Source organism: Lonchura striata, chromosome 13 (genome assembly GCF_046129695.1).
Source record: "Lonchura striata isolate bLonStr1 chromosome 13, bLonStr1.mat, whole genome shotgun sequence".
Lineage (NCBI taxonomy): Eukaryota > Metazoa > Chordata > Aves > Passeriformes > Estrildidae > Lonchura > Lonchura striata.
Genome location: NC_134615.1, coordinates 9,622,609 through 9,694,697, shown reverse-complemented (window position 1 = coordinate 9,694,697; position 72,089 = coordinate 9,622,609). Strand labels below are relative to the sequence as shown.

Genomic DNA, 72,089 nt, shown 5'->3' with positions numbered 1-72,089 from the left:
AAAACTGTCAGGCTGACACAGTTCTATTTCCAAAAGCAGCTTAGCTTGCTTAGGTGTCAGGAGACAAATAGGTTTCTGAAATCAGGTTCCTGAACACCTAAATCATTCTTGACAGCATTTAAAACTTCTGCATGTTGAATGCACTTAAGTTCCCTCCCTCTTTTGAATTTGGAGTAAGTGTAGTTCTTTAAAATAATCCATATCAAAGCTTTGACTACAATAGAATTTATGTTTTTGTTTCATTAGATATGTAAGCAAACATTATGAAGACCAGTGTCTAACAGGCCAAAAATGGTTTCTTTGGCTGTGAGGTTACCTCATGAGTTTTCATAAATATAACATTTAATTCCAGTTAATACAAACATAGCAATGTCTGAAGCACACCCTGTTTGCTGAGCTGGCTTCTATTAAGTAAAGCAGGAGGGTTCACAAGCTCTCCTTTTTAGGGGCGGGAGGAGGATCACTGTTTGCTGTGGTGCTCAGAGGCCTCTGAATATTTGTGAGCTGCAGGTTCCCCATAACCCAGACACCCTCCCCAGGCTGTCAGGAGTTTATTGGAGCTGGTGCAGCCCTTGCCCAGCACAGCATGAGTGTCACCCTTAGAGCAGCCCAGGGAATCTTGCAGCTGCTCTTGCTCTGCAGTGAGTCCTGGCTGTGTTGGTTCTGTGGCAGTTCTGTACAGTCCCCTGGGTGGCTGTCCTGCACCTTTCCTTGCCTGGAGTGCAGGAGGGGCTAATATACAGGCACAGGAACCAGAATTAGTAGATATGAGATAACTACTCTTAAATGTAGAAATGGGTATTAGAATGGAGATTATTTCTTGCTGATACAGTCAATAAAAATTCTTTATAGAAGTGGCTGAAGGAGGAGTAGGAACTTATGGCAAGTACAGAGCTGTGGTGTTATGGCTCAGCATTTAAAATCAGAGTCAACAGATGCATAAATTATCATGGGAGTGCAGTACATTCTGCACCATAAAAATATTTGGAAGACTTATTTATACTCAGGTAGACTGAGCTAATATTTTTGCCCAATATGAGTAGCATGAGTTCTCAACTGCTTGTATTCAATATTCTACAATAAGAGTTGGATTTATCTTGAAAAGCACAAAGAAGTGAGCAGGTTTATTCCTGGTATAACTGGGCACTCGCTGCTGAAGGTGTTTGGAGCCCTTGGTATTCTCCACTGTAGGTTCTGGTACCCCAGGGGTGCCTGAAGGATCTGAAGGCAGCTCTGTGCTTCCAGGACAGGAATGCTGCTCCCTGGGGCAGGAGGGGAGGGCTTGGCAGCCAGGGGCCATCAGCAGCATCCTCCAGCAGCAGCATCCTCCAGCAGCAGCATCCTCCCCCCACGAGTGCCCACGTGGCTGCCACTGGCACCCCAAAGTTCTGTGTGCCGAGTGTCCTGGTGGGAAAGGGAAGCTTGGAGTGCAGGCTGGGGAGAGAAAAGAGGCAAAGCAGAGGAAGGAAGAGCCCATTTGTTTTTTATCTTTTGTGTGTAATTCATATTGAATATGTTGCTCTCTGTCTGCTGTTAATGTGCCCATACTGGGTGGCAATAAGGAAACCAGTTTGATGATTCTGCAGCACAGTAGTTAAAATTTTATTGCTGAAAAGATAAAACTGAGCCACACACCTCCTGTTAAACTTCAATCTTGCCTTTAAACCTTTCAGCTGATGTCAGACCTCAGGATGGTTCTATATAATCAAAAGATTTTCCAAGAAAAACAAATCTCTTCCCTGTTGAGGATGAAATGGGAATCTTTCCATTCTGCAGCCTGGTGCAACCATGCAGATTGCTAAAACGAGCATTTTACTGTCAGTGTAAAGGAACACACCTCAGGACAGAGCCATACAGCTCACAAACCACCACAGCAGGCCCTACATTTTGACTTAAGGGTGGCCTCATTTAAAGAAATAACTTGGACAGTTTCTTAAATTCTGGTTTACAAGAAATTGAAAAATGTGCACACTACACTTTTATGAGGGTTTTCCTGCTCTCTTGGTAAGGAACTGGGGTCTTGAGGTAGCTTGATTTCATATACATATGCCCATGTTATCACAGGTCATTAAAGTTAAAATACAAGGCTACATTTTTTGTATTTCCTCCCCCAAAAGAATTGCTTTTCATCTTCAGTGTCTTGCAAATGTCAGATCAAAATGCTGAGAGAGGCAGGAAAAAGTGGACTGTATCTAAATTTACATATTGTTTTGTTCCAGAAAAAATGTTATTCTCACTATTCTCATTTAATTGTCATTCTTCAAAGCATCATAACTCCTTGCTTCATCAGCACAAGTCACATGATATCAGTGGTGTCTTCCTTGTATTTTTCATGCAGTAATTTATCCCTTGAATTACTCCTAATTTATCCTAATGGATTACTATCAATGCAAGTGATAAATCTGACATTTAAGTGTAAGTTTAGAGTTTTGCTTTTTCAGAGTATTTTTCTCAAGGTCTCAAATGGCCACAGGGTAGGAAGAAGCAAAAGTCACACAGCTGGAAAAACCCCAAGTTTCTTTTGAATCCTTGTCAGTGCCTGTGCTGGAGTGTTCCCTCTGCGTGTGGGTGCAGGAGCTGTGCCCTGGGTGTCCCTTCCAGGCAGGGCTGGCAGCCCGGCAGTGCCAGTAATGGGGCTGGGGCTGGGGCTGGCCCTGCCAGGGCCAAACAAAGGTATTTCAGTGTCAGGTACATTCACCTGCTGAGGGGGCAGCACCAAGGTTGAGCCTCTTGAATTGTCTAAGGGAAACCTCCAATGTGAGGGCTGTGATTTTTGGGGAAAATTGTGTTTAAGAGAGAAAGGAGAAGACAAAGACCTATTTCACCTTTGATGAGCCATCCTATCTGAATGAGTATGGAATTCTTTGACATCTGTGATGTACAATCACAGGTGTGAAAGGATGATAAAACCCCTCTCTCTCCCTGTGGGAAGGCAAAGGGGCTCTCAGTGAAACGCCAGCTCCAGGACTGGAGCCTGATGGAACAAAGCCCATGGGCACAAGCTGGGTGTTCCTTTACTGTGACATGAGTGGCATCTCCCTCCAGCCCTGCCAGGGCTGCTCTGCTGGGTTACAACAGATCTCCAGCCAGGACAGGAGACTGCTCTGGAATTTTCTGTCCTTGATCTTTGGCTAAACTGAAAGTGAACTACTCAGATCTGACTGAAACATAAAATATTCCGGTCAATTTTTATCTCGTTTCAAGCATCTATTTAATGAATTCCCCTGGTTAGGTGTCTAGAAAGGATCGACTGCTGAGGAGCTCAGGGACTCTTCAGACCTAATAGGACTAAGATTAATCACCTATAACTAGCTGTTAGAAGAAAGTGAGTTGTTAAATTGCCCTATCATATCATGCTAAGTAAAAGTTATTATTTTGAGCAAAATGAAAGTACTTTGACACCACGGGAAAGTTTTTCAAAGCTATCAAAGTGAAGGACAGACTTAAAATGAAAATCTATTTAGGAAAAGAAAAAAAAAAAAAAGACCAAAGACAAGTTGAATGTGAAATAGAGTGGTCGTTTGATCTGAAGTTTAATGTTTCCAAACAGTGATCTACACACAGCGATTGTTGTGGTCAAGTAGAGTTGTAGTAGCTATGCAAGACTTCAAGTCTTCTATTTTAATAGATGTAAAAAATTGGTAGACAAAAATAGTTGAAAAGCATGACAGGCATGACAGGGGTTTTAAAAGTAATATTTTTGAACATGGTGTTGGTAGAATGAAATGTTTTTTGTGAATACTGACCACTTGATCTTCTCTGTCAGAATATTACAGCTGCATCACTTTTTTCCTTTGAGCTTTTGTCACTCTGGTTTTAGACATTGCTCACCTAAAATATCCCCCACAATAAAAGGAAAGTGTTTGGTTTACTTTCTCTCCTTGTCCATCATCACCCACAGCTGCTGCAGTTTGGCAAAGCACAGTGAGCTTGCTGACAATATTCCTTTCTTCTGTGCTTGATGTGTCTGATGATAAATGCTGCTTCACTCTCAAGTGATTTAATTCATGGTCTTTGTTACATCTTGTATACCTTAAAAGAAGAAATAAGTGTGTAGTAAACAATAAAAGCCACTGAATGGGGAGGCTCAAATGGTTTGGCAGACTAACTTGTAACCTTTCTGGGACTGAGAATTTTAGTAAAGAATATTAGAAAAAGGATGTCCTGCTTCTCCTGTTCAGAAATCTTTCCAGACCTAGGATGGGAGGTTATTTTCAAGACTGAATATGATTTATGCTGTGTTATTCTAGGGGTCAGAGTTCAACATTCTTTAATAGCCAAATTTTCTACTGACCTCAAAGAGAGCTTTGTAGGGGAAAGGACTGTGGGATTCAGCTCACAGTGATTTCTGTTCTTTTTTAATAAGGAAAAGTCTTGGCTGGCTAAAAACTGTGCATTCCAATGAAATACTGGTCCATCATTTGCAGAGTAAATGTACTGTTTAATATTAAAGAAATGATTCAGTCTTCTAGTAGCAAAGTTCTTTCAGGTTATTAAAGTAGCATTATAATTTCTGTTCTACTGGTGTCACAAATGAAGTTCTGCAGGATGGTTGTGACCAATTAGCAGTAGGTTGAGCCTTGAAAAGGATAATTTTAATCTCTTCTTTCTATCCAGTGTTCAGTTCTTCAGAGTTGAATGAAGTTTGACACACAGTAGATTAGCAAATCACGGAGTATTTCCCAGTTTTTTTTCTTTTTTAAACACTCCTAAGCAGGGCTCTTATCAGTAGTAAGGTCTTGTCCTGATGTCCTAACACAGCATTCATTTCTTTTCTTCACTGTGTGATGCAGAGTGATACAAATAGGTGCCTTCAGCTGAGCAGGGACCCAGTGACATTTGGGGAAGATGCTCTTTTAGAACAGTTTGTAGTCTAGGCAGGTCAGAATACATCTGTGCACACTGGAAGGTTAATCAGCTAGAAAGGAAAGAGCAGTAATGGAGTTAAACTGGTATTTGACAAACATTTATTAGTAGTAAATAGTGATTATTTGATATTCTAACAATGGGCTTCTCTCTTCTAGGTTTTGTTTCCACATACTTGCATATTTTACTATCCTTGTTTAAAAAAGTTGCTTTTCTACAAGCTTACATCATAATTAGTAACAAATGTAGTGTCACAGATCATTCTAAGTATCAGAATATGAAGAGAAGAATGAGGTTGAATGTACTTGCAAGATTTGAAAATACAGAAGAAAGGGTTTGACTGATGTTCAGAGCCCTTTGCAGGGGAAGGAAGGCTATTCATCTTGGTTTCTGGATCCAGAAATTAGCCAGGCTCCCTTCTCTTACAGCTGTGACAAATGTTTCTTACAGCAACGCTAGTGGGAATAACCTATTTACAGATAATGTGAAAAATGAAAGATGATAAATCACCTCTTGATAATGGAGCTAGAGAAATTTTAAGCCAAAAATGAAAATGGGTATTTATGATGGTTCCAAGGACGCTTTTAATAGCTGTCTGTTCCATTTTCCCCCCGCTGTCTAGTGTACACAAATGCTATAAAAACACACGGCTTTTTTTATGGTAGAAGTGTCAATGAGAATTAAGAGATTTCTGCATGGTTATGCACACTCATGGTTCTGTGGCAGGCTGGTGGCTGGAGTCTTCATTTCTTGATGCCTGGATCCTTGGAGTGCTGGATTGTTTGACAAGCCATATGCCCATTTCCCTGTATGTGTTCAAGTGGTTCCTCTTTTCCCCTGTTGATTCTATATTGCTCTCTTTTACAGATTTATAGATTTAAAATGCTGTAACTATCATAAATTTGTTGCTATTGTTGCTTAAATTCAGTATTAGCATAAACACAACCCCAGAGCAGAACATTTTTCAGGAAGGGCAGTAGAACCTTACCTGCAGTGGGTAACCTTGGCTGTGTCCCTTCCTGAGGTGTGACAAGAGCCTCCTGTTCCTGCTGTGCCCTGGGAGAGCAGCAGCTGAAGTGTCTGCAGAGGCATTAAAGGCCTGAGCGTGCAGCTGCTGGGGCTGCCACTTCCACTAAACACTTCTCTTTTCCTGGGGTTCTTGCTATGGTACATTGCCTGCAAGGCTTCGTTCTCAGCCTGGGACTTCAGCCAAAATAAAAGCCAGAGACACATCAAAGCACTTGCTTAGAGGATCACCAAATAGTGCTTTTAAATAAAAGAAATACTTTTTAAAAAAGTATTTCTTCCGAGACCCTAGGTTGGGCATGGAAACTATTTTGTAAAGGAGAAATTTGGAAGTCCCGGGGGAAAGTAATTGTGTTGGACAAATGCATGTGGTTGCCAAGCTTAAAAAGGACATCTTGGGAGCAGTATGCTTCAGAAAGGCCTTCAGCCTCTACAGTTTGATTAATAGAAAAGATAACTGCAGAAGGATTTTGTGAATAATCCAAAACCCATGGCATTGACAATAAAGCTTGTGAAGTGCAAGCAAGAGATTATTTTGCAGAGCCTGACTGAGAACCAATTTGAACTTGGAGCAGTGAGTCCTCCAAAGAAATTGAAGGGAAATATAAACATATTAATTAAAAAGGGAAGTAAAATATAGTTCTATAATATAAAATATCTGCAATTTCTTGTCTTTGTCATTACAAAATAAATTTCCAGGACCCTGCTGACGTAGCCTGGCTGGCTACAGGTGATATTACCCTGGGCAGGTAAAGGAGGTGCTGAGTTTCAGAGGCTCTGCTGTAAGCCAGCACCTGAGCTATGGACTGGCTGGTTTTGTTCAGTGTTGCTAAGTTGGTGTCAGACTTCTTATCTCTGAGGGGTTACTGAGCAGCACAGGAGCCTGGAAAAAAATGTGTCTCAATGCTGAGCAAGAGACAAATCCCAATGATGCGTCCCTGCTTATTTAATTGGAGTTTTACTGAGCTCAGGATCTGATCCCTCAAGAGTAGGTGTGAATTACATCCTCAGAAATGTTCCAAAATGACTCTGCCCACTGATGAGCTCATCTCCCCTAGATTGGTGTTGGTATTGAGCTGTGCTGTCACTGCTGTGATCCTTCTCCTCCCGTGTGCAGAGCACTCCACAGATTGAACTGTGCGCCACAAACAAATCCTCAGGCAAGTGGGGATCAAGAGCAAATTCTAAATGTTTTGGACATCAGTTTTGGATCTTAACTTGCCTAAATATTTATGAAACACTTTTTCTAATTATGTTCCCAGTGCTGGTAAAAATAGAAAAGGCTCCTGAAGATACTTAGCAGATAGTTTTAGATACCTGCAGACTCTGCTCATTCTTTTCTTTTGTTCATCTGTGTGTTCATAAAAATTGCTCTTCTCTGTCAATTTTTTTCAGATGTTTCCATTTAATTTCTAATTTTTAATATATATTTGCTTTCTTCTCTGGAGAGTACAGAGCCCCTGATATCTTTAACTGGCACACTTTGATGTGTGAAGGTGAAACATTTTTCTGCAGTATTAACAGCAGTGAGGGGGATTTAGCACTATGTAGCACTACAATACAGAGAAATAATCTTCCCCAAGACACAGAGACTCGTTTTGTATAGGGTGCTGTCTTTCATATTGAACTATTACTACTGAACCCCAGAATAAGCAGCTTTTACCTGCTAATATATAACTTTAGAGCATCTGAGATTAAACTGAAGGGAAAGTACACTTTTAATTTATACTGTTCATATTTATTCACCATATTTCTTTGAAGTCAGGTTTTAAACATGATAATACAAAAATATTTGCTTTTCAACATTTGATATGAATTAAAGCCTCTGCTGTAACCACAGAGCACATAGGTTTGCTACCATCCTTAAGGTTACAGATTTGGGTTTGATACTTTGATTATTCCTCCACAGAGGATTTACAATTTCTCAATTTGAAATGTATTCCTGAGAAAAGACTGCTGATCTCACTGTCACAGTGAGGAATATTTGTGGTATACAAGGTTAGAAGATTTCTTTTTGTGTGAGTAGGTAGATTACAAAGCCTTGTTGTGATTCATGTCTAGAAAGTTATTACAGAACATTCTAGATTAAGAAGAAAATGTGAGACCTTAAATTACTTGAGAGCAGCTTCTTCCCAGGAGAGCACAGCAATGCTGCACAGTGCACAGGGCCTGTTCTATTCAATTCCTGCTGGACAAGAGCATTTCTCTCCATGGCAGTTTGCTGAGTGCCCTTCCCCTTTGTTTATATATAAAAATCCCCTGCAAGATGCTGATTTTTCAGATTTAAATATACAGTTAAGCAGCCTGCTCTGATAAAATAATTATTTTTCCTGAGGGTATTTCTCTTTGGTACTTAAGAAGGATTTAAACATCTCAAACCTGCTAGTAATGCACGTGTGGTATCATCATGCTTAAAAACCCATGTTAACAAATCTGTGTTGGCTGGAGGTTAGGCTTTTGCAGTTTGCTGCCAAGTGTTTTGGGATGTCTTTCGTGACTCACTTGTGGGTTTGCAACTCAGATTATGCAGTATCTCAAATGTGTGCTGTGAATTTTAATTCCCTTTTATGCTCTTTCTGTTATGAGTGTAGAATGAGGAGCAGAGCAAGGAAATAGCAGTAAGAGGCGCTGTAGTATGAAAACATGCTTATGAGTAATTTGATGTAAAATTGCTACAGATTGTGCAAAATAAATATTTGTGAGTGTATTTTTAAAAACTGTAGAGATTTATATTTTTATTTTCATTCTTGTATTACACTAATTTGTCGTGTTATCTGTGCCCATTCATGCCTACTGATCAGCTGTCATTATCCTAAGCCTTCAACAGGATGTGTGCTGCAATTAACTTCAGCACTCTTGTTAAACTTCATGGTTATTCAGTTACAGCTTCAATATTTAAGTTAGTTTGCCCCCTTGGATTTTTAACAAGATGTGGTTGCTCAGAGCCCTGTCCAACCCCATCCTGTGGTTGGGATGGAGCCTCTCCCACCTCTCTGTACAACCTGTTCCCAGTGAAACTGAAAGGTTGCCATAAGGTCTCCTCAGAGCCTTCATAATACATTATGGGTTTCTTCAGTGCTCTGCGTTTCTTTTTTGAGTTTTTCTACCATTTATTCTTTCAACAGTGTTTTATGGTGCTTTTCCTGTTCCTCTCTTTGGCTGAGCTTGATTTTGTGTTAAGTAACTTTAACTTCCCTGTGTTAGAGGCAACATTTCTGTCTCTGTAGCACAGAAGGATTTAAGAAATGGCAGGAGGTGAAGGATCTATACCAGCAGCCTGTGTCTGCCCCTGCTATGCATGCACTGGGCAGGATAATAGGTGGTGGGAAATAGAAGTGATCTTTGCTTTCCTGGTCTAGACATGGTCCTGAGGAGGTTACAGCCACCCTTTGGAGGCTCTGTGGGAATGGCCTCAGCAAGCTCAGCACTTAGAAAAGCCATCCCCTTCCCAGGGAGGAGAAAGCAGAGCGGGGCTGTATCTGCAAGACAGGAAACAAATTATTTGGTTTATTACTGTGCTCTCCTATCCTGCCCTGTGCTCTGGATGTGTTGCTGGGAGAGTTTACAGGTGCCTTGAGCCTCCCTCCCCACTCCCATTGCTGCTGGGGCAGCCTCTGCCCTGTCCCTCTTGTTCTGAGCACAGCTCAGGCAGCCGCCAGTGCTCTCAGCCTCTGCCAGGGAGAAAAACCTGTGCCACAAACCAGATGTCCAAAGGAAAAATTTGAAAAAGGCAATTTTAATGAACACTTGCTGTTTCATAGTCTTCCCCCCTTTATTAAAAAAATGCATGAAAATGAATAATGATGTAGAATTTTTGCATCCCTAATTGAGCACACTTGCAAACATTTGCTATCTTTAGTTCTTTCTAATCTAAATTAGAATCTGTGAATAATAATGTGAGGGGAGGGGGCACAAAAGTAATCCTACTGAGCAAAGTATCAGTATGTAGAGTCTTACTGATCAGAGCAATATTTAAGTGAGCTAAATGCTGCCTGTAAGTGTCAGTAAGTATCAGAGTATAATATTTTACCAGTGCTCTTTGTTCCTGAGGCCAGTCACTCTGAGTCTGTCAGAGAGACTCCAAAATTGTGAGCAACTTGCTCTGAGCAAGGCTGTATCCTCAGTCAGTGCAGGAGCTGCAGTGTCACATGTTGTTGAAAAAGCTTTGATAAATTTTATTTAGTTGCTATATTTTCACTGTAGGTCTTATGTTTAGTTAAAAAAACTGTGGAGTATGTGTAAGGAAAAGGAGACCTTAACCTGTGGTGAGGAGTCACCAATAAGAATGTGAAACATATTTGAGATGTTAGTATGTCTTAGCCAGATGATCCAAAGGGTTCTGTAGATCTTGATCTTGAAGAAATTGAGCTCAAGAATGGGATGCATAAGAGTCCACAAAAATTAATTATTAGTCATGTTTGACATATGTCTAGCAGAAAATTACATTGTGTTCCATATATTAGAAATGATAGTATGGTACATACTCTCTCCCCTCAATATATGTTATATGCATGATCTTTTATGGCTAGTCCTGCATGAATAACTGTTACAGATATTGTCTCAAAGATCTGGCTAATTCTCAGTACCTTTTCATTTTCCTAATCTTAATTAAATCTGTGACTCAAGAGGATGCATGATGAGAATGAAAAAAATCAGCTTGTATAAATCAAAAGCAGTGATATGAAATCACATCGATCAGGATAAAAGCGTCTTTTGTGCATAGGCTATTGAGTACTTTTTCTTCACCCCCTTGCCTTTTTGTTTGTTAGATTGAAGGCACAGAATTGCTGTTCAGCTCCTGAAGCAAACAGAGCGGGGGATTCTGCAGCTGGTACAGAGGCCCCTTGTGCAGAGGAGCTGCAGCACATCTGATGCTGAGAGCTGTGCTGGAGCTGCGGCGTGCTCCCTTCCGCCCCTCGGTGCAGCCACTTCTCCTCCCTCACCCCCTGTCCTGTTCAAAACCCCCTTTCCTGCGCAGGGTGTTGTAGGCACAATCCGTGGGGGCTGTGGTGAAAAAGACCGCGTTGGTGTGGTCGCAGCCTCCCGCAGTGATGGTCAGACTGTTGTGTGCAGCAGATATAATTCACACCATCTCTAGTATGATATGTGTGATATTGAGTATTTGTTGGAGTATACAGGTTTGTATTAAGAGTCCCCCCCCACCCTCACAGGTGAAACCTGGTGTATATTGGAACCCAATTTAGAAGTAAAAGGATGTGGCTTGGCCAGGAGATGGGGATGGACCACGGCTGGGGAGATACGGGGGGACCCCAGGCGCTGATCGTTGCCTGAACGACCCGGGATGGATCTCATGGAAATCCTCAGGCAGATCCATGTGAATGCAGCCTTCCCGTAAATCTCATCAAGGGATTCAACAACTCCGGACACTGAATTGTTCTCCCTCATCACCAAAAAAGAAAATCTTATTAACCTATAGACTCTGAATGGAAGAAAAGCCTGACTGCCGAAATCTTGGCCTCAGGCGGAGTTTTCCCTATAAAAACCGCTTGTGCCAGGATGGAGGTGTGGGCATAGGAGAAAACCTCTGCTGAGGCTGACTCCTTGTTGCACACCCAGGGCCGACCCCAGGCTCAGCTCTGTTCTTTCCTTCTGGCTGGCTAGATAGAATTTGATTGCAAAATAAATATTTTATGCTTTTCATTTTAATTTAGCTAAACAAGTTTTCATTTATAACAAGACCAAGTGAGGAGGCAGTGCTGTCAGAGCAGAGGCTGGGGCCAGACAGGGTCAGCTGTGCTTTTTTGCACACAGAAATGTGAAATGTCATGAGTGGGAACCCAGCCCTTGGCACAGCAAAGCAAAGCTCTCCTCGCTGGCTCCGGTGCCCAACTGACAGAGTTGTGTTTATTTATGGCCATAGCTGTGAATTTGTTGGAGTCCCGTAGTGTTTGTAGGAAATCACACAAATTGCTGATTCCAGTGGATTAGACTCTGTAAGCCTGGCTTGAGCAAGAGGATGTGTAAGAGTTTGCAGGAACTGCTTTTCTTAATTTGACAATGTCTTTTGATAAACTGATGCATCTGTGGTGCAGGCTTAGAGCTGTCTGGTGGTATAAATCAGGCACTACTTCATTAGTCTAGCTTGAAACCAATGCAGGATGGAGAATTTTATGCAGTTCTGAGATTTTGCCAAGTGTTTGGGAGTAGGATAGGAAGCGGTTTATTGTAAATCAATATGGCTATATGCTGTTACATATAGCATGTAAGTAACAAGCAAAGTTTACTTGATTCACATTTAAGCATTAGAACAGCAAACTAATAAAAGGAGATGGTTTAGTATTTTACATATATCTATATATAACCCCTCATATTCAGTCAAAATTTTGAATTAACTTACTTTTCTGTCCAGATCCTTTAAAGGACCCTTTAAGATAGAAGGATATTAAGACCTTGGGGCAATTTGAGTGATAAGAAGTTGATTTAGTTTTGTCTATTGAAGTCTTGGCTTAAAAGAACATGTTCAGGTCTGCTGATTTTTTTGTTTATTCTTCAAAGCTTTTTTGGCAGATTTACCATGGGCAGCTTTTGACATAACTGAATTGATAACACTGGGGCTGGGGACTGGATTGCCCTATGAAATTAGAAAAACAGAACACGCCTTTCAGCGATGGAAAATACTGTTTTCCTTAGGAGTCTGACTGGTGGTAAATATTCCCTTGGAGAGCTTCAGAAGGTCTGTGTGGCACTTGGCAAATGTTTTGATCAATATTAAAATTCCAGGTGCAGCTTCCATGCATCTAGGGGAAGACTAATCCTTTTTTATTTAAACTGCCATAGCTGTGTTAACTTTCCCTCCTTGCAGATCCCCTCTGTGCAGCCCTATAAGATGTGGAAGCAGCAGCTGCAATCTCTGTCACTCAGGAAATGTATTAAAAATGAAAGGAAAGCACCTCTTGAGCATTTTGTCCTTGTGCTATTTTGGTGCAAACATCATACATTTAGTAAATATGTGAAGATACAAATGCCACAAAGTAACTGCTTGGGATCTCTGAAATTTTGTTTATCTGGGTTCAAAGTCAAGTATTGCCTGCGAGTATGTCTTTTTGAATAAAGCAGGGATCCTCATTTCCCAGCCCAGGAAGCATTAACAGAGCAGGGCTTGGCTCAGCATCAGCAGTAAGGAACAAACAGACTCCTTGCCCCCAGCCTCTCCCAGGCCTAGGGAGGCAAGAGTGACTTCTGATAAATGAGTTTAAATATGAATTGCATAATATTTCATAGCAATTCCAGATCCAGAAGTGTAGTCCAAGGAGAAAGTTTTTAGCGTCATTTAGTTTCTAGGAGAAAAATTAATTTTAAACAGACTGTAATAAGAAATAAAATGAACATTAGATATGTATCATTTTATAATCAGTGTCAGCTTTGCTACTGCAGATGAAGTGCTATTACCTACCTGTTGAAATTCAAGGTTGAAAAGGCTTATTGTTGTTCAGCTGACTTCCAGAAAGCAATGTTCTTGTCAGAATCTGCAGTGTATTTGTACTGTACATGCTCTGTTTTCAGTGCTGCTCTATATCTGTGACTGTGTAAGTGTCTGAAGGCACAGTGCCCTTAATAAGAAGCTTTAACTTGGCCAGCCCTGAACTGGTCAGGAAGTTGGATGGCCACTGTAGGTCCCTCCCACCTGAAACAGTTCAGTCTCCTCTACTCTAAAAGTCTGTCAGGGCTTCCATTTCTGAACTGCCCCTTGATTTGGGAATAGTGAGCCAATAAAAGTGTGCAATATGAGCTTGCTAGGAGAAGTTTAAGGAAGGCTGTTTGGGAAGACTAACTTTGGGTTGTCCTCTATAAGTCACCTTAAGTACTGAAGAAATTTGATATTACACTGCAGCATTTCCACTCTGGAGCAGCACGTTGTAGTGCCACATGGGGGTTTTCTCAGCCTGCTCAGGGACTGTCCTGCAAAGGGTTTATTTTGCAATGGCAAGAAGATGATTTACTCTTTAGGATCATGTACTTTCCATTTTTCTGGACTATTTTAGTATCTCTCCACCCTAGTTAAGAGTCTACAAAGGGGCTTAAGAGAATTTTGTTTCTCTTCAAATCATTCCAGCATGCAATTGTCAAAGACCCATAGCCAAGCACTAACCAAAGACAGGTTTGAACCCAGTGCCTTTATATTTGATAGTGTCTTTTGAGCAGTTTTCTGATGGATTTATTGTGTTTCATCTACCTTGTAACAGACTGTATAAATAATGAAAGACACACAAAAATGTTTTTTAAACTGTGAACAACATAAGTTCACACACTGCATTCCATTTCCCTGTGGCAATATCTACACCTGAGGGATTCTCTCCCTCTCCTTCTTAAAACTTTGAATGATTCTGTCTTGTAAAATTGTTTTCCAGCGCTGTTTACAAAAGAGAAATTTTGTTGAAATCAAGATGTGTTATTTTGGGACTGAGATTTGGTCCCAAGAGAAAGTTTTTTCAGAAAACAACACACAAAGGCAATAACTCAAGAAACCTTGACTATAATCCTGAAGTAGGCAGAGAAGGGTATTTTTTCACTTGAGATATTTTTATAAAAAAAATAACTTTCTACCTTTGTACTTCAAAATCATCAGCTGATGTGTGTTTCATTCTGTGTTGAAGGGGGTTTTATTGATTTTTATGGACTTGTGGCATTGTAGATTTTATATTCCATGATTTCTTTCACCTCAGTTACTGATCACATGTACTCTCCTTCAGCAGAACTGTGGTTTTCTTTGTTATGATTCAGTGGCAGCAAAAATGTGAAAATTTGTGCCAGTTTACCTGTATTTCTTATTCTGCTGTAAAATCCAATGTATTTGATAACTTGCACAACTTTTCAACTTTAAACTAAGACATATTTGAACTGTATGCAAGGTTGTTTGTATTGTATGGAAGGTAATGTGGCTGTTGAGACTTCATGCTACAATCAGAGCTCTGAAAAAGGCTGTTAATTATAGAATTGATGGCAATACAGTGTTAATAGATTTTTTTTGCTTCTTTTTGACATTGAAAATCGTCTTCAGAGTTAATTGCTACTTATTTTTTTTAATTGAAGTCAAGTGGTTTTGCCAGGATTATGTCCATTAAGACCATGTTGGCTCATTCATAGATTCTAAATACTGTAAGGAAAAGAGGAGTAGCCTAGGAAATACTGAAGGGAAGAGACCATTTAACTTCTTTTGTGGAGTGCATTTACATGTGTGCAACATTTTCTGTTCTAAACAAAATGCATCAGAAATTCTGCAAGCCCAGACAACATCATGAAAAATGATGCAGAATAACCCTACTTGAGTTTGTCGAGCATTTCCCACACCAATGTCTATGCATGCACAACACAGGATAGTAAATTCAGTGAGATGGTCAGTCCATATCTGGACAGTATTTTGAGGGAATTTGGGACCAACAGTTTTTTCTTTAGTAACTTTAGAAATGAGGAACTATTTCATAGTAAACTTCATGCCACACTGTGCCCTGAGGCTTGTGGAGCTGCAGTTCCAGAAGTTCTGGATAAATGTAGACAATATTCCCTTTCCCCAGAAAATTATTTACTGAGAAACTGGGATAGGGTCATGGGAGCCACAGGATTTGGTACTGGAAAGGTCTGAATTGGACACACTCTTTGCCAAAGAGCTCTGTGTCATATCAACTGCTTTGAAAATTTTCACCTTTGGCCTCCTTATAGCATACAGCATATAGAATTTCCTTTGAGAAATAAGCTCCAAAAAAACATTTCATTTAATTTTAAGTTGGACTGAAGTTTCAGGCAGAGTTTTGCTATGAATGAAGAATTCTGGACAGTTTCATCTCCAGAAAAACTCCTTCACAGAAGACTGCACTCCTCTGCCGTCTTTCCATTACTGTCTGGAATGATTGACATGCATAGATGCTTCAGCTAAAGAATAAAAAGCCCAGACCTTTTAATTTTATAAAACAAGATTACATTCAGTAGAAAAACATTCTTCAGTATTGTGTGGTGTGCTGCTTTTGTCTGGGATAAAGCCAGTTTTCTTTGTTGGGGTTGATATGGGGCTGTGCTTTGGCCATGTGTTGATAATACAGACTGAGGCTGCACAACACCTTGGGAGGGGACACAGCCAGGACAGGTGACCCCAGCTGACCACAGGGATGCTCCAGACCTGCTGGCATCATGCTCAGCATATAAAGCTGGGGAGAAGAGGAAGGGGGGGTGTCTGGAGCGATGGCATTTGTCTCCCCAAGTGGCCACCAAGCATGATGGAGCCCAGCTCTACTGGCAATGGCTGAACACCTGCCTTGCTCATGGGAAGTGGTGAAAGAATTCCTTGATTTGCTCTGCTGGTGTGTGCAGCTTTTGCTTTCTCTGTTAAACTTTCATCTCAGTCCATGAGTTTGCTCACTTTCACCCTCCTGATTCTCTCATCCCAAGGGCAGTGAGCTGCTGCACTGGTGCCGTGTCACCAGGTGGGGTAAAACCCCAACAAAGGTGTGTAAGCACTCGTGAGCAGCGTGCAAAACTCTGAGTCTGATTTCAGGAACAGTTGAACTGTTAGTGAAGAGAACAGCCTAAAGCTCTGCAGGTGACTGACTTAATGAGGAAAGCACAGCTGATTCATCTCTGGGAGCAGATAACTCACGCAGATGAGGCCATCACTCAGCTCAGCCAACTGCTAAACAAATCTTCATCATTCATCATTCAAATCTTTGGGAAATCTGTCACTTTCCAGGGATAAAATAGTAACTGTCTGAAAACTGACCTGAGTCCCAAATACTGAAATTGAGTACAGAGAGAAGCAAGATGCCAACAGTTATAGCCATACGCTTTAATGAAAAACATTCCTTGTGGCATTTCATCAACCAATGCAAATTGTAGCCAATCTGATTTTGTTTTTTTAGGTGCTTGGTTTTCCAGGAATAGAGTTACTTGTTGGTCACTGGAACAAAGACACAAGTGTTTGGATAGGTGTATTCTCTGTTCTGCAGAGAATCCACTGCAGGGGTGGCAGCAGCTATGCAGGGCACTGATTCCAGGCAGGAACTTTTCAGTAATAAGAAATGAGAGGGGGAAGAAGAACTTTTAAAAATGTTATATACATATTTCTGGTCTTGGAAGTGCCATTTTCAAGCTTTACATGCTGCCCTGGTGGGTGGGTGGGTGGCCGTGGGGAGGTGGGAGAGAACTTGGACTCTCATTCTGTGTTGGAAATCTCTCAGGGGTTCTGCTAGGGCAGAAGAGGAGCTCTGAGATGGCAGGGGATAAGCTGTGGTTCTCCCTACTGCAGGAGAACTTATCAAGACAACAGAATTCCCAAATTAAATGTTTTCATTAAAATAACACAGTTTTGCAAAGAAGTTAGCAATTGCTCTGATCTTTTCAGGCTTCTGTATGTGAATAAAATGTTTTTAAAAAGCCAACAAAAAGCCTCAAACACCTGGATCTGAGGCATTATCTCCCCTAGGCAGAGACTGGCAATGGCTTTTTCTAATTTCTTAGTTTTTGTGAGATAGTGAACAAAAGTGCATCAGCATAAATAAATGTTAGAGAATCTGAGGCAGGAAGACTTGTGAATGCATAACACCATATTGGGCTATAAATTAATTTGGGGTGCTATTTCAAGAGGAATATTCGGATAGAGGAATTTATTATACTTCAATAATTTCTGAATTTTTACTAATTAATATATTACAACCAAATTACTTCAGTGACATTTTGGGGACCAAATTAAATAAAATGTCTATGGTATGTTAATTTAAGCTCATAAAAGTCTAATTTGAATATGTAATTTGGATCAATTAGAAGTCTCTTCTGAACTTTAGTGATAATAGAAATGTAAAAAAGACTGGGAAGCTGTTAGGATTAAGAGTGATACATTTGGGAAAAGCAAATTACAGTGCCATTTTTGAAATGCAAATGAGGTTTAAAATTTAAAGATAATATGCATATATATAAACATGTGCAATATCTGAAATAATTCACAGTTCTTTTAAAAAATATCGCTAAAGATAGTGATTTTTTTTTTCATCATTAATCCTCAGTTTTCCTTGCAAAACATCTAGACTATAATTACATTTTTACTTCCAAAAAAAAAGTAAGTTTGGGAACTCTCCAACAAACCCAAGCATTCATTTTCTTCAAAAACCTTGTGAATAAAAACTTTGCAGTCTAACTTTGGTGCTTTTGTATTGCCACGGTGACTTGAAACTGGGTTTAAGTCAGGGTAAATGAGATTAAAACCTGCTCTTGAAGTTTCCAGAATATATACAAGACATGGAACAGAGTTCCTTAGCAAGGTGCTTGAGCAAGAAATGTGGGAGCAGCCGGGTTGTGAGTTGTTTGAGGATCTGAGGGACAGGCTGGGTTTAGGCTGGGTTTAGGGTGGGTTTAGGCTGGGTTTAGGGTGGGTTTAGGGTGGGTTTAGGCTGGGTTTAGGGTGGGTTTAAGGTGGGTTTAAGGTGGGTTTAGCTGGGTTTAGGCTGGGTTTGGGCTGGGTTTAAGGTGGATTTAGCTGGGTCTAGACTGAGTTTAAGGTGGGTTTAGCTGGGTTTAGGCCCTGGTTGTCCCTCCTGTGTCCCCTGGCTGTCCATGTGTCCATCTGACCTTTTCAGCTCCTGGGATCCAATCCTATGGATCCAGTCAGGAGCAAACAGCCCAGGGGGGCACAGGCAGGAGAGAGCCAAGCACAGAAAATCTGAGGGCTCAAATTCCCTTTTTTTTTTTGTCACCTGAGTGAGCATCTCTGCCTGCAGCAGAGCCCAGCTCTGCCCTGCTGGCTTCTCTCCCTGCCCTGGGATGGGCAGCAGCTCCTGCTGCTTCCTGGGCATGTTTTGGTGGGCACAAGTGCCCTGCTGAGAGCTGAGAGGTTTTTCTGTAAATGATGGAATCTAAAAAGGTCTTGCCAAGGTGATTGTTGCCTGGCCCTCTGTTTGGGGAAATAAGTGAATTTTCCTGGCAGCAGTACAGAATATTGAGGTGCAGGAGTGGTTACTGCTACTTATGTGCTAAAATCAGAGTTCTGGAATGTGTCTTTTCAAAATTTAAAAAAAAAAAAAAAAGCACCAGGGAATAGATTTTCTTATTTTCCATCAAAATGTAAAATCTCAAATTGTAAATGCCAATTGTGAAAATCCAAGGGTGTATTTGGAACTACAGTGTTTTACATGGCAGCTTAATGTATTGCTGCTATACCATTAGGCTTGTGAAATTATTATTATCATTTTAAAATAGAATAAGGCAAAAAAATCCCACAATATTCACTTGAAAAGAGACACAGGACACAAGAATAGTTAAACCCACAGATATCATCAATGGAATTGAACTCTGGTTAATTTAAATCCACCCTGGGTCATTCTTACATTAGCTTTCCAGAAGTCACATACAACAGCTGATTTTTATGCAGCAGGAGAACATGATGAAGATATCACTACCCAAGAAGTTTGTTTTAAACTAAACTGCTACCTGTTTATGGGAACAAACATGTTTGCATGCATTACAGCATTGCATTAAGTGTACCTATGATTTCAGTCGGCTTCTTGCCGTGAATTTAAAATAATTTCCTTCTAAACCATACATTACATCAATTCAAATATATATTAAGACAACCCCTGCAATATTGAAATTACTTTTACCTGTGCAGATCCACAGTGAGTTTGTGTACCTGGATATTTTACTGCCTGAGCCATATGCTTTAAAAAAGAGGACAGTGAAAATAAAAAAGCAATTTTTTTTTCTTCCTCATATAGTGGATTTGTGGCAAGGAACAATTTGAGATTTTAATAAACTGTAAATTACAAAACTTGTTTCTTGCTGGAATCCAAATTACGATAAATTTTCACTATGCACTTCCTCTATAGCCTTATGTCCAAAGGGATGGGCCGAACTCAGCATTCCCAGTAAGGAGTGTTCCTTTAATGTAGGCGTTTTGTAAAAATTCATTTTAACTATCGAGAAGCAGAAATGTAGCTAAAGCTTGGGATAAGAAATGGATATCTTTTAAACAAAAGTAATTTCTCTTCTAGAGGGGAAGCAGTCCTCAGCACATATTTTATAAGCTTTTTTATGGAGAACTTGACTTCAAATATTAGTCTTTCTTATCAACTTGTAGCACACTTATCTGTGTGTACAGGATTGGGGTCCAACATAGTTTTTCATTTTTCCTTTCTTTTTCTTGCCACTTTAGTAAGTGCAATTTTACATTACTTCAAATATTCTTTGTCAACATCCCTCAGATTTTAGAAATCATAGTGGTTTCAACATCTACTGATTTGTGGGATCTAGTGTTATGAGACCCTGACCAGAAAATTGTTTGGTGGGTTATTTTGTAGTTTTGTTGGTTTATTTTGGGGTTGGTTTGGTTTGGGTTGTGTTTTTTAATATATAATATAGGCTTCTCTGGGTTACTGTCCTTTATTCTTAAGCCAAACAATATCAGTCAAACACCTTATTTCTATTTTTTAAAATCAGATAACATGATCTAGTTTTACTCTAAACTACCTCAGTGATATTTGCTTGCAGTTTGAGAGCACCTGTGCCCAGCCTGCCTGAGAGCCTGTCCCCAGCTTGTGTCAGAGAAGCAGCAAATGTGCAGAGATGCCTCTGTGGACTCAGAGGATTTCAGGATTACAGCCCCCATGAATGGGTGGGAACTGATGGTTCTGTTTTAGGGCCTCCCTGAGAGACCTTGGGTGATGCAGAAATGTCTTGTGTGGATTGTCACCCTGCTTGTGGACTATCTGAGAGATGGGCAATCTGTTGGTTCCTCTAATCAACCTGGTAGTGCAAAAGGACTGAATTTTGTTTTGCCCATTAAGAGATTTCTTAATAGTTGATATAAAAATAAAGTTGCAAAAATCCTATTAAAGGGGTAAAATGATTTTTGGTAAGTTTTCTAGTCCTGATTTCCTAATCCAAAATGTAGAGTTTTGGATTAGGAAGAGTGAAACTCTCTTTTTCTCAGTTTCTCAAAAACAATTACAATTGATAGTTTAAATTCATGACTTTTCCTTAAGTAAATTAGCAAAAATCCTAGAACATTTTCATTTTAACATGCAACTATTCATAAATAAGTTTTGATAAATTCATATGTGTGCATAATGTTCTTTATATGCATGATGCATTTCGAAATTTTTATCTGTAGAGTTTGAAAGAAAATGTGAACAGAACCCAAACAAATCCTGCGTGGTCCAGCCCCATCAGTATGTGGCATGGTATGAAGGGTCACTTTTCCCATAGATTAAGCAAATGTGGAGAGATGTTACAATATGTGTGTGAAAGGAAGGCTGTAATCTGCAAATTCACACCTCTGAGCTTCACAGTTGTCCAGTGTGGAGACCAGGCAATAATGTCCAAACTGTTCAGCAGAGATGAGGAAGAGCTTAAAAAGCAGCAGACATCTTGCCAGAAAGTTATGCCATTAAAAAAAAAAAAAAAAAAAAAAAAAAAAAAAAAAAAAAAAAAAAATCCAGGGGTTAATACTTGGTGGGTTTGGGCCAGAAGACAGTGAATAACTTTTTAAATCCATGTACTAAGTTAGGAACACCCTTCAATGCTGAGCTACTGAATGAACTCAATCTTAAATTATTTTACAGGATCTTTTCATTCTACCTCTACTGCCCCAGAAACCTGTCACACTGAGCACACCTCTATCTTTAGATAAAAAGGCTTTTTTCAACTCAGCAAGTTGTGGTTGGTTGAGATAATATAAAGTTTTGATGGCCATAAAATAGCCTTAGCAGAAATGAAAGAAACTTGAGCCAAGAATGAATCTTTGTCCAAAGTTAGTACCTGTCACAGGTTTTTCACCAAGTTCACTACATTCAAGAAGACCACTAAGAGGAGTTGAATATAGGTTAAAACAGAATTATCAGTTCTCAGGGGCGATCTGCCTAGAGATAAAGCTTGGAACCAGAAATCCATACCCTATGAAAAGCTATCTTAAAGCAGTTTCTCTTTGAGGTGGTGGTAAATTGTTGCCAAGAGCCATCAATCCTGGTGATCTGAGTGTCCTTAAATTAATGGCAAAGGCTATCTGCAACACAGGATGGGTTGTTACAGGTTTGAGGGTCAGATGAAACTCCTGTGATAAAGTGTGGCTGTTCTTTTTCTCTTTGTCTGCCATGACAGTTTCCCAAAAACTTTGACATCTCCAGAAGTCAACTCAAGATTTGGAAAATGCTGGCTCAGTTATTGCATTTTAAAGTATTTAGTGCTTGAAAAGGGCAAAGGTGTGACAGGGGGGTAAGTGTCCTCACCTGGGGGAGCCAATTCCTCTGCCAGGGTCACGTTCAGTATCTACTGATGACATTCTGAGTCTCCAATAAAATTGCTACAACTTTTGATCAATATTTTCAATCAATTTTTATTGCTGGAGAAGGCAGTTTGTGAGCCCAACTGGGAGCCATGTCTCGAGTCAATTTTAGAACTTTGGCATGAGAAGAGTAATTTTAACCTGGCCTTCTGAAATGATAAAGGTCTATTTAATCATTGCACAAATGTATTCAAACATCAAATTACAATCAATCATTTGTTTGTGGATTTTTGTACTTCAGTATACTTCCATGGATACTTTGAAGTATACTTAGGATGGGTGCCCTTTAATGGGAAGTGCTTAGATCCATTACTATAGGAAAATATCTTTCAGACCAGTAAATTATATATTTGATTCATTTTTCCACATCTATGCCAAATAATGAATTGCCTTTTATGATCTAACCTTGGATGTATGGGAATCCCCTGGCAGAGTGATGTGCAGAGCAGAAAATCCAGCAGCACCTCAGCCTGGGAGGTGCTTTGTAGCTCTTATGCAATACCCCACCAAAACCTAGAAGTACAGGTAGAATTGTATAAAGTCAGGTAAATCAAAAGGCAAACCTATTTTTTTTTTTAGTGTATAAATATATGCTCATATATATTTAATACTTCTGGGACAATGGAGAATTTTTCAGAATATGCAGTTCCCGTGTGTGTGCTCCATTGTCCTTTATGCTTTCAGAAGATTTAGAGTCCAGAAAGTTTATGCCCCATATGAGATGACAAGATTCTGAACAAACTTATCTCTAAGAGCAGTTTTCTGCAATTTGTTCGCCTCCATTTTCTGAAGCTGAAGCCTGGACTGACTGGCCATCCATGTCCTGAGGAAGCAGAATTGCATCTTGCATCTCCCTGGGTTTACAGAGTTTGAAAGGTTGATTATGTGTTTTCAATAGCAATTTTCCAGGCCAGTAGTTTACTGGATCAATTACTGTGTGCTGGATGATGTGTAACAGTTCCTGTTGCACAAATGCACAGCAGATATTGTATCATAGAATGGCAGTTTCAGAACTACTTTAGATTTTTTTCTTCCTTAATTTCCTATTTTTCAGGTTTCTGTAACTAGCATCTGGGCTATTGCATCAGATCTGCTGATCATTAATTTGATTTTTCGCATAAAAACCGTAAAGCAATGAGCAAACACAGTGTTAAGGTACTTAAGAATGTCCATTAAAGTGGAATGATATTCAGTGGCAGCAAATGCTAATTATTTAAAACAGAAGATAATCTAGAATTCTTTGGAAATAAGTTTTTTCTGAGGCAAATCTATCAGGCTGCAGTGAAAGGAACAAGTCATGCTATCTAGAATGGAAGAAATGGAGAATATAGGAGCATAGGATTTAAACCCTCTGATCTAAATCTCCACAGGAGCTGTGCAAAAGGGCCTTAGCTCTAAAGAGTGTGTGATACCTACTCCAGCTCTTGCCCTCCACTGCAGGCCACAAAGCAATCTCCCAAGACTACAACAAACCTACGATTCTGGGAAAAGGCCAAAAGCCAAGCCACGTGTTAAAGGACAAGAGCAGCCTAAAAACTTCTGTTCTGCTCCTTAATTGGCTGGGGAGATGCTAAAACCCCCACAGATGATCCTAAGATTATGACTGCCCACCAAAGCCCGTTTTCTGGAGCCCCAAGTGACTAAATAGACATGTAAATAAAGTGCAGATGTGAAATAACGAAGGAGAATTTTTTTTTGTTGTTTGTTTATTACCAAGGACATTCTGTTATTCATCAATATGGACAGACAGGAAGCCTTAATTCTAAAGAAAACAGGAAAAGAACTTGCAGAACAGTTTGATGTCTTTGTGTCATTCTCAAGTTCTTTCTCCATCAATTATCTACAAGCAGATTGAATCTAAATCTTGCTGCTTGTTCTGCATAACACCATAAGATGATAAAGAGAGGTCTGGGGAGTGAACTTTTCTTGTCTCAGGTCCTGCAGTTTACTCTTTAACTTGATGAATCTTGTTTAACAACCCTCTCCCTTCAGAATGCTACATGTGTGTAGTGATAATGAAAAGGAGCAGTGTTTGCTTTTGCAATATATGCCATAATTTACATGAACTTGTCATTATCTGAGCATTAAGGATATGTAGAAAAGTTTTGTGCTGTTCTATCTGTCCTTTACTTAGTCATTAAGAGTGCACTGATACAGATGTATTGTAGGCAGATATTATCCAAGTCCTGACAAAGAACCAAAATTATTCATCTAATCCATCATGATGGCCATCTTGAATACTAACTAGAGCACTTCTTGATCAGAATTGTCAAAAGACACTTCCACTGTGCTCCTGCCAGGGAACAGCTTTGCTGGCAGATAGTCTTTCATATGAACTACAAATCTCTCCTGCTTCAGTTTGCATTTCTCTGGCCATGAAAAATCATAGCAGCATAAATGTGTCTGTCTTTTCTTCCTTCCATTCTCTGGTGAATTTATTTTTATGGAAAAGTCTTTCATGACTTTGTTAACATGCTTTTCTTGGCAGGATAATTCTTAAAGCTACCTGCATTTATTTTTTTAAAATACATACAATTTTATCAGTCTTTCACTTGTGTCTATGGCGTTAAGAGCCCAGAGTGGGAGATCTAATTCTGTTCTTGGCAGAGTTTTGATTCTACTGACTTCAAAGGAGTTTATTCTTATTTATCTTGTGGATATAACACCAGGCTCAGGCTTTATAATAGACAGTAATGTGGTGTTTTTACATAGGTTAAAATTTAGTTCCACTGGAGGATGAGTGTGTAAGTTCACACTGACATTGCACACACCATGAACATCTTGGGAAGAGAGTTTGACCCTGAACAGGAGAAAATATTCAAACTACCACAGCTACTTTATGGGAAATTTTATCACACCCAAGGGTATGGAGCTTGTCACTTGGGAGCTATGTGCATTGTAACCTCAGTGAGACACAAAAATTTATTAACTTGGCAGGCGTTTCCAGTGTTTTATTATTCAAGGGGCAGGATCTATTGCATATTTCAGGAGTACTGGCCAAGTGATCTACTTGGGGTTCAATTAGTTGGTCTTAAATTCCTGCAGTCCTGCTCTAATCCCTGGTGATAACTCAATTTTTAATATAGTGTTTTCTTTCTATATTAAATTTTAATAAATTAGTTCTCAAGTTGTAGTATTGATTTTGAAAATGCTTTAAAGTGTGACTCTTCCTGATTCTCATGTATTTTGAATGCTATGAAAGTAAAAGCTGAGGAATCATAGAAGCCCATAATTTTGTCACATTTAGAACAATTTCTGAGCACCAATGCAACTGCTGAGAAATCTGGAATATTAAATGTAGCCACAATTGAAGTCCCTGCTAAAGGTCACATTTATACTGGGCTAGATCACCTCAACAGAAAGTCTGTGAGTATTTTACCATAGATAAACAATGTATTTTCTTCCTTTAATTCACTTCACAAGTTTTCCAAAATTCACTTCTGAAAGTTTTTTAAAAAGCAGGGACTGCTGTGGATACCCTGGGTGGAAAGCTTAAGCCCACCAAAGTTACAAACTGCAAAATGCTGGGTGACACACTGGGGTGGCTCAGGCTTCTGAAAGTCTAAGTACCACTGCCACCTCTGTCTGAGTTTAATAAAAACAGCATTCCTCTTCTAGAAATGAAAACTGGCACGATTCTTCTGACACAGACAAAGGCTTGAACACCTTCTACTCTTGTGGGATGATGCTCTGGGATGTCAGATGGCAAACTTTGGGAGAAGCTTTCCCATTAAAGGCATCTGGGATCATTTGCCAACAATTTGGGATTTCCACCAGCAGCTTGAATTTTCCTCTAGGTCATTAGTGTGGATAGGTTGGTATCAGCTTTCTGGGCTGCTTTATTCTCCTGACACCATTTTTAACTTAGTTTGTACTCTGAAAAACAAATACATTTTAGTTCTGCTTCTTTTTAAACCCTTGCATAAATTCTTTGACAAGATTTCTTTGCAGCTCTTCTCCTTGCTTCTAAAAGTGTGATTGCTCCTGTTGTGAGTTATGTTTTCAGAATACTAAGTATGTTTGGGGTAACACACACTTCTTAAAGTATCCAGAGATCTATTTTTCTTTGAATTTGGAGAAACAAGACAGAACTTTTTCTTAGGTGGAAAGCTTTCACAGTAACAAGACCTGTTAAAATGTGTAAATCCTCAATGCACACTAGGTTGAATCTACTTTGACTATTGAAATACATTTTATGCTACTTTTTGTCCTGTGAATGTCCACAATTTGAGTTTTGTTTTGTTTTGCCACTTTCAGTCCTGTTTATTTAATATCATTTTTAAATCTGTGAGTGTTGAGAAGTCAGGTCCTGGCAATGATGCAAGGACACCTTGTGAGAGCTGTAAGATGTAGAACACAGTGCCAACCAGCATCCCCAGGCTTCAGAGTAATGCTCTGCTGCTTGTGTGCTTTACTGTAACACCTTTTTATGGTCTGTGCAATTCTTGTAAGGGTCTAAAAATACCAATCAAATATTAATGACAAAATTCTGACATTGCTTTAAATAGATGAATCAATAAGACCAATGTTACAGTACTCCGAAAGAGTTTTAGTTCAGCAGAAGTGTGATTTTCCTTTTTTTTTCCTGTGGGTGACTGTATGTGAGGGATGTCAGACATCAGCCTGATGGGGAGAATAGGGACACTGGCACAAGGCATCCAGGGCACTGCAGTGGGCACAGCTGGCACTTCCAGCAGTGCCTCGTCCTGCCCTGTGCATGGAGCTGTGCCACTTCTCCATTTTCCTCTCCTCAACACCATCCTCTCTTTCTCTGATTTACAGCAGTAGTTTGATGAAGGCTTTCAGTGCCCTGGGTGCCCCAGGAGGCAGCTGGGTGCCCTGTGCCCCTCCTCTGAGCAGTGGTGTCTGAGAGCTGCACAGGGACCTGGAGAAGAAATCAGAGTGCCCGATCCAAGGTCTCCCCATTTGGCACTATCCTGGTGTGTGTCTGTGTGTACCCATGAAAACTGACTTGGATGGCAACTTGATAATTTCAAATTAAATTTTAGACAAATTCTTTAAAGCCCCTGCACAGCAGGGTGAAGCTGATGAGCTCCATGCAAACAAAACCCAGCATCACTGTGCCATGTTTGGTCCCTGGGTGAAGTATTTGCTGCTGGGCTCTTTCTAGAGCATGAAACAAAACCTGATGAAAAATAATTCTGCGTTTTCAGAGGGGTGCTTCTTGGTCTAGTTAGGGCATGAATAATTATGTTTTCTGGAAGAAATACCAGTAGGCAATGCAGCTGGTTGTGAGCAAGGTCTGGTTTGTGCACAGGAAGCTGCAATGGGAGATGTGTTCTCTCTCTGGGCCTGCTCTTACAGCCTGGCACTATTATATTTTTTTAAGGTCAAAGAAAGAACTTGTTAATAAAAATCCTGATAAAGTGTTTTGTTTTGCTTTTTCTTTAGAAAATAGTATTTCTCTGATATCAAAATGGTCTGGAAAAAGAGGTGGTGCGAATTTTTTTTTTTAATAACTTCAAGGAACTTTGACTTTATGCTTGATATGTAATTTTCAAATCTTACTAAATATTCTGTGGCATAATTTACAGTGTAAAAGTGAAGGGAAGAAACATCAAGATGAAGTATTTGAAGTTTTTTTTTTATTATTATTTTATGGAGAAAGGAATGAAGTTTGGGGGCAATTTTGGATGCAGTAACTGTGAATTGGCTGTTTGGAATTCAGACAAAGACAACGAGCAGGATTCTGGCCTGTTCAGGGATTTGCTTGGAAGAATCTCACGGGATCCAACCTAAGATTTTGGGCTGAGCCTTTGACACAGCCATGGACCCCCCCTGAGCACCAGGCATCCCTCAGCACCATGCCTAGCTGCTGAAGCGTGGAATTAGGAAGTCATTGTAGATTGCAGAGTTTTCTTATGAAAACTTCTACTGTACTGATGAAATGTGATTGGAAGATTGAGTAATTAAGAAAATTTATCTATTTGCTAGTTTTTCAGTGGCTCAAGTGACAAAGCTTTTCGTGTATTCAGACATTACTTTGAAATGCTGGCATTGCCAGTCTCACTTGGCTGCCTTTAAAATGACTTTACTTTTCATTACTGGATTTATGAAAAGGTTCTAACATATGCATCTATCAGGTCTTGAGTTCTAAGCAACTTGCAGGGAAAGAGGATATCTCTGGGCTCAGATAAAGCCACAATCTTATTAGAGTTGTCTAGAAATAGCTTATCTGCTATTCTTAGCTAGTAGCTGCAGACAATGTAAAAATAATTGTCCTGCTGTTGAAGGTGTCCATGATCTAATTATCTGTTGTAATTTTTAGGGAGGCCATATCTGTATTAATACAAGATTATATTCTATAAAGACTACTTTTTCAGAAAGAAAAATGATTTCTAGTATGTTTGACAAATTTCCCCTCTGTGTCTTTAGTTGCTGTTGTATTTAATGTGGGAGAAATCCTGGCAAACAGAAGGAAAAGCTACCCACAAAGTGCTATACAAAGATTTTGATCAGATGGTACTAGATAACAAAAAGGATTGTTTAGGATAAAAATGAGGTGAAAGAAAATCCCACAGTGCTTAAAGAGACACAAGGCTGCATCTTCTCATCGCGCTCTTGTCCCTCCTTGTGGGGTTGCACAGATTTTTCTTAAAAGCTGCAGGGGTTCTGCTCAAGCCTTACACATTTGTGGTGATGTTATCCTGGTCCTGGGGCATCAGGGAGGTTGTGTGGCACCTCCAAGGTCTCACCACATTTGGCCTGAGTTTAGATGGTTGGCTTTTTAAATTAACTGTTGTTTGACTAATTTAAGTTGTAGTCCAAGCATGAACTTTCTGTGAAATCATCAGAAATGCATACCTTGTGTGCTGCCTATGGACCATGACACGGAGGGAAAATAGTAAAAACTTTTCTTCTGTTCCATGCCTTCATGCTGTGTCTGTCTGCAGAGTCTGATACTGCAGGTGTGCTTGCTGTGGGTTCTGTGCTTCTGGACAGGTCATCATTTACAACCACAGGGGATTTTCTTAGCCATCCTTCCTTTTCCAGTGAAATGAAATGTTTAATTCTGTGATGTGCTTCAGTTTGGACTGCAGATTGCTCGGGATGGTTTGGTTGATACTGCTGCTGTCTGATGTTGTGAGGACACTGCCTGTGCTTGTGAAAATACTGGCACCTCACAAGTTGATGCCTCTCTCTCTGTTACTATTAGTAACAGAGGAAAACAGCAGTTGTGCCACTAACTGAAAATTAAAGTTTGCATCAAAAGGTCCAACAGATGCACTAAAAACACCTGCTGCACGAGTGCAGAGAAGTGGGCATAACTGAGCATGTGTTTGAGGCAGGGAGAATAATAAAGCTGCACATTTCTGGAGCTGCTCTGAAGCATTCATTGCTAATGTTTGACATGTTGTGCATTCTTAATGTCCATGCATACAAACAGCATTGGCCTAGGGTTCACTCTGCCTTGTATTTATCTCATCAAAGGTTTTTAGAATTTACTGATTGATCCTTGTCATTAAGGCAGTTTTCTCTCCCTACATGACTTTCCATACTCTCTAAAACTCCAGATGATATTGCAGGATGTTTTTTTTGAAAGTATCCAAATCCTATGCACGTGTCTGTTTTGAGTATTGCTTTCTTTTGTTCACCTGACTTTGTATTTTAATTTTATAACAGCCCTCAGTGAGCACAGCTCTCTCTGTTTCCCAGCTGTGATCTCAGAGTTTGCAGTCTGCTTTACACAGCACAGAACAGCTCCCAAGTTTTTATGTCTGCAGTGCTTAAAGTAGCAACAACAACAATAATAATAATTTTAAAAATAGGAGTATGGGTTTATATATTGCAATCATACGTGTGGGAAACTCCAGATCTGCTCAATGCACTTACTGGGAATAATTATATGGGCTCCAGTCCTGATTGCAGAGTGTTTGTACCCATAAAAATAATTATTCCTATGAGTCATGCCACTTTCATCATTGATGCTAAATCATTCCAAGGTAGCTAATTAGGGAAAAAGGAGTTTGTTCTTGTATTCCCTACACCAGGAGTACCTTTCCAGACATATTTATTTTCCTTTGTATTTAGAGGAAAACCAGAATTGCTCAGGAAACTGAGTGCACATTAGATAATCTCAAACTGATAGTTTCCCTTCAGCAGATTAGCACTGGAAATAACAGATGTTGCACTAAAGAAAGATGCCCACTCCATGCAGTTTTGAGTTGTATTCAGCTCCATAAAAATTAGGGAATTGATTCCACCCAGTTGTTTTTTAGCAAGGGATATTGAAAGCCATTGTCATTCAGCTTACAAAATCCACTGCCCTGGAGTATTGCAACCTTTTGTTTTGCAGCATCTTTCCTGCAGGTAATTTGGGCTTGTGCTGAATTTTGATTTCTTTTCTGGTCAGTGATGAGTTGCTGGTGTTGCCAAATGGTGTTATTGGGTTATATTGCACAGTGGGGGCCACCAAAGTCTGAAGGAAAACTTCAAGTTGCTTTGTCTCTTACCTGCAAACTTGGAATTTTGTCCCCTCTTGTGAATGGCTTCAGCTGGGTGTGAAATCAGTCTCCTCCTATTCACATCACATTAATCTTTTCTGTAAAAAAAGACATCTGGCATATATTGAAACATTTATATTATTTAACTAGGATTAACCTGAATAAACCATTTTTGTCATTGTGATTTACCACTGAGATTTTACCTGCTGTAGCATGTAAATTATGATGGCTGCTTCTGTTCAGCCTTGTGTTTAATTATTAACACCATTTGAGTGTAGCTGCTGTCTATAACCTCGAGTACCTGACCAGCACTGCAGACTCCAGGGATGTGATTGGCAGAAATCTCTGAAAATGCCTTGAACTGCAAACACAGAGCTTTGGTTTCTTCCTGAGAAACAGGAATAATAATTTTTTCGCAATTGTAGCACAGAATCATAGTACTGTGATTTGTTATTTTTTATGGAAGCAGGTAATAGATTCCAGCCAGATAAATTTTTATTGTCATTGTTTGTTGTTCAAAATGTCTGTATCACACAAAGGATTGTCTTTGTAAACAGAGAAAAAGGCCATTTAAAAGGTCTTTGTATGCTGAGAAAGTTCTGATATGAATTTTCTCCCAAGCAGACCCAAATGAAACTTCAGTGGTAGGACATTTTCCATCTATTGCTTCAGCTCAAAATTCTGAAAATATTGATTTTTTTTTATTATTATTGTATAGATTAAAACGAAACTACTCCTGAATGTAACCCTTTTACCAGCTGTATCATCTGCAGATCGTGTATTATAGTAGGAATGATTTCCGAATTTGAACTCCAAGAAAAGTAGGTATGCAAATGGTTTTATCAGTTTAATACACTGAAGCAAAATCTAGGACTATGGTCCTGTTTTCTCCTTGTAGCCATTGAGAATGCATATGTGGATGCTAAAGGAAGCAATTATTGTCTTCTGAGTAAGAAAGGATGGGACTAATCCTTCTGTTTCCTTGTGAATTAGAGGGTGGAAGGGTGAGATCTGACACTGTATCCTATATGAAAAGGACATTTTCATTGTCCTGCCTCCATGCCTACCATGCTTAGGTATAAAGACTTTCCCACTCTTTTCCCAGGTCCCTGAATCCAATCAAAGTATATCAGCAATTGAAACATGCATGTTTTAATTATTTAGACACTTGGGAGCACTTCTCAGCATTACTCACAGCAGTGCCTGCAGTCATACTGTCCATCCATGCCATATGTGTAATGTATATTTTTTAACTGAATTGCTAGGTCAGAAGAATCAATTGCTAGGTCAGAGGGAATTGCTGTTTTAAACAACAAAACAACAACCAAAAAACCCTAATGATGAAGGAAACACGGCACTTTAAAAATGTGAAAATAAGCATCCTGCAGGCTCTGGATAGGAAATTGTCGTGAGCGGTTTATGAAAGCAGTGTTTTCACTGAAGAAGCAAAGCCTAATAATGTTTAATAGGCCTATAAATCTCTCTTATGAAATGCAGCGAGTGTAAACACCTCTTCCATATTTTCCCAAGTCTTTATGCAGTGTTGTTAAGTGTTGGTAAGGAGACAGGATTTTGCCACATCTGGCTCTGCCCTCTGAAAGAGCTGCAAGCTCAGTGGGGTGGTGAGAGAGTGTGGAGAGTGGTGGACAGGGCAGGGGAAGAAAAGTAACCTCCTAAATGGAACTGGAAGATGGATATTTTAATGAAAACTATAGGGAGTCATGCAGTTATGTGTGCTAGTTTGTGACTCCACCTGAAGACCTGGGAGAGCTGCAGGCAGGAGGGACAGATGTGGCATCAAATCTCTGCTGGTTCCAGGGATTCTGAAACCAGGGCTCCTCTGAGCAGACCCAGCCCCTACTCCTGAAATGTTTTAAGAGCCCAGGTAATGAGCAAGGGACAGGCACACAGAAAAGCTGTTCTGATTCCTCAGCTATCCCCCAAGGAGAAGGCAGTTGCTGCTGGGAGAGCGCCGTGTCTGTGCCAGCGCTGCTCCGAAGGGAGGTGGAAGTGCTGAGGCCGAAGGGCCGTGCTGAGCCCTGCCAAGGCTGCACTCCCACCCTGGGCCAGGCTGGAGAAGAGCCCATGATGTTGATATCAACGGTTATAATTTACGTTTCTGAAATGTTGTTATATTAAATATGGTTCACTATATAAAATGCTTAGTTTAATGTAAAAACACACGCCGGTGCTGCAGTCAGCCACCAAACAATGTCTCGTTTACAATCTAATGCATGTGGCTCACATGGAGATGGGTTGTTCCAGGGACTGGTACCAGGACCCTGGGAGCTGATCGTCCCTGAACGATGGAAATCTCTGGAGACCTCCGGGCTGATACAGCTGAAAGCCACAGTTCCTGTAACTTCACCAGCAAAATCGTCCACACCTGGACTTGGATTGTTTGGACTTGGCCTAGAGAAGAGAACTTTATGAATATGGGGAACTCTGAATGGAAAGAATAGGCGGATGGCTGAAATCCTCTCCCTGGGCAGAAAATTTCCTATAAGATCCGAGAGGGTGTTGTGGGTGTCCAGAGGAACTTCTGCTGTCAGGCATCCTGTCAGTCACTCACCGATCCCGGGCTCAGCACTGCCTTTTTCCTTGTGGCTGGCGAGACAGATTTTAATCATAAATAAAATTATTTTTATTTCATTTTTAATTTGGCTATAAATTTTCATTTATAACAATGTGGTGCTCCCAGCTGGTCTGACAGGGGTGCACAGTGCTGCAGTCGCTGTAACACTGACATTTGGCAGGAGATGCAAATTGAAACAATATGGATTAGGCAGACTGATAAACCCAGGCTAGGTGTTTTATATATGACTTGATCCTGAGAAAGAATCTGATTAGATTAGAGGTGCAGCACAACAGTAACATTCCTTCCATGCATTCCTCTCCTGCTGCTCAACATGAGTCCAGCTGAGTCTTGCAGGAATTCCTGCTGAGCCTGTGACAGAAGTGCTGCTAAACACGAGGCTGAGTCAGAATCCTCTCTTTCCTTCAGAGATCAAATAGCTCTGATGTTTTGGGAACTGGGAATTTCTAGTTTCTGTTTTGGGAAGCAGGACTGGGTAGCATATTGCTGCTGCTCTTTATTTTGTACTGCCCTGTTTGTCTGTCTTTCCCTGTACAAAGGATTCTGGTATTTATTAGATGTGTTGACGTGATGCTGCTCTTATGTGGTGTGGAGTGAGGGATGTGAAAATGAGGATTTCTGGGGAAGTCTCATGGAACTTGAGTTTCAGAAAACTCTGCAATGAAGATTATAACAGATGTGTAGCAGAGAATGCTGTACTATGGGACTTTGTGTGAATGCCTCATAGCTTAGGGGAAAATTCTGGGTCCAGACCAAAATTCTCAACTTCTTTATAATGAGAAAATTTGCAGCCTAATTCTCTACTGTGATTCCCCTTTAGGCTTATATTGGTGGATGTAATAATCTTGATTCACTAAAGACATGAGTTGCATAAAATATGACAGCCCTTAGCTCTAGAGGATGCTTTGTCTCCCAGGGATGAGTGTTCTGAATACTTTCAGCTAATGATCAAATGGATATACCTGTCACAAGTGAGTCACTTTATGCCTGCAGAAAGAGTCAGTGCATGTTTCAATGCCTGATTTACTCTGGTGCTATTTATATTTCAAGATCTTGGAGTTGGATAGAAAACAAGGAACAAGACTGCTTAAAGAACAAATTTCTAGTTTGGGGTTTTATTTTTAAAAAAAAAATTCCATAGAAGTGGTAAACCAGGCCTCATGAACCCAGGTGTAAATCCTATGCCTTGGGATTACTTTTAATATATTTTAAATATGAGACTATGAAAAAAAAATTACTCAAGATGCCATATTGCTCTGTACAAATCATATATGGTAATTTCAACTGCTGTACAAATAGAGGTGTCCCTTGTGTGAAGAACAGAATCAACCCAGAAAATCTGACCACACAAATAATGTGGCTTGAGAAGGATTTTGAAAGAATAGCATTGAGCAGGGATATACCTCTGGAACTGCAAACTAAGGTACTGCCTTGGAAAAGTTGCTTGATGGAAGTGCAAGACCATGGAATCCTTTTGTGCCTGAGAGTCTCAGTGAAGGTCCTTGACATTGGGTGAATTCCACTCCTGGGGGCTTAGCAGAGCCTGGATCTGTTTGTAGAGAGAATGGCCATTATTTTAATGCTCGTTTAAAGAGATTCTGAACTAAGAACTAAGAGTATCTATCACTTTCTGAGCACCTGTAAACAACCTCATGATTCTCGTTAAGACAAAGCTGTGGAGTAGCTCTGTGTTACTCTGTGCTGTGGCTTTCTGGTAGAGTGGCTGCCAAACCAGTTAATCAGATCTGCTGGATGAGACCCAGATGTGAAAGGTGAAGATTTGCCCAATTTTTCCTAAATGAGCTTTAGGCTTCTCTTGCCAGATCTATTTTGTGGTGAGAGCTGTGAATTGATGGTGGTGGTGGCGTGTGTGAACTGTGCAGACCCACACAGGAGAAAGATGACATCAGCTGTAAAAACGTTTTATTTGCTTTCCAACCAACACATAATGCTGCTTTTGGAACGAAACCCAAATAATGCAGGGCAGAGTCTGGGTGTCTTAAATGTTAACAGATTGTTTTTCAGACAATAAATGATCTAAGGTGAAGCCTGGGTAAACATAAAAATAACAAATTGTTTAAGCTGTTATTTCTTGGCAAAAAAATACAGTAAGATTCCAGCTTTTTATATATATTTGTGTGTGTGTGCATATATATATATATATAAAACTTAATAATGAAATTAGTCCACTCTAATACTTTCCACAGCCTGACATCCTATGACAGTCTGAGAGAAATTATGTAAATCATTTTACTTTTACTAACAGGAGTGAAACTCTGGCCCTAGCCTAAGGGCTGTTTTTTCACCCAAGAGCTTTGTATTTTTGAAGGCTGCATTGCTGACTATTTAAAATTAAATGCTGCAACTTGAAGTGCAGTTTTTAAGAATTTATCCCAAAATGGGCTTTAAAAAACATACTCAAAATTTAAAAAGTTGTATAACTAAGTCCAGCTTAGCAGAAAGATAATGAAGCTCTAAATACCAACAAAAAAGTCTTAAATTCTCTTGAAAATCTATTTAATCTTCCACATTTTTGTTAGTCACTCTGCTTAACCTACCACCAAGATTATTTCTCTCTCATTTAGTGTGAATTTTGTATTATTTTCAGCTATTTGCTTTTGTAGTTTGGATTGGCCTTGTGAACACAGTAAAAGCATTGCATCCGTCTGCTGAGAAACGAGCTGCATCTGCATCCCATTAGCCAAGAGACATGCTGTTGTAAATTGAATAAATGTGGTTCTTGGTGCGGAGGGAAAGGAATCTCTCCCCAGAGGTCTGAGAAGGTTTGGAATCATGTTGGAACTCAAAATGTCCCTCAGACATTTTTGGAGGTTCCGGGCCCAGGTCAGAAGCATTTGAGACCCTGGCAGGCAGCTGGGAACAGCTGTGATTTTGGATTTGAACCATGGAACGATTTACCAACCTTGCAGGTATAACAAGAAATCACAAATGTTAAGATATTATAGTAGAAGTAGTCACAAAGTAAAGGGAAGAATTTTTGAGTGCTGTACAGGGGGTTTTAGGTCTGTACATGGGGGTCAGAAGTTTTAAGATGGAGGGATTTGGGTCTGCCCTGTCCTCCCTCTTTCTTCTTCCTTACCTCCATGCTCTTGGTGATGTTGGCACTCACAGATTGGTTTAGAGTAGAAAAGCACCATTTAATATAGATAATAGGCATTGGGGAAAAACAATAAACATTTAACATGTAATGTATCATATAAAAGATAGCAGCAGCCCTGGGCGGGGAGAGAAGAAGCAGTCGGGGTCAGAGAGGATGTCAGGGTGTGTGTGTGCCTCTGTCTGAGCTGTGAGCAAACTGCAGTAGCTCAAGAAGAAAATCTTTTAGATAACTTACAATAAACTACCTTGAGACCGGACAACAGAAGAGTACTGAGCCTTTCTTTGGAAGCTTGGGTTGGAGGAGCCAAGGGAGCCGGCCCTGGCCTAGGGGTGAGCTGCGGCAGAAGCAGAAGGAGCTGGCCCCCGTGTCAGCGCTGCCGCACGGCCGGGATGCGGGCAGGGGCAGCCCGAGCACCGAGAGCCGCTCCGGCAGCGCTGCCCTCCTGCAGCGGGGCTGCCCTGGGCAGCACTGCCCCGGCTCCTCCTGCCCTTGTGCTTCCATCCCCGGAGGGCTGCGAGAGGGCGAGGAGGCAGCCGCTGCTTGGAGGTGCCGGGGATGTGCCACTGGGACTGTCAGTGTTCAGGAGCACACATAATCACGGATATGATTATCTGCAGGTGCTTTTATTGAGAACTCTGGGAATCAGGAGTACAGACCCAAATCTGACATGGCTTTCGAGCTGAACGTATTTTATATTCTATCGTTATGTAACTTACATATTAATTATTAAACTTATATTGTTCTCTTGTATATATTGACATGAGTTTCTCGTGATCTTTCTTAGGTCCCTGACCAGAGTTTCTCATGATTATTCTTACTATTAAACAGTAATTATATTTAATTACTAAACAATCATCACATCTAACAATTATATCATTTATCGTGTACTAGCTACATGGGTGCAGTTCTAGCAAGGTACAAGGTCTTCATGTACCTAGGGTATTTATTTTTTTCTTTTCAGGGTCTACTAAGCTTAATTTTCCTTTTAACCCCAAATCCCCATGATTTTAAACCCCTTTTGCTATCAGGACTATCGCGGTGGACTTCCGTGGGCAGAGCCCGGAGCGCTCCTGGGGGAATGCGGCTTTTCCTGCCGCTCCTCTCCCCTGGCACCGCCGGGACATGGCTCTCAGGAGCTCCTTGCCACCATCCACAGGGACAGGTCACAGCAGCAGGGATCCCAGCACACAAGTGATGTTAAAGTCTTTGGCTGAGACTCTGTATTCTGGCTTCTGAGTTTCTCCATGGTTTGATAAAGTACGGTTGTGGATTTAGAATAGCTGCTTTCCCCCTTAGAACAGTTGATAATTGTGCTGTTTGATAACATCACACATTTGTCACAGTCAGCCCAAAGACAGGACCTCTCATGTTTCCAACAAATTGTACTTGGGATGTACACGTGGAGTGGGAGGCTTCTTTGGGTTTCATTCTGCTGATGTGTGTTGGCAAGAGACAGCAGCACAGAGGGGAGTTTGCTGAGCTGGAGACACAGAGCCCCAGGAGAGGAATCAGTTCTTGGGTGGGAAACTGTAGGAGTGCCATGGGGCAAGGATGTGGACTTCAGAGGTGGGACAGGACATTTACTGTAAATTATGGAAGTATTTGGCAACATAGAAGCTCCTCTTCCAAGTGGAAGCAACCCCTGAATTTCTTTCTCCCCAGTGGCCCAAAAGGCACAATGCAAATGAAATCTTTCAGGCACTTTGGCTAAGATGACAATTGCCAGGCTTCTTTATTATAATAATTTATGCTGCAATGTAATTGCTAAAGTAACAATAATAACTCAGATGGTGACAGACTCAATTAAAATTTACTGTAGAAGACTTCATCCTATAGCTGCTTCACTCTTCCTATTGTCAATACATATTGAGTGCAACAGTTTGGTGAGATGAAGTTAAAACAGCCTGGTGGCAGCTCCAAGAGCTGAGCACATCCTGGATCTCTCCAGGTAGATGCACAGAGCTAACCAGGGAAACAGCATTTCTATCAAGGTTTGACCTCGATTTTACTGATTTGAAGATATTTGCAAAGTATGAGAATGGGTTGATAACCAAAAGAAAAATTGTAGTTAGGAAATGTGTGATCTACATCTTGGAAGATTGACTTTAGACCAGTACTGACAAGAACTGAGGAATATTGAGCAGAAGGGGAAACTGGCAAGTGTGAAAAACTTCTGTTGGACTGCAGTTGGCTCTTAGCCAAAGCCACAATAGTAACCAGCACAATTCAGCTCTAGACTTGCTTCTGGAAGGGGTGTAAATGTTCACATTTAATTGGAAGCAGCGTTTCACTGGGAGGGTGTGTGGAAAATACTCTTCCTACTGCAGAGCATTTTGTTCCTTTCTAGGGCACAGTGCTAAAAAGGATAAAATTGATGATTAGCCTGACTCCCATGGCACTTCACATTGGCCCTGTGTAAATCAGGGATTGGAGCAGTCACCTGAGAGATTCCTGTCCACTGGCACAGCAGGTTTCTTGTGTTTTATTTTACTCTGGAATTTGTTTCAGGCACAAGAAGACTGATAAGCAGATGATGGCAAATAATTGAGTTAAACCAAGAAAGCTCCGGGGTTGTATCTATTGCAGTAAGTGTAAAAACAACGCATGCAATATCCTGCCTGTATTAGGGTGGATTATCTAATTTCAACCTTCTAAGGCATCCATTTGCCTTTGTCTTGTAGGTGGGATTTCTTGTTGTGGGAGAGAGCCACTCTCACTAACTTCTTATACTAAGACTTGAAGAAATATAGCACAAAGTATTATATGAGAATATGCACCATTAGTAGTAGATAAAAATCTGTTTCAACTGATGGAAATACTGAATAAAAAAGATGTTTTATCAAGCATGTAAAAATATAGATGTTGCTATAATCCAAGTGTGCACATCAGTTTAGATGAAGGGTGACCACTGTAGCCTTGTCTTCAATTCATTATAATGATATTCTTTCATATATATATATATATATATATATATATATATATATATATATATATATGTATATATCTTATTTGCTTTTTTCTAGATGAGTCAGCCAAGGTAAAAATAAAAGTTAAACAAGTTGGAAAGGAAGAATCCTAGAATCCTTTTATTCCTCTATTTCCATTTTCAGGAAAAGTTTCAATACACTTTAAATAGGAAACTTGAAGAGCAGAATCTCTTCTGGTGCTAGAGATCCATCAGGAACCTTAATAATTACCATATTTGAGGTTTCCTCCATATAGGAAAAATCCTTTTCATCACTCTTGTATCAGTAACTATTATAGAAAAGATGTAAATCAAGTTCCTTGTTCTTTAAAGGTATCAGGAGAATCTCTAACTCTCCTCTCTCTATGTGAGTCCACATTTATACATGTAATTTGAATTCACTTAGGATTTAGAAAAAAACTATTTTCAAGTACCTTTATTTTTTCTGTGAAATAAGAATTCAAATTTTTGCCAAACCTCTATTGCAGTAACTAAAAAGGACAATGATGTTGCATGAAGTACAGATTCAAATATCTTTGCAACCTTAACGTGCTTTCCTCAGATACCTGTGTTATAACAGAGAAGCAAGTCTAGCTGTGTAAGGCCTTTTTTTTGTAATTTAGGCTGGTGTGAAGTGTTTCTAGGTAACTTTTAGCTCACTGATATGGAAACAGGAAAAATTCTTCCTTGAGTTGACATCAAAGCTAACAGTAGATCAAAAATGTTTAATGAAAAAAACTCATAGGTAAGCCATTAAAAATGCAACAAAGTGGTCAGTGTCTGGCAAAGTTAAAGCATGGATAATAACATTCACATGCTAATGCAAAGCTGTTTACATGAGGGAAATATAAACCTATCAAATTGTCTGAAGTTACTATTAAAGTTCATGAATCCTTTTCTGAGATGAGAGGCATTCCTATTTGAATGTAGATAAATATTCATGGCAGGCTTTCATTTGAAGGGAGACATTTTCTATTAATAAAATTATATCTGGTCTAGATATAACAGGCTGCTACTTGCGTGTTGCAATAAAGGTGGTTTGCACTGCATGAAAAAGTGAATATTCATAGATGTCTTTAAAGTTTCTCAGTACAGTATCACCTAAAAAATAGGAACATATTGAGGACAGAGGATGCTGCTGGCTGGCTGGGCCAGCTGCCCTGGGCTTTAGCACAGCCCAGTTCAACACTGCACACCCAGGAAGGAGCAGAGTGCTGAGCACACAGTAGGGGTTATGTTCTGTGAAACTCCAACTGCAGTGAGCTAAGGGCAATCTGCATCTCCAGGAATCTGCCTGTAAAGTGTTCAGAATTGTGGTGTGGGGCTGTGTGAGCCCCTGGCCACCAACACCCAGGATGGATGGGGCAGCTGGGAGGTGCTGGAGCCCCCAGGGCAGCATGTCTGGAGCTGACCAAGCCAGAGCTGCCAGGCTCCCTTGCTCCTCCTCGAGATTCCTCACATCCAAGGGTTGTGTTGCTCCAGGGCTTTCTAGTCATTTCCTGAGCTAATCCAAGAAGTATCTTGTTTTCCTTAGGAACAATCCAACCCAAAGTTTTTATCAGAGATTAGCAGTTGCTACACTACTACTGCACTGATATTATTTCCAAAGGATTGAAAAGAAATAAAAACATATATTGCAGGAGCAGATGAAAGATGCCTAATGGGTAGAAAGGGCTGATTTCATCTAATCAGATATAGAATAAAGCTGGATTTATACTCTTGCAGTTGAATGTTGGGCACAGACTTCATTGGAGTTCCTCCAGGCTTTTTGATTTGAGACTCTCCACACTGGTAAATGCTGGGGTGCTCTCAAAGGACCAGGGCAACAGAATTCACATTTGAGGATTCTGTAGCAAACCTAACTTTTAGCTGCCAATATGTTAAATGTTTTATCTCATTCAGAGCCAAAATACTGACTGGATGTTACAGATGGTGATGTGCATGTTTTTGGAAAGATGATGAATGCCTCCAGCCCTAGCTACAAATGGCTAACTAATTAAATATTGTACAGTGAGTTTTTGATTGTGATAGAGTGGAAATTTACAGAATTAGCTTTGGTGAATATTTTTATTCAAGAAATAATAGCCTTTAAGCATAGTACTTATTCATGAGGGGAAATCTGCCTCTACCTACAGAACAACCACAGAATCTGTGCAGCACGTGAGTTGCCTTCATAATAGCAGTTAAATACTGAAGAGGGATTGTGTGTGATACCATCTGCTTGTGGAAATTTAGAAATTAACTCTGAAGGTGAAAATCTTGGTGTGTCTGTGCATGTGGTTGCAAACTGGCAGCCCTTGTGCTTTGGCCAGGGTAAGCCAGATCATTCTGCAGGTGATCAAACTTGTGTTAAAAAAGGGATGACTGTTCTTTGAGCAGCTGAAGTATCCAAATAGAAGAGGCAAAGGTCAGAGGAATAATTTATAAATTTCCTTGCTTAGCAATATCTATATTTGAAAAAAAAAAAAAATCCATATATCCAAATCATCAGCCAGAGCCATAGGCCACAAGGTTAGAGGATAAACTGTCAATATTAACTGCTGCTAATGGAAATGCAGATTGCTGGAGCAATGAAGCAGAAGATGCACAGGCTAGACATGGAACCAAAGGGAGTGACAGCAAAGCAAAGCAGAGGTTGGTGTAGGGTCACAGTGCTGGCCAGAATGCACTTGGGAAAGAGGACTTGGAGATATTGACCTTTATTTAGAAATTTGCCCTGAGGAAAGACCAGCTTTACCATTAGCTTTTTCTCATTGCTGAAACTGTCTGGTTTTGGATTCCTGTTGAGGCTAAAACAGCTGTGCAAATAACAACAGTGACTCCAACAGTAACCAAAGACCCCGTGCTGCATTGGAGCCAATCTGCAGATCTCAGCCCTGTGTGCTCTGGTGAGCAATACAAAGCTGCTTCCTGAAACACCAGGGCTGCCTCATTCTGAGAGAGGACATTGGGTTTTCATGCATCATTACAGACACTGAGGGCTTCTTTGCATTTGCTGAAGGAATATTTCATTACTCTGGTTGCTTTTCTTAATGAAAACAAATATTTTCAAGTGGTTAATTTATGAGGATAAATATTATTCAGCCGGTTCCTAAACTCCCCAAGGTAAATAATACAGGCATGGTAAAGGCCAGCTCTGTTATATTAATAATTGATGTTTGGCTTCCTCCTAGCTCAACTGTAATCTATTCATCCTGCTTTGTAAAAGTGCAATTAGAGCTGAATTACAGTAATCAATAGAGCAGTAGCATTTACAACCAGGGTACATAAATAGATGGAAATTTTGCACATAGGAAGTTTTTTGGGGTATATTGCAAAAACTGCTTTAGTTGGATGGAATCTTAAATGATCACAAAGGAGATGAAATTATAATAGATGTAAATATTTTCAGAGGTTGTCTTTTAAACCAAAACCAACCTCTAACTATTTGATTGAAATTATTTACCTTCCTTTTACCTCTGCTGTGTCTCTCAGCCCATTCTCTCATGATGTGATGGATGCAGCTTTCCTGTGCTTGTCCAAACATCTGCACTACTTGTGGGCAGGTGAGAGGGGAGGGGGATGTGATGCTGCATTTGGGAGACTGCGTGGCAGATGTGGGAGGATCTAAAATGAGTACTGGTAGTGGAACAGAGGAGGAACAGAGGAAAACTCCCATGTGGTACAGCCACAGGAAATACAGTGTCAGGATGGGGGGACGCAGGGGAGGAGGGATGAATTGACCTCCACAATTCTGTGAGAAAGTTTTGCTTAATCACCCAAGTGAATAAAGGATTACAGAGAGAAGAGCTGATAGTAACCTTGGTGATGGCTGATACAACTTTGGTGTGGAAGGGAGCAATAGAAGAAGAGTCCTGTGTTTGGGATAATGAAAATAAGGGCGTCACTGTGCTGAGAGGAGAGGCTGCCACAAGCCTGGGGCATTGCCCTATAAAGCTTGTGCAGAATCTCAATCTTTGAACATCCCTATGACTTAGGAAGAATCTGTGCTTTCTTTGTACCCTTGGGACTTAGGGAGGATTTGGGTATCTCAAATGAAATCTGGATGATGTTCTCCATTCTTGCTTTCTTTCATGCCCATGTTAGTCAGGAATAGCCTTCCAGAGTTCAGGAAACCCTTTCTGACCCTGTTCCCCATTTGGGGCTGCCAAGCACTGCTTGCACAGGGTTTGTTTCTGAGTTTTTGGGTTCTGTTGGGTCGAATCAAAGCTTAATTCAAATTTACAGAGTCATCTTCCCCTGCTGTTTCATTTGCTCAAGGTTTAGGCCTCTCTGAAGCTGAGCAGAGGCCTGACTTTGCTGCTGGGATGTGCCAAAGCCTGGCTGCTGTCCCCGTGGCTGGGAGAGCTGCTTGGGCAGGCACTGGGCACTCCTGTCCCTGCAGAGGAGCTCTCCTGGGCTGCCAGGGATGCTAAGCTGGATCCAGGGCTGCTGGGAGCCACTGACAATGTGAAAGCAAATACTGGCCAATTATTATTAATAATCACCATTGTATTCTCCTTCTCTAGAGCATTGTGGTGTTTGAGGTGAAACTAAGTGCTTTCAGTTCTTTAGGAAATGTGCAATGGCTCAATAACGTATTCCCTGTTGAGAATTTTGGACTTTATGCAATGTCAATAAAGGGATAAAACGCGTTTAATTAAAAAGAGGCTGATTTTATTGAACAAATATGCCAACTAAAAACCAAAATAGAAGTACTAACATGTTGGTCTAACTTCTCAAGCACAATTTTCAGTTTACTGTAGAAATTTAAAAATAAAATATCCGTTAAGGTAATTTTTAACAATTAATTTAATTAATCTTTATTTTTCTGGTGGCAATAGCTTAATAAATTGGCACTACCAAATAGATAGGAGGAAGGTGCTATTTGAATTGATATGGAAGGAGATGCTTTCTTGGATAGAGCTTTGCACTTTTGAACAAGGAAATTAAATAATTAAAGCTCTGGGAAGCATTAGCATGTCAGTGTGTAATGCATGCACCACTCTGCATGTGCATTACGTTTTAATAATGCCTCCATCTTCCTCATAAGGCATATTGTCCTCTAATGCAACCCTCTCCAATAACCTTGTCCTGGCAGTTGTCATGTGATCCTGATTGCTTTTGGTGAGTAGAATATCCTGTAATTATTTTCCTCTCCTATTAAGCTTGATATTCTCTGTACATAGAAATGCACCTTCATATGGTAGTATAATGTGTATTGTTTTTTGATTTTATTTGTATAAGCATAATGAAATGATTTCCCCCCACATCCTGGACTAGCATAATACTTCTTGATTTATTCCTGTACCAATTTATGTTGGCTTATCAGAAAGGTGCATCCAGTGCATTAGCAAACCTCTGAAGTGCTTCTGGTAATAAGAAAAAGCACCTGGGTAGTTGTAAATACAGGAAAGAAGGTTTTCAGTTGGATAAAACTTACAGCAGGAAATGCCACTTAGGCTAAGATCACAATGTGTTTAGCCAGGCTGTTCCACTGCCAACCTTCTCCACAGGGCAGCTGTTTGCAGGAGAATTGAGTTTCTCTCTGGCCCTGGCCTGCTGCCCTTGGCAGTGTTTCCCAAATGTAGGAAGCAGTGCCCTCATTTTCTCACTTTGTTTACCCTGCACTGAAACAATTTGTGGTAATGTGAAGAGGTGGGAGCTGCTGGGTATTAATGTTCTCCTGCAAACTGAAAATTGGACACTCGGTTTAAAGACATTTCCAGAGGCTACATCAATTTAGGGTTAGGAAGCCTTTAAGTTTTGTAGCTTACCAATGTAGCTCCATGTGCACCTATCTGGGAGGAGAGGAAGCAAGAAAATCAACAAACAAGTCATTCCTCCCATAAATCTCTTCTGATTGAACCTGAGCACAGCACAGTGCTACAGAAGAATGAATAAACCGAGGATAATAACAGAACCTGGTTACACAGTGATGGGCAATAGCAGCAAATAGGCCTTATCTTGCACTGTGAAATAGAAACTCATGGCCAAACAAATAAGTCTGCATTCCCAGAGAGAGCATTTTCAGCAATCCATGGGCAATGACCCTCAAAATTATGTATTCAAAAAAAAAAAAAAGATTATTTTCAGAAGTGCAGCCTAGGCTTGTAGTGCAGCTGAGAAGATATTTGTATATTTGTGTTGCTCAATTGCACATGCAGCCTATCATCAAATGTTCACCCCACTGAGGAGCACTGGTGGTCACAACTGGGTGCTGATCAGGACCCAGTCACACATTAGCATTCATACTTTCTGCTCTTCCTTCTTCTTCTTCATTCAGACAAATAATGACTTTTTAGGAGTGGGATGGGAATTTTAAACCACTGAAAATGGACCAAGGACTTAACCCTTTGAGCACTTACCTGAATCAACTCTACTCCCACAGGTGTACTCCACTTAGAGTGCATTCTGCTTTAGTGTGTAGATGATGCAGAAGAAACTGGGTTTTCTTTTTCATTCAATCCCCAAACTTTGAATGTGTTTGCACATTCTTCTAGCACTGGAAAGAATAAATATTTTGGCAAATGATATTTAGCTATGGCTTTGAACAACCTAATCTGGTGGAAAGAGTCCCTCCCCACGGCAGAGGGGTTGGAACTAGATGATCTTTAAGGTCCCTTCCAGTCCAAATCATTCTATGGTTTTATGAAATACTTGTTTATTATTGTAAAAGTACAAATATATGTGTCAAAACCCAAGGTAATATAATTTATGAACTCCCTGTCTACATTTCTTCAGCCTGAGTCAATGAAAAACTTGGGCAGCTGCTTCATGTCAATAAAGTTTGGGTTATGTAGAGTTACTTTACTGAGTGGGTTTGGTGAGCTCTATTATTCTTGAGTTTAGAGCCTAAAGCCTTTGCTTAAAATTAAACATGTTTTTAATCTTTTCTCTGAGAGGGAGGAATTATTATCTGCCATAATACTGTCACACAGAGAAGAGAAATAAAATGGATAGTTTAGCTGCTAAAAGGCTGGTGTAGGAGAAAAATGGTGACAAATCTTGAGAGGATGATGAGAGTCTGGCTCCCTTCCTCCATGTGCTCCTGACTGGGGGGCACTGACCCTTCTGTCCCCACCTGGCACAAGAGCCTGCAGTGAGATAAGCTGGATAATTATGGATGCACAAGGAAGGGAAACTTTCCTAGGCCTTATAACTACTAAGAATAAATCCAGAAACCATTTTTTCCTGCGTGACAATAATTTCATAAATATAATAAAGTATCTCTTTATTTTCTATAAAGCCTTCACTAGAAACTTTTCAGCTACAAAGCTGTGAAATAACTAATTTTTCTAGATAAAAATATGTTGTCAGTGTCTGTATGACAGTTCAGCTTGGGTGCTCCTTCTCCAGTTTGTAGTACATGCTGAAGAACTGCCCTAAATAAGATTGTTCTTCACTGGTAGCAGAAAAACTGAAATAATTTATTCTAGCTGAGTATAATTTTCTTGAAAAGATTAAAAAAAATGAAATAACTCTCAAGAATGTTTTACATCCTTATCAAAAGAAAATATCAAGAGCACTAATTCCAAAATTATGCTTGCATAAATGAGCGTGAAATGCTAGCATTGCAACGGATTTTGTATCCTTTAAAAGTAACATGAAATATTGCCAAGAAATAAAGTAAAATATGTATCCAACTGTATTGTTACAGCAATTGTAATAATTGCTGATGGCTGTCAAAGGTACCTTTTGGCTCAAAAATCTCACGTTCAATCTCTCTCCCTGCTAGGAGCATTAGTAAATAGCTGTTGCTGGACTGCCAGCTTATTTTGTACCAACAAAGCTCATCCAGAGCTCTCTCTCACTGAAGATGCTGCATTAGGTGCTGCTTGGCAGCATATACTTGTGTTTGTAACCCCAGATTTAGGGGTGGTGGTGTTGTTTCCCCATTGCTAAAGGCTGAAGGGAGCGCTTGCATGATCAGAGGTGCATGGAGTGTCTCAGTGTTGCATGTAGGTAAAACTTTACTGAAGGAAGGTCTGATAAAACCATGGCTCAAGCCTGCTACTTTGGCTAAGCAGAAAAGGGCTATGGGAAAGAGACTCAGGTGAATCAGAGATAGAAAAACAGGTTATGTAAATCACATCTTCACATCATGGTGGAATTATGTTTGTTATGATTTAAAACCGAGTAGCCTTTAAAAGCCTGACTGCTTAGAAAAGTCTGGTTTTTGCAATAAAGCAGCTTTCCTTTGCAGCTGCCTGTGCACCCTGTGTCACTTTGGACCCTCCCCACATCTCAGGTGTGTCTCAGCAGGGTTGTGGAACACTTCCCTGGGGCTGGGCACCTGCACGGTGTCACCAGTCAAGGGGACAGCCTGCTGAAACTCCAGCCATGAGCCAAACTGCTTTCCCAGTCTCTGCATTTTGCATGGTGCAGTTCTGGAGCACACCCAGTACATTCACTGAAGGGGGAAAATGAGGGGAGTGGGCTTGTGAAATCTGGTGTCAAGCAAATCTTGCTTCAGCACTGAGGTTTTCTGTCTCGCTCTTGTGGAGCTGCATTTTTTGCTTGTTTCTCATTTGTCAGAGCTTATCATTATCCTTCAGGTTTTCTGTGTCAATTTGTTTAGAACTGACTTCTTCCATAAAAGTCCCCTCTGCCATTCAAGCTATAGGAAAACATGGGATACAAAATAACGATGAAAGATAAATTTTGGTTTGATATGAACATGGACTTACTAGTTTATTAAATACATCTTATTGTGTGTACCAGCAAATACATAAATGTAAGGCTTTTGAGATGTACACAAATATATGGAGTTTAAAAATTTAAAATTACATGATAAAATTCTAGGCAAGGAGTACATATTTATCACAAAGCAATTCAATATCTTGGTTTGTTTATTCCAAAATTAACTTGGCACATTAATTTAACATGAAAAGAGTGATTTAATGAAATCCTCAGAGAATTACTATCTGGCCTTTGAATAAGTTATCTAAAATGCTATTTTATTATGCAAAGCTATGTAAAATAAATTGCATTCAAGCAGTGGTTCAGAAAGTAGCTTATCGTAACCTCATGTTCATAAAGAAGTGACATAAAAGATCTGGGGATCACTGCTTTTCTTTCAAAATGAGAAAAATTAAGCAGAGACAGTCTTTAATTTAAAAAGAGCTAATTTGACATGGAGATAATTATCTTGGTACTTTGAAATGTGATTAACTCTAATTATAGCCAGAAAAAACCCTCCAGGGAACAGTGAAAACACAATGCAGTGTGGAAGCAGCAGTGTGACCTCACATATGGGATTCATGTGATGGAGCAGGTCAGATTCTTTTCAAGAGGGTGCAAATCATCCTGTGAAAATACACAACCATTTCCTCTAATAGAAGTTCCTATTGGCACACACATTCACCCCTCAGCACGAGAATAACCTGGGCAGTGTTTACATTAAAGAATTGACTTCACTACCTGTGTGGACACAAACACACAAACTGCAGCTGGCACATCACTTAAATCCTGTTTTGTCCACGGATAATCACATTGAACTTCCAGCAAGATCGGTGCCTTGATTCCAATAAGGGGATTGCAGGAAGGCAACCCAGCAAGCTGTTTACTGATTTTTTATTTTTTTCCCAGTTAATGGAAAAGACTGTTCTCCCAGTTTAGTTTGGTAATTAATTTGAAACATGAGGACTAGTGGTACTAAATAGATAATATTGTTCTACACAGGTGGAAATAGTTTTCAGAGTTTGGCTTTCTTTTAACTGAACCTAATGAATTGCTCCTCTCACTTCTGTTTCCTGACAATGACATCCATAAGGGAATCCTATATCAGGCTGAGCTTTGGTTTTGTGGGTTTTTTTAAGCCTTTCCCAGTATTTGCCATAAAAGAAATTTAAACCAGGGATGATTTGCTTCAGCTGAGGTGGCAGATGCAAAGGTCCATGCAAAGAAGGGCTCACTAGCATGCATTATTTAGTACTGTCATGCTGAAGGCAGTTCCTGATGGAGAGAGGAAGTCAGAAGTCTGTCTGTTGTTATCCACTTACACAAAGCTCTGAGATGTGTGGCTTTCCATTTCAGCAAATGCTTTCATACTCTTGTTTTATGGAAAACAGTAAACAGGATTATGGATTTGTAGTTAGTGTGTTATACCAAGCGCTGTATCTTTTCCCAGAGGATCTGGCCATTCTAAGTTTGTTATGGAATATTGGACAATAAATGGATTATGATGTGTTTGTGTTATTGACAGTTTAGCATTCCTTTCAGACAAGCTTTTGAGCAGACAATGATGTGCTTTCTGTTACATTTCAGCCTATTGTCTCAAAATTGCCCACTGCAAATGGTTTCATTTAATAATTGAATACTTTAGCTTATTTTACCAGTATGGTTTATGTTTGGTGGGGGTTGTTTTTGTTGCTGTTGTTTTGGCTAGGGCTTTCTTTGGTTTATAATTTATTGACTGATGTTTTTTGCACATCACGATGTAGAATATGGCTTCTAGGCCCTTAGTAGCTTGGTTAGTTCTGTGCTCTACTTAAACTGATATAATTCTTTCTGCATGTAAGGAAAATAAATGACATTTAAAAACTGTAGTTTAGTTGTTTGCATGTGGTAAAACCATGAGAAAAGCAAATGGATTAATTAGGCAGAGATTGTTGCCTGAATTTCCTCTCTAATGTTACCTTGTTTTACTGAACTGAGACAAATCTCAAGACTGCTCCAGATTATATGACTTAGCTGATCATTTCAGCCATAGAATCACACAGGGATAGAATGGTTTGGGTTGGAAGGGAGCTTAAAGATTGCCCAGCTCCAATCCCTTCCATGAGCAAGGACAGTATCCCAGGTTACTCCAAACCCCATCCAACCTGGCCTTGGACACTGCCAGGGCTGGGGCAGCCACAGCTTCTCTGGGCAGCCTGTTCTGCCACCCTCACAGGGAGGAATTTCAGTACTGTTTGCCTTTTTTTTTTTTTTTTTTTTTAAATCAGTTATATTAAAAAGCATCCTTTCTCCTTTAGTTTAACTTTTAATCAAATAAAAGCAAAAATCTTGTGCTGTAGAAAATTTGTTGCTGCAGTAGCTGGGAATGCAATGCATGTTGTAAAAAGTATAAAGCAAAATGTTTTTGCTTAAACACTAGGGAAAATATGAATATTTTGGATAGAAGAGAACTGTCCAAATGAGCCTAGTAACTCGTATTAAAGCATAGGAAAGAAGCCTAAGCAGCTTAAAAGCCAGTTTAGTATGTAAGGGCAGGTAAGCTCCTGCCCTTGGGCACAGTTTCTCTGGGCTGGACAGAGTGCTCTTGAGAGTGTATAACAAATTTAAACTGTCATGTGCTCATACAGCAATAGCCTTTCACCTTTTATTTTGTTCCACTCTGTGCCACCTGTACTTTCTGACTGATCCCACTGTGACAACCTAAAGTTTCCCATTAAAACCCCACTGAAGTTTAGTGGAGGACACAAATTGCCCGTTCCCACGACACTGCAGAACTGCAGGGAAATGTCTTTTTATTTTAATTACTGCCTAAGAATTCTTAGACAAGCTGATACATAATAATCATGTTTTCTGGCTTTCCTTTTTTGTATTTAATATAGTGTGGAAAAATTTATTGTTCCAATTATCCAATTTTTGGGAGGAGGGGAGGGGCCTTAGCCAGAACTGTGGCCTCTCTTGGTGGCTCCTGTCCATCCTGAAATCCACCCGCTCGTCCTCACATCAACCACCTCTAAAAATCACCCTCATGGCTAATCTTGGGTTCACCTTCTTGTGTTCCATATTATTACTACCTTCTTTTTTATATATTTGTATTTTCTTCCCAATTTCTGTCATATACTTGCAAGCACTCAGGTGATGGTCCCAGAGCTGAGTGGCAGGGCCTGAGAGCAAATGCACCAACTGTGCATATAAACCATGATGCACCAACAAAAAAGTACTGATCCCCTTAGCTACATCCTCATAATTCATATTGTGTCTGTGAACGAGGAGGACGTTGTGTTTCCAACCCACCTTTGTTATTTATTCTCTTCAGTAGGTCTAATATTTGCAGAAATGCTCAAATAGAGATAAATCTTTTCTAATTCCTTGGGATTTTATTGTAGCAGTGTTCATCATGATTAATTCCTTCAGTATTTAAGAAAATGAATTGTCAATTAGCTTTTATGGGGAATTATACATTGTGATTAGTCATCAGTTGGGCATTATGGTGTTATTTGACAACTGCTATTAAAGCATACAGTAATTTGTTTTATTATCTATCAAATAGCCAACACAACTTACAAAAATAGTATAAGATTTGGAATTATAATTACAGAATGCTTCATTGGGAAATTTTTTATTGCACAGTGTTGCTGTTCAGAATTAATTATTTTGTTTGAAGAAAATTTAATATATTATTTACAAAAAACAGATAGCCGACCTGGTTTTTTATTTATTTCTGTAAATGCTTGAAGAATTGCAACTGCATTAACAAGACTGAAATAAGTAGATAATCATTCTAAGCTAAATAGGCTTGATTAAATAATGAATAGTTTAAAAAAATAGGGGTTTTTGTTCAAAACAAAGGATGGGTGCCTACAAATCTGAATTACCTGATAAAGTCTTGTTTCCCCTTGATTTGGAGCTTGGTGCTGCACTGCAGGATTGGTCCAAAGTTTATTTAATAATTTCTGTAAGCAACATCTATAAAGCATTGACCTGACTTAGTAAATTCTATAATGAAATGGTGTGTAACATTAGCAACAAATGTTTTTAAGTAAATGAGAGCATTATCTTCTTGCCAAAGAGCACAGGAAAAATGAATTGATGCAATCCCAAACAGGTTCCTATGCTGCTCTTCCTCCTTAGCTGTCGAGTACATCCAAGATCATCCTTACCTTGCCCAAAGATATTTATTGACCATAGCATTCATTACTGAATATCCAAGTACCAATAACCTACAATATATGCCAGTTTTAAAAGCTTATATGTACATTTTAAATGTTTTTGCTCCTGAGAGATGTTCTCACTGGCCTTCTCCTGTCTCATTTGGAAGATGGAATGTCTGTTTGCTCTGGAACTGGCTTGGCTCTAAGGGAGACATTACAGTGGCTATTCAAACCTCTGCATGCAGCATATAATGGAATTATTGTGCCTTCTATTCCATGGAGTATCTTTAGTGTAGGAGGTGCATGTGAAATCAGTCTGCATAAACCTTGCCTCCATAAACATTTTTACACTGAAAGCTTTCCTACAGTAATAATAATAACAACAGGATTACTGGGAACTGCCACCCACTCTATAAAGGGTACTTTACCCAAAGAGTCCTAAATAAATGTGCAGCAATCTGATGCTTAGCCATAGATATTGCAAAATGAAAGGCAGGTTATTGGCACTGAGAAAGACAATTTCCAGTGCTACTGAGCTCCTTGAGAGAGTTGTGTGGGGTCATGAGTGGCCCACCCTGTCTACAGCATCAACCAGTAACAAATACTGTTGGAAGAGAAAAATAAATATGCAAGACTAGATTTGTCTTTCATCTGGATTTCCAGTGCTGATTTTCAGCACTCTTCTGCTCTGGGCTTCTCTTGAACCAGAGACTGAACAGGAAGTTTTGAGTTCAAAATCCACAAATGGACCTTTACTCCATGAAACTTCTGTTGCACTTGTGTTTTTATGCCTTCCCCACATTCTGAAGCAATGATAGAATGTGGAATCCACATTTCCTTTTTTTTTTTGCCTTGCTTTTGTAGTTTGCTGATTTTTCTGCATGCTTTTTATCCCTTCTTTGTCCTTTTATTTATTGTTGATTTGGGAGATCTATGTGGTGCATTGGGAAGACTTAAGGTAGCTGAGTGCTACCACTGAACATCCTTCAGAACATTCTCTTCTGCTCCCTCAAATGTCTTTAAAAGATCAGTGTTAGGTTTCTGTGCAGTCACAGAGTTTTAAAATTATTCCCCAGCATCTTCCCACCCACTTACTCTCCTCTGTGAGAGAAGACTCATCCACTTACAATTACAAGCTGAAAAGGGAGCTGGTGTTAAATACTGCGCTGGCAGAAGGTATAGTCTGTTTCTAACAGATGCCTTTAGACTTCTGTCAATTACTTGTCTTGCTGTAATGTTCTCTTCTGATTTGTACTTCATGAAACAGGAGTTTAAAAGAATTTAAATTCAGGTCAGTCACCAATCAAATGTGTTGGTGCCAGTCTGTGAGGAATCTACAGAGTTTATAGAACCTGTACAGAGGTGCCCTACGTAACCTTAATCTGTTTTAAAGTTACCCATGCTGTTCTGCAAGGAATTGTATTCCAAGGATGCCATTCCTTGCCATCAGTGTTCTTCTGCTGGGGTTAAAAATGGCCATGGGGGAAAGGACAGGACTTGGAGCTGTGTCCTGACAGAGGCTGTCATACCTGAATTGCCTTCCACAGCTGAAAGGAAATCTGACTTCAAACCTTATGAAGGATGTGCACAAGTATAACTGCGTGGTGGAATGAGTTGGATATATCAAAGATTAATGCATAACTCAAACAGAAGTAAATGATGCTGCACATGAAGTTTATGTGGTTACTCTGAAGGGCATTACTGGGGAGTCAGAGATTGGAGACAAATGAGTGATGAGGTAATATTGCTCTAAATAAAATATGAAACAAGAATAATGAAAACACTGAGCTATATGTTCTCACAGAGTTAGAAGAGTTCTATCAAAAACTACAATTAGTTGTCAAAAACATTCCTAAGCCAAAACTTGTATGGTTTAGACTTCAAAGCAGTGTGTCATTCAGAATACAACTGCAGTGCAACTGGGAGGCAGCTTAGAAGATAATGGGAATAGCACTTCGAGATCCTTAGATGAGAGTTAAATGAGTTGCTAAAGAAAATTTTCATCAGGGACTTCAGTGTTATTTAATTGCTGTAACTTATGTCAAAATAGAACAGATAAATGTAGATATTTCCAAAAAGATGCACAGAAAAAAGAATTGTTTAGCAACTAAGTCCAAAGAATATATGATAGAGACCAAACATGTACAGTGTTTGGCTTTTTCTTTCCTCTGGTACTGATAAAGCTAATTACAGAAGAAAGTGGAGAAAACTGGTTTTGTATTGTCCAAACAAACACATTTTAGCTAAAAAGCATTCCATTAAAGCCCACTTGGGTAAAAACATTGAAAAAGCAACACACAAGAAGCTGCCAAAAATGTTAATAGATTGTATCTCACCTGGGAGAAACATACTGCTGATAAGACTACTGATGAATGAAAGACAGCTAAAAATCACAGAATGAGGCAATTTCTGCTGCCTCTGAGCTTTGTGGAAGGTAAATGGAAGGGAAAATGCCTTAAACATCATGAACATGATGGGAAGAATGCAGTCACAGATCCAAGCGATTTTTCATAGGTTGCTGAACCTTCTCTGCCCGAAGGTAGAGACTGTGCCTCTGACCATTCTGTGCTCAGTGGGGCTTTGGAAATTGGTAAATTGTAATTCATTACTGTTCATGGGGCATTTATTTTGCCTCTAAAGATTGAAGCTTCACAACATGGTTCAGTTTAGTATTTAAATGAGGCATATTTAGTCTACCATTGCACCTATAGGATGTTTTGCCTCCTCCCGTGTGCTGTGCTTTGATTGCAGCAGCTTCATTTTGTGCTGACTTGAGATAACTTTGAAGATATTTATGCTTCCTTTGTAGGAAAAATGCTGGATTAATTAAGACAAACACTATTTCTAGGTTGATGGGCTCTGGACATCAGGGCTTCCTAATCCATAACCACAAGCTAGACCATTATTTTATTACTGGTTTTCTAGGATTTTCTTTACCCACCCAAGTGCTCCATCCCTGGGTGTTTCCCTGGGGTTGTGAGTGCAGCTGACGTGAAGGGCTCAGAGTGTGGCTGCTCACAGTCCACAGCCTGTGGAGCCCCTCCTGCCTGAGAGAAGCTGATGGATGTGATGCCTGCTGGCATAAGTGGAAGTGTGTTTGCCTGGGAAATGAAATGAAGGAAAAGGCAGAGAGGAGAAAAATTCTGGAAGACAAATAGGGGTGGAAATGCCAACCTTTACTGACCTCAGTAAAACAGCCTAGAGATGGCAAGAAGTTCAGGGTGGAGAAGTTGATGATTTATAGACTGCTTGTAAGAATGGCTCATATCTATTGCTATGAATATGAAATAAGGACACATTATCTGTCAAAATACAAAGCTGTCCTCAAAAACAAATGTTTCTGAAAAATGATTGGCACAAGGCAAGGAGAGAAAAATTATCACAAACAACTCTTCTGAGTGTCACTGTGATTGGGCCCAAAAATTACTGGATGAATTCCAACCTTCGTAAAGCTGATATAGAAAATACCATCGTAAATATTAAATGATAAATTTTGAACAGCCTGACATATACTTACTTGCATGTACAATAAACATATAGAATCATATAGGTAAGTTTTTTTCTTTTCTGTTACCATAATGCAAGAATTTCTGTATCAGATATACAATGTCAGATATGCCTTGGGAGAAAATACCAATGCTTTGTTTAGTTGGAAAAAACCACAAATGTTTTGAAGCAGTTATTTATCTTCCTAGTCTGTATCAAGTACAGTGGCAAGGAGAGAGATCTTTTTATTTTGTACTGTAATCTGAAGAAGAGGTATTAAAAGAACTGAAAACAAGAATAAATAGTGGCTTCTGCTTCTGGAAATATTATAGTCCAAGTAAAGCCATTTAAATACAAGCATATCCACGTGTGAAAAGCATTTAAATCCAAGTGTGAAAAGAAAAACATATTGATCTATATATGCAGTCTTTAATCAGGCAGTCAAAATTGATGTTGTTATAGAGAAAGAATTCCTGCTAGGTCAGAAGTTCCCTGCCACTCTAGGTACTTCAATCACAGTCACATCTTGTTGTGTGTGTTATTTTCTAGCTTGCACAGTATCTCAGTGTACTTTGGACCTTTGGGGTATCTACAATCCCAGGCAAACTGCTGGAAAAGCCACTGATTTTACTGCTCCTGATTTTACTGCTTAATTTAAAATTGCAGTTCCGTTGGATCTGAAAATAATGGGGAAGCCCAGCTGTAGCCTGACACAACTGATAGATTGCTGTGTAGAGGTGACATCCTCAGGGGACAGTTCCAGCTGACACCTGAAATGCTCTGTCCCACTTGTTGCAAGCCAGATGGAAACCTCCAATTTTGAGTTGGTTTGTTTTCAGATAGCAATGTGGCCTAAATGTAGTCAGTGCTGTAGTCAGTCACCAGTTCTGTGTGAGTTATGCACAAGTATGGTTACAAAGCCATCCTCCTCCTCCTGGTCCCCACACAGACTGACAAAAAGCCCTGCTGCTGTTAACCTGTGAAATAAAACTTTCAGTTGCTTCTTGCTAGTTCTTTAACTTTCAAAAAGGTAGACAAGGAAGGCAAATTTCAGTGCATGCCAAATCTACCCTCTCATGATATATTATTCAAGCAGTTTATATTATGGTTTTAAGTACTCCTTTCAACTATTAAGTCCCCATACATATAAAATTTCCTGGACCTCCTAGGAGATGATGCCTTTCTCAGAAACTCTTTTGATCATCCTAGGGCTGTGGAAACCAGCAGAGTTTTTCAAGAAGCTGGCACTTTTTCTTTGTGATGGGAACTAGAGGCTGGCATTATCTTAGAGGTCTTTTCCAACCTTACTGATTACCCTTCTGTGTATTGCAATTACTTGTAGATTATATGATAACTCTGAGGAGTATTTGGGGTTCTCTTACGGTGTTAAGTCCAACACCACCATGAGATTGCTTGTAGAAAGCTATATTGGTGATTTTTACTGTAGAATTTTTGCTAAAGGTGATTTTTACTGTAGAATTTATACTAAAGGTAACTCAAATACAGGCTTGTGCTGAGTCCAGAAGCAAGACCCTTTCATTTGTACTGTTTACCTTCTGATCCACCTTTGTCTCTATGAGTGTAACTTCTGCTTGGTGTGGGAGAAGACAAAGTCATTGTACAGTTGCCAATTCTTTGACTGACTGATGAAAGACATGAGCCATCAGTACTCTGTTCTCTGTTCAGTTCTCCTGCTAATTCTCTATTACTTATGGCAGAAAAGACACTCTCCTCCTGTCTCATGTTCCAAACCCCTGTAGAAGTTGGGTAAACCAACAAACATATGCATTTCAAATGTTCTTTAATTCCAGAATTGCTCATTTTAAATTGCTAATGTCATAGGGGGAAAAGTGCATTTAGCAAACAATGTGGTACATTTTGATTATGCATTGCTAGAACAAGGCAATGTCATAATTTATGTCTTGAGGTTATTAAAATGTTATAATGCTAAATAGTTAATTAAGAAAATCTATCACAGCTGTGACATAAAGGGGTTGGCAGTAGTGCTAGGCAATAAATACCAACAGTTCTGTGTCTCTTTGAGCAAACCAAGTTACAATGTGTTGTTTCTCTTGGTGCTGCAGCATGTTAAACAACACAAGGACGACTATAATAAGTCAGAAAAATGCCCAGATAACTCAGTGACCTACCTCTGAGGCTATAAATTGACACTTAAAAAATAATCCAGCATAACACATGCATTCAGTGGTATTTCCCTCAATTTTTTTCTCTCTTGCAACTTTCTGGCAAGAGGAATGTTCTGTAATCAGTAATTTATTTCTTCCATTAATTTGTCCAGTCCCTCAGCTTGCCTTATTCCTGTATCAAGAATTCAATTCAATTTAACATTATAATTTATCCCCACAGATTTTAATCTTCCAAGTTATTTTAATGTTTGATCTGTTGACAGTGTTATAAACCATCCATTCGTGTTTTCATGGGTATCCCAGATCCTTTTCTGCAGACCTGCTCCCTAGCTATTAGTTTCTATCACAACACATGCTGGCTTTGCAGGGTGTTTAATTTTCATTCTAATCCTTTTTGCATCAAAGTTAGCAGCTGTACCCAGTTCACCACCATATCCAGCTTTACAGAGCTCATTCTCTGCCAGCTGATTAACAAACAGTGGGCAGTGCTGGATTCACAGGCTCTCACTGGGCTCCTCACAGCATGACTTGTTGCTCCAACAGGGAATTGCTGGTAGTTCATCCACCAGCACTGCTTTGGGAACAGCAATTCTCTAAAATAGTCCAATTTATACCAGGTTCCTTGATAGACATGAGAACATTTTGTGAGATGGTGTGAAAATCTTATTTAAAACTGTGGTAACTACTGCTAATATCCCTGTTTTCCAAGGCCTACTATAGCAACAAATGCGATTGCATTGACTTGACTTGTTCCTGATAAATCCATGGAGGTTATTACTTATCACCTTCTAGTATTCTAGCTGCTTACAAATAGGATTAGAGCATTTTGTATTTTAATAGGCATAAAATATAAATGAAGGCTTTAATAAATTGAAGCATCATTAATTTTGAAAGTGTAGAATTAATACAGCTGTTTACCTAACGGACCATGTTATATGTCACAACTTCTGTTCTTTTACAGTTCCTACACAAATTTTCTGAACACAGTGAGCCTTGCTGAAGTGCTCAAGGTCCCCCTTTCCTCCTCTCAGTGCAAACACTACTGACAAATGATGGCAGTACCTCTGATGGGTGTGGGAATGAGCAAACTGCTCCTAGCTGTACCACTGCTACCAATCCTGGTCTGAAGAGCACCTCAAGACCTTGTATTAGCGGGGGCTGAGTTGCAGATGGAAATGGCTCCAAACCCACATTTCTCTTGATGACATTCACCCAAATTTTATCAGTTTTGTCTGACCTCTCAGTTACTGCTGTTTTTCTAAGTTGCTAGATATGTGGAAAATAAAATCTCCCTTTTAAGACACAAACCCCTAAGGCAGGGTAATGTTAAATAGAGTTCTGGTTGACATTTCCCAGTTATTGCCCTTGTTCTTCATGCCATGGTCTCTAGAACCTTCCAGACTCTGGCCATCCCTGGGGATGCCTCTGAGTCAGCGGCAGAACTGGGAGTTAATGGAATGTTGCACCATGGCTCAAGTGTCCACTGTAACCACCCACCTACCCCTGGCTCCTTGGCAGTCATGAAGGGCTCCTCTGGGTGGGCTTTACGAGATCCAAGTCAGAATCTGTGTCTTTATGCAGGATTGGCTTTAACTTCACCTGCCTGAACCTTTCTTTACTTGTCCCTTTGCTTCAGCTACAGCAGCTTTATGCTGTCTAGATCCATTTGAAGAGAGGGAGAGAGCAATCTTTTCTTTTCATGAAGCACAAAGAAAATTGTACTTCAGAAATATCTGCATGCACAAAGGATGTCAGTTGTTCACCAAACAGGCTGCACACAATGGTTTTCAATTTTTACTGACTGCTACTTGCTAGATTGTGACAGTCACTGAAATGAATGACAACCTCTATTGTGAAAGTGGTATCAGACAGAACTCTCCCTCACTATATCCACAGAACAGTATTATGTCAGACCACACTGTAGTCTCTGGTTAATACTGTTTAATTGTAGCAATCTGATTTTTTTACTAGTTTATTGTGAGTAAGCTTTTATTATTTGCATCTTGAAAATTCTTTCAGACTTTTCTGTAGTTTCTGAGGATTTTAGTTTTTATTCTACAACTGAGGGAGCACATCAGTGCAGTGCAGAAGTATTTTCATACCAGTGGTAAAGAACGGGAAGGAAACACAAAGTACAGGATTACTGGTGTCTTTTGGCTTTGTTCTAGAAATAGCAAACCTTGTTTCTCCTCCTGTTCTGCATGCAGTGAAACACCAGCTCTATGCTATATTGGCAGGAACAATGCTGGCTGAAACATCTCTTTGTGGCTTTGTAGCTCAATGCCTTGAATCAGCAGCCCTTCAGAAGGGCTCTGTGTTCTGGGTCTGCTGTAGCATCTCCTTGGCTGGACACACTAGAAATGTGTACATAAAGAAAGACACTTTATTTTAAGTCAGGAACAAGTGCTCACTCCAAGTTTTTATTGAAATCAAACAGAGTATTCAAGCATAGTTCTGCTTGAGAATCTAGATAGCTAATTTCAGGTTTTACAGTATGCCTCAGTTAACCCTTCTGGTGAACATTATTCCCAGGAACATGGAAGTGAGCAGGCACCTCGTCTCTCAGCCGACCACCACCGTGTCATCCCCAATGAACTGGTAAACTGGGACCTCGAGGTTTAGGGGAGCAGGGCCTTTCCTGATCCTGCCAGAGGCGTCATAGTGGGAGCCGTGGCAGGGGCAGTAGTACCCGCCAAAATCCCCGGCGTTGGCGATGGGGACGCAGCCCAGGTGAGTGCACACGCCCACCAGGATCACCCACTCGGGCTTCTTCACTCTGTCTAAGTCGTGCTGCGGATCCCTCAGTTGAGACACATCAACTCCAGCCTCCTGACTAATTTCTGCCTGGGTTCTGTGACGCACAAAAAGGGGCTTCCCTCTCCACTTGAAAGCCATGTTCTTGCCTTCTGGAATGTCAGACAGCTTGATCTCAATCTTTGACAAGGCCAGCACGTCAGCAGAGGCACTCAGGCTGGAAATAAACTGGGTGACAACATTCTTGGCAACGTAGGCAGTTGCCACACCTGTCGCTGCAGTCATCAGGTAGGAGAAGCCTTTCCTGGAGTTGCTGCTGCCTTGGGAAGAGGCGCTGGCATCCTGCACGTCCTGGCGGCGGTAGGCAGAGAAGTCGGGCACCGTGACATCGTTGTGGACACAGCGCACGCCAGCGGGGGCTGCATGGAAAAGGACAGCAGGTGACACCACGTCCAGGTAAAACACTGGCATGCATTTGAAATTATACTGTTTTAGTGGCAGGTTTGGAATAATGGGTAAAAGTTATTCCAAAGTCTGGGTAGGATTCCATTAATTAAGCATTTTAATTTTATGTTGTATGAAGATGGTTTTCAAAGAGAATTTTTGGTACACCAAAGGTGATCTGTGAAACTGGTTTCCTATTCTTTGAAAAAGAAACCTGATCAGGGTGCAGAAAATCTGTCAGAAGTTCTGGGCTTCTGGGAAAAAAAGTGAACTGTTTTTTCAGTAAATGTCAAGAAAATGCTCCAGTAGGATACCATGACTAGAAAAGACAGACCTGTTTTCTATTCAAATGTTTCTTGTAAAGAGCTACTAAGAAGAAATCTGATGTAGTGAAGTTTGCACATCTGCAGTGTAATTTTTGTTCTATTATTTGTCTGAAGTAACTTCTACGCCTGCAATAATATTAAGTGTGTGGTTAAGCATTTTTATCATTAAAAATACCAGGCAACCTCTTTTATATTAAATTGTTGTCCCAGCTAAAAGCCACAGGAAATAATTTTACACCTCCAGACCCCAGGCTCGCTTTTTAAAAGATTTAGGGCTAACTGTTCTATTTCAAGTGGGATTCCCCCATCAAACCCGTGTGCTCAAATAACAGGATATGAAGGATAACTAAAAGGTCTCCCATGCGTTTCTCCAGCAAAAGAAAGCTGTGTCCTCCACTGAAAATCTATAAGCCAAAGAAAAGAACATGGCAAAGACAGAACAAATTACTTGCCAAAGTACAACCTGTTACTTGAAGAGTATTATTTAGTCTTTATATTTTCTGTCAGTTGGCACAAAGTTAACAGATGTCTCAAAGTACTTAAGCTCTCAGGGATTTATATGCAGTACAATGAGGATAATAACTATATTTACTTAGAAGAAACTCAGCATTGAGAAAGTAATTGCTATAGGCTTTTAACTGCAAAGAAATTAAACCAAAAATCAAAATTCTGAGATAGTGCTCCATATTAAGTTATTTCAGTATAGACTTAAAGCAATAGTAACATGTAATATGACTAACTTCTAAAAAGTCTGCTATACTCAGTGAAAAGCATGTTTGATGTTAATTAAAATGTAGAGCACAGCTAAATGTCAGCCATGTCAGTTCCAGATTTGTAGAATTTTCACCTGAACAAACCCTTTACAGCTGAGGGTCAGATGAAGTACAGTCTAATTGCTACAGAGCATCTTCAGCACGGCACTGCCCTCCCAGAATTAAACGTGTGCACTCTGCACCAGCTGAGGTAGAACATTCCATCAGAGACAGCTGCAGAGCTGGGCAGCAGCTGCACTGAGAGTTACAGAGCTGGGCAGCAGCCCTCCAGGAGCTGCAGTGAGAGCAGCACAGCTGGGCAGCAGCCCTCCAAGAGCTGCAGTGAGAGCTGCACAGCTGGGCAGCAGCCCTCCAGGAGCTGCAGTGAGAGCTGCACAGCTGGGCAGCAGCCCTCCAGGAGCTGCAGTGAGAGCTGCACAGCTGGGCAGCAGCCCTCCAGGAGCTGCAGTGAGAGCTGCACAGCTGGGCAGCAGCCCTCCAGGAGCTGCAGTGAGAGCAGCACAGCTGGGCAGCAGCCCTCCAGGAGCTGCAGTGAGAGCTGCACAGCTGGGCAGCAGCCCTCCAGGAGCTGCAGTGAGAGCTGCACAGCTGGGCAGCAGCCCTCCAGGAGCTGCAGTGCCAGCCACAGCCCTTCGGGCAGAGGTCGGGCTCTGAAGAACACCTCGGCGTTACTCCCTGGCCGATGCTTTCCCCACCTGGGTAAAACACACGGTGTGCTCTCACTGCACCCCTCTGTTCCTGTGTCCGCGTATAAAAGCCTTCCCGAATGACAGGATTTAGCTGCATTTCCTCAGCAGTAAAATAAAAATCACTGAGCTGTCCCCCTCAATATCCCTGGATACCCCGGGGACATCCCGACCCGCCCGGACACAGTGCTGTGCTCGGGGCTGACCCTACTTGGGCAGAGGTGACACACTGCGGTCCCTGCAGCCTGCCCCGCTCAGTCATTGAAGGAAGCTGGCATTCAGGTGCCCTTGAACGAGCTCTGCAGCTGTAAGTGGGTGCCAATTACACCGGTGACAACAGAACCAAGCATTTAAGAACCCCGATCGGCCCCAGCCCCCGCAGCCCGCCCGCCTGCTGTCCCCTCCCGGCTCGGCTCCCCCGCCCGCCGGGCCGGGCCGGGCCGGGCGGTGCCCGGGAGCGCCGGCAGGGCCCCGCTGAGCCCGCGGCAGTCCCGGTGCCGCTCCGGCCCGCCCCGCCGCTCCCCCGGCCCGCACCGTTCAGGCTGGCGCTGGCGACGAGACCCCCGCGGGCGGCGCGGCCGCTCAGGGACTCCCGGCAGAGCAGAGGCCGCTTCACGTCCAGCGGCACCTTGTGGTCCCGGTGCGCGGCGGCCGGGGCGAGCGGGCGGAGCGGGCCGGGCACGGCGTGCGCGGCGGCGGACACGAAGGGCGCGAACGGCCCGGCGCGGGCGGCCACGGACAGCATGGCGGCGTCCCCGCGGCGACCTTCCAGCCGGCGCGGCCCCGGCGTCACCGCGGGCTCGCGCGGCGTGACGTCACGCGCCGGCGCGCGGCGGTGACGCAGGCGCGGAGCGGGGCGCCCTGAGGGGAGCGGGCGCAATACAGCGCTGCCTAGCCTTGTTGCCTCGGTGTTTTTTTATTTTTATTTTTATTTTTTCCCCTTTCCCCCACCTTTTACCCCTTCTATTTTTCTTTTTTTTCCAGTCTCCTCGGGGTGTTCCGTGCGGCCGTGTGCCGCAGCCCTGTCCCCGCGGTGCTGCCGGGTTAAATGGCAGCGGGACCTTGCAGGAGGGGTTCGTGAGGCGCTCTGGACACGCCGGGCTCCCGCGCCTCTCCTGCGGGACAGGACCCTGCTAAACACAGCAACGCGACCCCAGGGCGCCTTGGAGGGCTTAACGTGGGTTTTGCCTGCTATTCTTAGGGTGTGATTTTGAGCTGTGTGGTAACAATACTTAGAACTGTGTCGCTCCTAGGATAATACCTGCTCTTTGTTACTCTATTTATTTTGCACTGCGTGATTTTTGGTCCTTTTTGTTTCTTTTTTTCCTCTTTTCCTTAGTTTACTAATTTAATTTTTTTTTTCTTGGTAGTCCTGGACCAGTTTCAAATAGGGGCAAAACCTAATTTTTTTACTTTGTCATAAATTGGTTGAGGGTTAGGTTTTACTTACAGTTTGAGGATGCAAAGTGTGTTTGACAACAACCACATCCACTCTAGGGGCTGTTCTGGGGCTGGGGGTTAATTGCAAGGGGACAGTAAATATTTCACATAAATACTTCATATAGATATAACTCTTTGGGCTAAAGGAGAGAACCACTCTTCCACTAATGACTGGAGCAAATATCTGTTGAGTTTTTTTGTAGTTACTTTTAATTATGGAATTTTTTTCCCCTTAAATTTATTTTACTTAATAATAGCAGTTTTATGCTCGGCTTGTTATGGCTTCCAATGGTAAGATTTAGTTTGGTATAGGTGAACACACTGGTGGATGCCTACCTGCTCCAGTCAACCATTTTAACCAGTTCAAGCTCCTGAAAATCCCCCAAAATGCAGGATAAACTTGACACAGAGATATGTTTGAAAAAATTTAGGCTGAACCATCCTCTAGAAACCTAACAACAATTTCCCAGCTACTCAGCTGTGAAGCTTTAGTGGTTTATACTGGCTGTATGGAGAACTATTCTTTTGAAATTCAGATCTTGCTAATGATATTGCTGCTAAATTATTTTATGATTGTGCATTAAAACCTCCCCCATCTTTGTAGAATGGTAGTTTAAGGACTGACCTTATTAAGATTTATTTAAGGGGTTGATTTTTTCATTTTCTTTTTAACTGTTAACTGTACTGAAATATGGTAGCTCTAATTAAGTGGGATGGATCATTTCAGTCCCAGTACTATTGATCTATAATTTATTTCTTTCCCAGCACGTTTGTGACATCTAAGCCTCAGTAGATAATGATTTACCCAACTCAGTTCACTGTACTGTTGGTAACTGTAGTCACTGGTGATGCAGTAATTAAAGGACACCACAATAATATTCTTGAGCAAAAGTAATTTGTATAAACTCTGGGGGCTATCAGTCAATATATGGGTGGGAATAAACTATCCAGGTAGAGAGGGTAGAAAATGGGAAGGCCATTTTAACAGCACACGTTTTATAATCATAATTTAGGAGAAAAGGAGCTACAGAGGTGTGATATTTTCAATTACCTAACAGATTATAAAATTATTATCATGGAATCAGAATGTGCTGAATTGGAAGGGACCCATCAGGATCAGCAAGCCCAACTCCTGCTCCTGCCCAGGACAGCCCCAGAGTCTCACTCACTGTGTGCCTCGGGGTTGTCCAAACACTTGTTGAGCTCAGCCAGCCTTGGAGCTGTGCCACCACCCTGAGGAGCCTGTTCCAGTGCCCTGCCACACTTTGGGCTGCCCACTTTTTCCTGCTCTCCAATCTAAACCTCCCTTGAGTCAGCTCCCAGCCATTTCCTCAAGTCCTCTCTCTGGTCCTGAGAGTGAAAAGAGCTGTTCCTGCCCTTCTGCTTCTCCCTGTGAGACCACAACGAGCTCCCATGAAAGATCTGATCCCAGCTGAACAAGTGCTGGTAGAGCTAAAGGAGACATTTTGTGGTTCACCATGAAAGTGAGGATTTCAGCTAATATTTATAGAAGGGTTTGTTAACAAGTGTGGCATTTGGGGGTTTTTGTTGGGGTTTTTTTTGGGTGGAATTTTTTTAAGGATTCTGAGTTTTGGCAATGATGCAAGTTTTGAGTTTGCTAACCTGGCTCAGCTGTTTGGCAGATATGGCCTCATCCCAAACAGTATATTATTCTGACTGGGGGGGGGGGGGGGGCATTCTCAGAGATGTTGGCAAAATGTGCTTGCTACTTGTGGAGCTTTTTGACAAAATGAGGTACTGTGATGGAACAGTAGTTACAGGACAAGGAGAAATGGGCATGAATTGAAAGAGGGGAAATACAGGTTAGATACCAGGAAGAAATTCCCTATTGTGAGAATGGTGAGACACCAAAAGAGGTTTTCCAGGGAGTCTGTGGATGCTTCAAGCCTTGAAATGTCCAAGGCCAGGCTGGAAGGAGCTTGGAGCAACCTGGTCTAGTGGGAGGTGTCCCTGACCATGGCAGGGGAGGATGGGACAAGGTCATCTTTAAGATCCTTTCCAATTCCTTAATGTTCATTCTATGATTATTTGGGAAAGAATGGTTGTAGATTTTTTAAAGACTTAAATCTGAATTCAAATTCCAGTGTGGTTAGAACAGAAATAAAATATTAAAATATTGCAGCAAAAAGGAACTACATTCTGATATCAGAGCTCAAAAAAATAATAATTATAAAATGACTAAGCAAATTCTGGTGTGTAGGTGTTTCTTTGGGAAGTGTTGTTCACCTTGTATTACTGAGCATCAGTACTGAGCATTTTCCAGCCAAACATGAAAGTAAAATGCCAGCATGACATTGTGTAAATCATCCAAACAGATCTCTGTGATTGTTTTTGTGCATTCGTACAAGCATTAGCCTCATGTAAATTTATGCTGCTTAATGTTCTGTCCTCCTAAAGTTAAAAGTTCATTTGCATGAATACAAAAGCTATAAGATGTCAGGGCTGCAGCATTATGAAGTAGATGAAAAGTATGGTAATGCTTTTGGGTATGTGCAGTGCCTTTCTCCATGTAGAATTCATTCTCATGTTTGTTTTCCTTAGAGATAAACTGCAGAACTTGGATGGCTTTTTGCTAAAATGTTGGTCACCCCAGGGAATTTGATCTCACCAGAAAGTTATCTTTGAGTTCTTTGCCATCTTGCATCATTTTTATGTCCTGAAAACTCAGTGCTACTAAACTTGAGAATTCAGGGTTTACGTTTACTTCTTGGATTTGAATTGTTGATCAATTTTTTTTCTCTGTGAATAAACTTCTTCAGAAATAAAAAAACCAGAGAGAACAAACAAACCACCAAACTGTACCTGTGGAGCATTGTTAGTGGAGCAGTCATTATGCATCATCTGTTTAGATAAGTACACCCTACTCTGAGAGCATCTCCAAATGTCTGCAGTGGTTCCTTTGCAGAATTAATATCCATTGCAATGATTTTAGTCTTGTGGTGTGGCACTGTGGAAGTGGCATATAAATCTGAAGATAGATTTATGTATGCAATACAGTTTGTTTAAGGTTAAAATTATGGAGACCCTTTAATAGTTAGACTTTCTTTGAATGTTCTTTGAAGTTGGTCTATTGCTTTGAAAAGTCACAGGGTGTGATCTAAAGGAATATATATGAAATGTGAGGAATGAAAATGGACAGTAAAAATGAGGAAAAAAAATCTAGGAATATTTGATTGGTCAAACATTTCTTTCCTGCTATTCAAGTTAGTTGAAATGATGACACCTCTGTGCAACAGTCTAATCTAAATTCAGGTCTTTTTCAGTCAAGGAAAAACTAAGTTCAAGTATCATGAGGGAAGAAGAGATCTGCTGTCAGCTTTTTACTACTCTTTCTATGAATGCAGGGGTGATCAGCAGGTGTTCACAGCCTCAGCAGCCATCTTATTGTAGATCTCTTACAGCCCTGCTCAATAAGGCCAAGATAAATTGCCTGGAGTAGAAGGGTATTGAATATCTGTTTCTGACAGACTTGCACTCAACATTTTGTGTATAAAATACTCAAATAAGAGATACACACAAAGAAAGTATACTTCTCTAATCTGCATTATAAAAAATCTCAAAGCAAGCACGTGAAGCATTCCCTTGGGCAGAAAGAATGGGATTTTCTGAGTCAGTTTTAGAGAGGAAAGAAAAAAAATTGAAGGAAATAAAATTAAAAAGACCAAGCCTAAAATCTAAGATTACATCAAAGATTTACATAATTGTAGAATGGGCAAAAAGAGTCACAAATATGTGAAATTGATAAGAGCTGCTCACGCAAATCAGAAATGGCACCAAAAGGTGTCTGACCAAGCAGAAGCCAAAGGCTAGATGAGAACTGCCTGGGGCAGCATCAAAGGCAGCTCAGCAAGGCAGCAGCTAAAGCCTAAATGAAATTGCCTGGAGCATCATCAAAATGTCAGTTTCAGGGAGAGTATTTTCACCCTTCCTCTTGTTTTCTCCCTTACATTTCATGAAAAATCCCTGACATTTCTTGAAGGGCATGTGTTTGACTCCTATCTGGCTTCCACTATTATATATTGTTTGCTTTTATGGTTCCTGGAGATGGAAACAAAACTTTTCAACTTTATGACCATCTCTGACTAAAATCTGAAAGGCTGAACAAAGGAGAATCCTGGCTTCTTTTGCTTTGCTTATGTATTTCTTGCAATGAATGCATTTGGAGAATTCCATTTGTGTCTGGTGCCCAGCTGACAATGTTTGTGGGCTGGGAAAAAGAAATTCTCCCCTTAGCTGTGCATAGGAAGGGATTAGGAGTTACTGCCACTTCCCAGTGTGCTGAATGTCTCTGCCCTGCCTTTGGTTGCTGAAACCCCAAGTGTTGTTTAAAGCTTTAGCTGTACATGCTGTAAAAACTCACTCTTCTGAGATTGATAGCAAACCTCTCACAGTTGCGCAGTTAAGCACAAAGCTTACAGAAATAGAATATTTGTAATGTTTCAGAGGACCATAAATTATTGTTTTTTTTTCAAAATAACCAACTTCCTAGGACTACAAAGCAGAAGTAGGGCGGTGAATAGTAGCACCAGAGCTAAGCTTGCTGCTTGATGCAAAGCAAAATCTCACCTGCTACTGTGTGTGTAGATATGCCCCTATGAAACCTCAGTGAAGTGGCAGAAAAAGGAGGGTGACATTTAAGAAGTGACAAAGGAAATAATTTTGTCTCAATTTTATGGTGTACAGTGAAGATCTTGACCGTTGTTATGCCCTCCTGTAAGCTTTTCTGTGAAGCAAGGTTGCAGAACCTTGGCTTCAAACTGCCTTTAAACCAGCATAAAGCAGATAATGGCAAAAGAAGAACTCGTTTGTAATTCTTGGAGCTGTTGGCAATCCAGAGCCACGCCATTAAGAGCTAATGCAATGAAAGTGTCCCCTTGTCATAACTTTCTCCCTTTCCTCCCCCTCGGAATTGCTGTGAAGAGGCTTTGCCTGTAGCCTTTGCCTGTCTCGATGCTGCAGTTGAAAGGTAGGAGCTGATTCTCCAAGAGCCTGTGACGTTGCAGTGTGCGTTCCTGCATCACTCTGAGCTGCATTGCTGCAGGGGACAACAGCAGTTCAAAAACACTGTGCTGACATCAGAGCTGGGCCTGCTCACACACTGCAGCTTGAGCCCTGGGTGTGATAAGGGTAACCTGTGCTTGCATTGAGCTAATTAATTGCCCACTGTCATCATCACCTAAATACTCTTAAGGCTATTTTTAAACACCTACTTTGACAGTAGCTTGTGGAAACTTGCCTATAATGCAAAAGATTTTTTTTATCATCTTTTTTTTTTTTTAATGTGGAACCTTTATTTTCTGTTCTTTTATATATAAGAATAAATAAAAGCCTTTTCCTCTCTTTTTTGCTTAGTTATGAGAATAATTATGCTACTGAGGCTGCTCCTAATGGCTCCCAGTGGAGTTACTCCAAGTTTTTAGATTGGTTATATTTCATATTTTCATACTTTTAGTGACCCTTGGTGCAAGAAGTAGACATATACTAATGAAATCTGCTGAGGCAGACTTACAAAGCGTTCTTTACTGAGGGAGAAATCAGAATAAAATATGGAAAGAATCAGAAAACTTTTTTAAAGTTAGGATGAAACTTAGTATTATGAAATTCAAGAATGTTTAAAGATTCACACCAAATGTTTCTATTACAAATTACAGATTTTTCATCCAAAGTGATAGGAGAAGAAAGAAGATCTAGATATGTGGTGGGTGATCAAAGTATAATGATGCACTGTGTGTGTTAAATAGGTAGGGGGATACTGGGGTTTTCAATATGAGATTTTCAGCAGGAAATAGTAATTTTGTCATACAAAGCCCCTGCCCATCTAAGTAGAAAGTTCTTCCTGAGTCACTCAATGTGTAAACGTTTTTCTCAATTTGCCCAAATTAACTTTTCCAAACAGTTGTGTGTATCTCTCTGTGGGTCAATCTCAGGGATGTCAGGTGATAATCTTGGTTCTTTCAAATTGCTGTGGAATGCTTGTTCAGTTAAATAAACAACTAATCTGAACTTAGCAGTGCAGTCTAGAGCAAATGCACTGATTTCAGTTATTGAAACACATATCCCTGTGTATTTAGCAAAGGAAGTTGATGGGAATGAAAATGCAGATTATGGTTTAAAGCTCATTCAGAGGAAATAGCTAATTGCGGAGGGTTTTTACTTTTCTTGAGCCAGGTATGTGGATTAGTTTAATGATGTTGGTGAGGGGTTGTCTGAGAAGAAAGGTACAAGAAGGGTGATTTTTGCAGTGCTTATGTAAATGCATTGATATAATTTTGTCCCCTGTTAAAAGGAACCTGCATTGCTGTCAGTGGTAACTCTGTGTGTCTTATTAAGCTATAAATTGTTATCATTAAACAATAATTACATTAGCTAGAATAAGGAGGCCTGTATGGCCTTTCAATTCATATTAGTACTTTTTTTTTTTTTTGTATACTGCTACAGGCTCTTCATTTTTCTTTCTTTTTTTCACTTTAGTTATTGCAGCTATGCTGAACAGTGGCAAAGTGTGTCATGGCATTGTGGGAAAGATGCATTGTGTGAAGAAAAGGAATTTGAAATTTTCACTTGTTTACTGAAGTCTGAAAAGACAGAAGAAAATACATTATGAAAGGGTCTGGTTTCCAATGTCCTTCTCGAATTCTGTGTCATGTTTAAATGAAATATATTGCTGCCTGTCCTTTAAATTAAGAACATAAAGAGGTGCCAGAGGACCGGGCAGAACATTGGCAGGCAGTTTACAGCCTAGAATGGAAGCAATGCAAACTCAGAACTCTCAGTTCCACTAATCCCAGGCAGATTGGTTCCTTTGCCATCATTAGCTTAAGTGGGGCATATACAAAATCTTTACAAAAACAACACAACCTTCTTTACTATCAAGAATAACGTGAAAAGAATGCCAGGAACATAGTATAGCAGGGTGAGCAATAAGTTATTTGTAATATAAATTTAAAATACATAATATGTCAGAGCTCAGAAGTTGTCTTGTGTTCTGTCTCAGTTTGCTTAATCTGTTGCCAGACACAGCAAAGAAAACTTGGGCTTCTAAAATACTGCTTTGTATTTTCAGAATTTCACTCTAGGGACACTATAAAGCAGAAAAGCTTTTAAAAGCATGAACAAGGTGATTCTGTTTGGTTCTTTAACACAACATAAGTTTCACTGAAATATCTTCCTCAGGTTTGTCTGTGCAGGAAAATTGACCTCAGTGCCACACTGGAATGCATCCCCAAAGTAAGGTACCCAATGGTCACTTAGGGTGCATTTTTCAGCCACACTGGGGACAGTTCTGACATTCACTGGGTTGCTACAGGTTGGCTTCTTCCACAAGGTCAAATCCATGAGAGAAGAACTCTGTGAGAAACGAGGAAATCAGCTCACAGTGCAGACTCATTTGATAATAAAAGCCACTTTAGCCTGGAGTAATGAATAAATTAGTTATTTAAAAAACAAGACCGCTGGCACAAAGTCAGCATTGGTTCATAAAGCAATGAGGGCCCATGAGTGACATTTTCTGAGGAAGGAGCTGGCCTGTTACGAGACAAACAGTTAAAACAGGCAGAAATGAGTCTGAGCAGAACAGACGGGATGCTGAGAAACAAATAAAACCATGGATCTTGTAGAACATACTAACCAGGTTTCCTAGGAAAATGTTTATGGCACCAAAATGACTGAAAGGAAAATAAACAAATGTTTTCTGATTACACTGTTAAAATCAGTAAAATCACCCTGATTCCATAACAGCCTTCTCCTTCATTCAAAGAAACAAACCCCCATTACTTCATTCTTAAAAGTGTAGTAAAGCTGGAAATAATGGATAGGGGAGAACTTCCAAATCTTAGAATTTCAGGGGTGTGATCTGAAGCAGATCTTGGGGAATTGAAGTGATGAGAAC

At 40.4% G+C, this 72,089-nt stretch overlaps 1 protein-coding gene across 1 annotated transcript; it reads right to left on the bottom strand.

Annotated features, from left to right (window-relative positions):
- Positions 1-60,156: 60,156 nt before the first annotated feature.
- UQCRFS1 (ubiquinol-cytochrome c reductase, Rieske iron-sulfur polypeptide 1) lies at positions 60,157-63,523 on the bottom strand. The gene is made up of 2 exons (XM_021540516.2): positions 63,275-63,523; positions 60,157-60,930 (listed from the first exon to the last, which is right to left on the bottom strand). The coding sequence occupies exons 1-2, from the start codon at positions 63,483-63,485 to the stop codon at positions 60,320-60,322; spliced, it is 822 nt and encodes a 273-aa protein (XP_021396191.2). The 5' UTR covers positions 63,486-63,523; the 3' UTR covers positions 60,157-60,319.
- Between the last annotated feature and the right edge of the window lie 8,566 nt (positions 63,524-72,089).

What these genes read in the sequence shown, in the direction of transcription:
- UQCRFS1 (XM_021540516.2), bottom strand. Translation starts at nt 63,485, where the DNA reads ATGCTGTCCGTGGCCGCCCGCGCCGGGCCGTTCGCGCCCTTCGTGTCC. An exon ending in CGCCAGCGCCAGCCTGAACG is followed by an intron (nt 60,931 to 63,274) that starts GTGCGGGCCGGG and finishes TTTTCCATGCAG; the next exon opens with CCCCCGCTGGCGTGCGCTGT.